General features: G+C 44.5%; 2 protein-coding genes across 2 annotated transcripts; one reads left to right on the top strand and one right to left on the bottom strand.

The window, feature by feature from the left end:
* Nucleotides 1-11,474: 11,474 nt before the first annotated feature.
* Nucleotides 11,475-16,563, bottom strand: LOC148148637 (putative G protein-coupled receptor 139). Its single transcript, XM_087992356.1, has 2 exons — nt 16,380-16,563; nt 11,475-12,373 (listed from the first exon to the last, which is right to left on the bottom strand). The coding sequence occupies exons 1-2, from the start codon at nt 16,561-16,563 to the stop codon at nt 11,475-11,477; spliced, it is 1,083 nt and encodes a 360-aa protein (XP_087848482.1).
* A 1,680-nt stretch (nt 16,564-18,243) lies between these two features.
* Nucleotides 18,244-67,275, top strand: LOC148148636 (uncharacterized). Its single transcript, XM_087992355.1, has 6 exons — nt 18,244-18,304; nt 18,814-18,993; nt 60,084-60,459; nt 60,826-60,929; nt 61,826-62,137; nt 66,374-67,275. Exons 1-6 carry the CDS (start codon nt 18,244-18,246, stop codon nt 67,273-67,275), a joined length of 1,935 nt encoding a protein of 644 aa, XP_087848481.1.
* The last annotated feature ends 4,814 nt before the right edge of the window (nt 67,276-72,089 follow it).

Below are 72,089 nucleotides of genomic sequence, written 5' to 3'. Positions count from 1 at the left end.
CCTCATTGTTGGGTAGATGCCTTTGTTGTAACTGTACTGGAACAGCTTGGCTAGAGGAGTGACACGTTCTGTAGCACATGTCTTCAGTATTATTGCTGGAATGTTTTCACAGCTGATAGCCTTTGCAGTGTCCAGTGTCTCCCAACATTTCGTGAAATCACGAGAAGTGAATCAATTTGGCTGAAGACTGGCATCTGTAAGGCTGGGGTCCATTGGAGGGGGGTGAGATGGATCTTTTACACTGATATACTGCAATCTTCCATAATTGAGGATGGGAATATAAGTGAAGCTTCCTTCTCCAGTGAGTTGTGGAATTGTCCACCATCATTCAACACTGGATGTGGCAGGACTGCAGATCTTAGATCTGATCCTATGGTACACGTACCATACCAGTACGTACCAGACCATACTGCTTGTAGAGGTCCAGAGTCAATGTTGAGGACTCACACGGCAACTCCCTCTTGACCGTATAGCCACTGTGCTGCCTCCTCTGCTGGGTCTGTCAGGCAATATCCAGGGATGGTGATGGTGGTGACTGGGACATAGAATGTGAGGAAGGATTCTGTGAGTATGACTATGACAGGTTGTTGCTTGACTAGCCCATGGGACAGCTCTCCCAGTTTTGGCAGTATCCCCCAGATGTTAGTAAGGAGGACGTTGCAGGATCGACAGGGCTGTTCCTGCATTTTCCGGTGCCTAGGGCGGTGTCAGGTGATCCGTCCAGTTTCATTTCTCTGAGACTTTGTAATGACTGGTACAACTAAATGGCTTGCCCGGCCTGTTCAGGGGGCAACTGAGAATCAATCACACTGCTGGGGATCTGGAGTCACATGTAGGCCAGACCAGGTGAGGACAGTGGATTTCCTTCACTGTTGGGTATTTGTGAATCAGATGGGTTTTGCAATGGTCATCAGTATCGTCTTATTTACAGATTTTTTTTAATAGAGTACAAATTCCACCTTCTGGTGAGCCAGGTTTCAAACCTGAGTCCCCAGGGCATTAGCTGAGTTTCTGGATTGATAGTCTTTTAGTCACACCAGGTGGCCATCCCCTCCCTGCATCCACTGCATGGAGGGGTAAGAGAGACTGCATGAAGGAGTCTTGAGCACTGTGTGGAGGTTTACAGCCACACCAGTCTGTGGGTCACAACAAGAAACTGCATTAGAAACACTCACATTATGCTGGGATTGACGAAGAAATAAAGCACATGAGGTGTTTTGTCTCAAGGAAGGAAGTGATTTTGTATCCAGGAGTTAGGTTTCAGACCCAGTTTGATGCCTGTCTTGTATTTATAACAAGGATAACTGCGCAAACGAATGGCAGCGAGGGGATCATGATTAGGAGCTGAATATTCAAGGTTTGCATCCTATCGAAAAGAGAGGCAGGTGTGCAGAGGGGACGGGGCTGCGTATTAGTAAGAAATGAAATTAAATCAGTTGTAAGAAACAACTGAGGGTCAGACGGTGTAGAGACTGTGTGGGTAGAATTGAGGAAATACAAAAGTTAAAAAATCAGATTGGAGGACTGTACAGGCCTCCACACATTATTCAGGAGCTGGGACACAACTTACACCAGGAGATAGCAAAGATGTATCGGAAAGGCAAAGTCACAGTGATCATGGGGCATTTTCATATGAAGGTTGACTAGGAAAATCATGTTGGCAGTGGAATGTAAGAAAAGGAGTTTATAGAATGATTGCGAGATGGCTTTTTGGAGCAACTTGTGGTGGAGCCCACGAGGGAACATGCAAGTGTCGGTCCTTGGAATGCTGCCCCCTGCTGTCAGACTGGAGTCTCCTGCGGGCTCTGCTGGCCACAAAAATGTACCTCCCAGTGAGAGCATTGAGCAGCAGAACCAGAACAAATGGGAGTGCTGGGGTCAGAATGTAGTGGATCAGCTCAATCGATCCCCAGATTGGAGATAAAATAACATACTTTTTAGCCCAACAAAACCAGCCCTTTTTCCTTACACCAACCAAGGATGTTATGTAAAATACCAGGAAATGTTCTTTAAACAGCTGAGCACAGTTATTGTTCCCAGAACCACGGCTGCTGTTTTCTCAGTGCAATAGTTGCCTTTCATCTTTTTACAACAAATGGCCACAAATCGATCGAAGGTGAAAGCGACAGTGAACCAGACAGAACTGTCTATAGCTGCAAAAACCAGGACCGCGTGGATGTTCCACACAGGGATGGTCTTCAGAAATGTAAATTCAGTTTTATAAATAATTGGAATGTGTCTCAATATCAGATCAATGATCATGAGCATTCAGTCCTCTGCTGCCATGGCCACTAGTTAGTGAGTGATTCATTGAGAAAGATCACACTTTGCAACATAGTCACTATCATCACTTTGTTAACTATGAGAATGGAAGGTAAGCAAAATCATGTAATGTTTGGCTGAAAGTAAAGTTATACATTATTACAATCGATAAGTTACAGTACATATTGAAATATTCAAATGTGTTATTATATCAAATAATGATATATAAATGGAGAATAATCAAACAATGGATTTATTGAACAGATATTTTGTGTCTGTCTCCAGAATACAAGTAATATGCCTGAAATAAGTATGAATAAAAATATGGAAGGAAGGGATGAATTAAACACAATTACAATCATGCTGAAATTTTGCTCAGAAGATTATTAGAACAAAAGACTGATATCTCCCGGGTGGTGGCAAAATGCCTCCAATGATTTTCAAAAGAATGCTGGATGCGATAGCTGGTTCGCTGTTTTTAAATTTCCAAAAGTCCTGAGAAGCTGGTGAGAATGGAGAGCAACGTCTCCTCCAATCACAGCCTGGTTCTGTGCACCCTTGCTGCTGATAGGTTTACTGATGAGCCTATCAGTGACAAATGCAAGAGAGAAACAACTTGAGATTGGTGATTGTGTGTTGGGGGCAGGAGCAGCATGCAGCTCTGCAATTGTTGCCTGTGAGGGTCTCTGTGGGGGATGGTGGGCTGAGGGCTAGGAGCAGGTGGATGGAGGCCAGGTCTGGGAGAGAGAGCGAGAGCAAAGAGCCAGACTGGTCCAGGAGTGTTGAAGAGACAGGAGGGAACCTGCAAGGAGACTGGGAGGAGACATGGAGGCCATAAGGATGTGATGGGGAGACCATAAGAAAACTGCCAGTATCAATCACATAAAGAGTTATGAGGATAGTCTGGGTAAAAGGCATTGAAGTGACCAATCAGCCACTATCAAATTAAATGGCAGAGCAGGCTCGATGGGCTGAATGGTCTCCTCCATTGCCTACACTCCTAAAGACCTATAAAGTCAATAATCAGGGCACACAGATTTAATATGATTGGCAAAAGAAGCAGAGGGTGACATGAACATATTTGTTCCACACAATGAGTGCTTCGGATTTGGAATACACAGTCTAATAGAGTGACATATGTAGATTCAATAGCAGATTATAAATATGTAACTGGAGAAATATGTGAGGGAGAAAAGGTTAAAGGATACTGGACACATAGAGTGTGAGGGACAGATGAGGGTGTCCAAGACCAGTGTTTAAATGTAAGTAAGGGCAGATGTGAGAGCATGAAAGTAACACAACCAAAAGAGATCAGGGAAATGAGATGAAGGGGTAAGTCAATGGTGGCAGGAATTCAAGGACAGAATTCAGAATACACAGATGAAAGACACGCAAACCAAGAAAGGCAAAGTTTCAAATGGAGCACACACCATAGGTGTTAAAACTGGCATCAAACTTCAATAAAAAGCAGATAATGGTGAAAACGTTGGCTGGTGGGTCAGTAGTGTGAACAGAAAAGAAATCTGCACAGATTGACTGAAAGATTAACAAGGAGTGAACAATTAAAGTACAGGAGAAACCTCGTGAGCAATACAGGGGCAAGAACACGGTGGGCTACAGTGAGAGGCCTTTATCGACATCGCTTGTTTTCTCCCTCATTAACACCAAATCTCACCTCATTAATATGCAGATTCCCATTCTACCATCCACTGGATAGGAATCAGACACTGAGAATTCCCAATGTGGAAGTCTGACTGGGAACCTGGTTACTCCAGCTCACTGCTTGTTCCTCCAGCCCTCCAGCTTGGAACCCCAGCACCAACAGCTCAAGGTACGGTTTCTGGGTGGTGACCACACACAGCCCACGGTCACAGACATTGGAATCTGACATGTGCCAGTCTCACCACACACCATCCTGGCACATCTCCGAGCCACTCGTAGGGCACTGCCAAGGAGGCCACTCCTGTGGAATGACGGCTGGGAAACATAATAGTGGGAATCGGAGTTGGGAAGCTGGGGAATGATGATACTGAAGGGAGACAACTCACTATGTAAGGGGGAGGGGTTCAGTGAGAGTCACCAACACCCTGGATACAAGGAGGGACCAGTTCATTCCCAACCCTGGCATATCGACTGTCTGGATTGGAGTCCGTCAGAGAGATGTGAATTCTGAGAGGTTAACAGGGTGAGGGTGTGTGCTAGCAAGAAGGGCCATTTATCCTTTAGGGTTCCCCTGTGTGCAGAGGAGGAGGCTGGAACTCAGTGTCTGAGGGAAGCCTGCTCTTGCCTTCCATCCTGCTGTGACTCAGAAATGAAGATGGCTGCACCTGGACATGAGGCCAGCAGGGTAAGTGTTTGGATGTGCAGCCTCGGGTGGGGTATCTGCAAGTCCGTGCAATGGGAGGCCCCTTGAAAAGGCAAGGTGACTCGGCTGGAGTCTCTGGGCTGAGAGGTGGCAAATGGAGTTCAATGTGGAAAAGTGTGAGGTGATTCACTTTGGAAGGAGTTACAGGAGTGCAGAGTACTGGGCTAATATTAAGATGCTTGGTAGTGTAGACAACAGGGAGATCTCTTTGTCCATGTATGTAGATTCCTGAAAGTTATCTCCCATGTTGATAATGTTGTTAAGAAGACATACGGTCTGTTAGCCTTTATTAGCAGAGGGATTGAGATTTATAGCCATGAGGTCATGCTGCAACTGTACAAAACTCTGGTGTGGCCGAACTTGGAGTATTGCATGCACCTCTGTTCACCGCATAGTAGGAAGGATGTGGAAGCTTTGGAAAGTTCTCAGAGGAGATTTACTAGCTTGTTGCCTGGTAGGGAGGGAAGGTCTTATAAGGAAAGGCTGATGGATTTGAGGCTGTTTTCGTTAGAGAGAAGAAGGTAGAGAGGTGACTTAATTGAGGCATATAAGGTAGTCAGAGGGTTAGATAGGGTGGACAGTGAAAACAGTTTTCCTTGGATGGTGTTTGCTAGCACGAGGGGAAATAGCTTCAAATTGAGGGATGATAGGACAGATGTCAGAGGTAGTTTCCTTACTCAGAGAGTAGTAGGAATATGGAACGGCCTCCCTGCAACAGTAGTAGGCTCTCCAAATTTAAGGGCATTTAATTGGTAATTGCATAGACATATGGATGAAAATGGAATAGGGTAGGTCAGATGGACTTCAGATTGGTTTCACACAATTTTGAGGGTCAAAAGGCCTGTATTGTGATGAAATGTTTGATGTTCTATGGTCTAAGGTCACCCCTCTCCAGAGTAAAAAGTCCCAGCCTCTCCAGCCTCTCGTCAAAACTCAAACCCTCCAGTCCTGGTAGCATCCCAGTATATCTTATCTGGATTATTTTCAGATTAATCTTATCCCTTTGATAGGAGGGTGACCAGAACTGCACATAGTAACTTCAACTGTGCAGCTGCAACAAGACATCCCAACTCTGATACTCAATGCTCTCCCCAATGAAAGCAAGCATTCTGAAAGACTTCATGAACCCGCCCACCCCCCCACCCCGCCGAGCTGTGACTCCAGTTTCAAGGAGCAATGAACATGTACCCCTAGATCTCCTTATTATGTCACTCCCTATGATCTGACCAATGATTGGGTAAGTCCTGCCCTGGTTTGACCCAGCAAACTCCAACACCTCGCATTTATCTAAACTAAACTCCATGTGCCATCAGTCAGCCCACAGACCCAATTGATTGAGATCTCACTGTATTGCCAGATAACCTTCTTCACTGTCCACTATATCACCAATCTTATGGAATCCATAAACCTATAATCACATCTCATAAATTCTTATCCAGCTTATATCAAGAAATGCTGAATAACAGCGTACCCAGCACCACTCCATGTGGCACACCGCTGTTCACAGGTCCCCAGTTTGAAGAACAACCCTCTAACACCACCCATTGTGTTCTACCTTCAAGTATCCACTTGGCTAGCTCTCTCTGGATTCTGTGAGATTTAACCTTACTCACCAAATTACCATGCAGTACCTTATCAAAGGCGTTTCTAAAATCCATGCACATAAAGTCTATCACTGTGCCCTGATCTACTTTCCGAGTCACCCCTTCAAAAAGCTTAATCAATTTTGTGAGACATGATTTCCCACACACAAAGCCATGCTGACTATCCCAAATGAATCTTTGCCTCTCCAAATGCCTCTCGATCCTATCTCTCAGAATTCCACGTTAGATGTTATGCTCACTGGTCTGTATTTCTCAGGCATTTCTCTTCAGTTTTTCTTAAATACTGGCACAATATTAGCCACTATTCAATCCTTGGTCCATTCACCTGTGGCTGTCGATGATACAGGAATCTCCTCCATGACTCCCCCAAAATCCTGGGATACACTTCAATGGGTCCCCTGGATTCATCTACCTTAATGTATCTTTTGATTTCCAGCATCTCCTCTTCTGGAATGTGGATTCTGTTCAAGGCATCGCTATTTATTTCCCCAAGTTCCCTAACATCTCTGCATTCTCAATGGAGAATACTGACAAGACATATTCATTTAAGTATCTCACCCATCTCTTGTAGCTCATCACATCGATGAACTTGTTCACCTTTAAGCGATCCTATTCTGTCTCTCGTTACTCTTTTGTCCATCATGTATTTTTGAATCTCTTTGGCTTCTCCTTTACCTTCTCTGCCAAAGCCATCTTGTGTCCCGTTTGAGCCCTCCTGATTTATTTCTTAAGTGCATTCCAATTCCCCCTATACTCCTCAAGAAATTCACTACATCCCAGCTGCCTGGGCATATCAGTCTTCTCCTTATTTTTCTTGATCAAGGCCTCAATAGCTCGAGTCATTCAGGCCCCTCTACTCTTGCCAACCTTCCTCGTCACTCTTCTATACTGGCCATGAACTCTTTATTATCTCAGTTCGGAAACTCTCCCAATTTTCCAAACTTCATTTGACCTGTAAACAGCCTTCCCCAAACTCTTTTGAAAGCTCTGATCAAATACTATCAAAACTGGCCTTGCCCCAATTTAGAAGTTAACTCATGGACCAGACCTACACTTTCCTTAGTTATTCTAAAACTTATGGAATTGTGGTCATTGGTTTCAAAGTGCTTCCCTATGAACACTTCCGTCACTCGCCCTGCCTTATTTCCAAAGAGGAGGTCATGTTTTGCCCCTTCTCTGGTCAGGCCACCTAATACTGCATGGGAAATTCTTCCTGAACACTCCTGACAAATTTCTCTCCATCCAAGCCCTTAAAGCTGTGGCAGTCCCAGTCGATGGTAGGAAACTTAATATCCTCTGCTGTTCCAACCCAGTTGTTGCTTCAGCTCCTCTATCTCCCGCTGACTACTGGGGGGCCGAGAGTACGATGCTACCAAAGTGAACTCCCCCTTTTTACTTCTCAGTTCTCCCCATATAGACTCAGTGGCAAACCCTGAAGAGTGTCCTCTCTCTGAGTCCTGCCACGATGTTCTCCCTCATCAAAAACACAACACCCCATCCTCTCTTGCCTTCCCTTTTATCCTTCCTCATGCATTTACACACTGGAACATTGAGCTGCCAGTCCTGCACAAGAAAGAAAAACATAACCCCACATTGATGGAGTGTGATTGAGTTTGTCGTCTTATTAATGACATAAATGTTGCCTTCTTAGGGAAAAGAGTTAGAGTTGAAATATTTAGAGTAGGGTCAGTAACTTCCTTCCCAGATGACAGGATGTGACTAGAATGAGCTCTAGTGCCACCGTAAGAGAGAGGGGCCATGTTTATCGGACCATCCAAGATCAAGTGGGTCAGAAACTGCTCGCAACTCAATGGCGAAAGAATTCCAGCACTACGTCTAACCAAATAACTTTATTGGAAATGATAGTACAACTTTTAGAACAATTAATAAGAAATAATATCCTTTTGTTTGTCAAGTAATCAGGTTAGTAAACTGTATAACAGAATTTAAAAGGTGCTTAAGTGATAGGCAGTTATAACATGGAGAGAGAGAAACTGCTCAACACGTATTAGCGAAGGAATTCTAGCAACAGATGAGAACATACAACTTCACATCTAACTGAATGTATACTAGAACTAATATTATGAATCTTACAACAATTAGTAGGAACTAACATTTCTTTGTATCTCCGATGATGAAGCCAAGGGAAATACAAGATGAGGAACAGAACTTAATAAGGATGTCAATGACTACAATGAATAACAGAACTCGAGGCGCCCTTTGAGATATGCAAGTCTGGGACATGTCTGAGAAAGACTAGAACCGTTAACTTTGGAATGTAGATCAATGGGGTATGTTGTGAGAACCCAAAGCCCGATGAAAACGATGTCCGGTAAATATCTTGAGATCTTGTGAACCTAAGGCTGTCCATTGAGATGTCCATCATTGATCAGGTGTTTCACAGGATTGGAAGTATAGATTAAGGGAGAAGGAACACTGACATCAACGTTGCTTGTAATTATTGCAACATGAAAAGTATGAAAATGTTGTATCACACTGGGGAAGCCGGAGTATCATTGACATTGCCTCCAAACTGAGCTGGGCAAATGGGTGACTGGCCCACACGAAAGCAAGGTTTGGAACAGTCTTTGGCTGATCCTCTTTGGCATCGCTTCCCAACAGGATACGACCACATGCAACCCATTGTCAGCCTGTCATGATCCCCATTAGCAGCTATCCACTCTCCCAGACTGACTTTTACACAGATCTTTGATTGCTTTTTCTCTCTCTGTCTCTCTCTCTCTCTTTCTCTCTCTCTCCCTCCATGGGCCCTATCACAGCTCCCTACCCAGCCCACCTTCAGCATAAATATTAACCTTTTGTCATCAGCAATCAGTTTTTAAGAATGGTCATTCACCCAAAACGATGATTCTGTTTTCACCCCACAGATGCAGCCAGACCTGCTGAGTTTTTTCCAGCCATTTCTGCTTTTGTTTCTGATTTCCAGCATCTGCAGTGCTTATCTTTTTTTTAATTGAACACCATCCCATAAAACAGATACATTGATGTTAAGTTAGAAGTTTGGTGGGACATTAGTGGGACTTAACATTGCACATACGCACACAGATAGACTTGAGGAGCCAAATAGTCTATATTTGCTCCAATTTCATATGTTTATATGTAAGTTAGGATTGTCAGTTGGGCTCACAGTGTAGGATACTTGTGCATACTGGAAGATACAAAGTTGAATACACAGAAACCTGTTCTTTGCAGATGAAAAGAGTAGAAACATTCATTAACTCTGTTCGAATTCAGCAAAAAGCACACAGCCATTCCCAGTCTCTTTATTTATAGAGCAATGCTGTAATTAATCAGAGTCAAATTACTTGGTTTAAAATTTAAACAAACCCCGGGGGTCAACGATCAATCATCAGTGATTGGTGCATTTTGACAGCAATGTCTCCATTAGAGTCTACTTGCCAAGCAATCAGCACTCTTCCCTTGTAGAGTATCAATGTTCCTGTTCAACTGTATTCTTGCAAATTATCCTAATGTGTGTAAAACATAAGCTCTGACAAAATGTCTTTTCCAGCAATGCTCAAGTTCTGTAATATCAAATGACAATCAAATAATATTTCACCAACTACTTGCTCTTATTTTATCAGGTATTATTTGTGGTACACGAAGTTTAAAACATGGAGCTGAATATCACTATGATGCCTTATATCAGTTTTTATCTGTGTCAATTCTTCAAGAATGTTTACACAGACATTCATTCACACAATGTGGGTATCATCGGGAAAGTCAGCATTTGCTGCTGATGCTGAATTGCCTCTGAGAAGGAAGGAGCAAGTTCAGATGGGGTCACATCAGTGACTGTCATCCCTGTCTTTTAAATGTTACACAGAGTGAGCAGTTTAAATGTTCTTTGTTGTGAGCACGCTAAACAATATTTGCTGCAATGATTTCAGTAACATTTGCTGTCGCCATTTTATATCATAATTTTGCTTTTTGTTATGCACTGTAATCACGTAAAGTTTCATCTGTGTTGACAATTATAGAGATATTTGCTGGATTATTTTAAGTGCAGTTTAGGATCTTTGCACAGGGATATCTGCTGCTGAGTGTGGGACGTTATATTGATTGTGTACAGGATGTTGGTGAGGTCCCTTCTGGAGGACTGTGTGCAGTTCCTGTTGCCTTGTTGCAGGAAGGATATTGTTAAACTGGAGAGGGTTCAGTAATGATTTACCAGGGTGTTGCCGGGAATGGAGTGTTTGAGATATCAAAGTAGACTGGAGAGATGGAGACCTTTCTTCACTGGAGCACAGGAGGTTGATGCGTGACGTTATTGAGGTTTATAAAATCATGAGGGACATAGACAAGGTGAATGACAATGGACTTTTCTTGGGGGGAGATCAAAATTAGGGGGCATACTTTTAAGGTGTGAGGAGAAAGATTTCAAAAGGACATGAGGGGTAACTTTTTTACACAGAGCGTGGTTCATGTGTGGAATGAACTGCCAGAGACAGCAGTGGGTGGAGGTACAGTTACAAGGTTTAAAAGACATTCCGATATGTACATGAATATGAAAGGTTTAGAGGGATATGAGCCAAGTGCGGGCAGGTGGGAATAGTTTAGCTTGGGAAGATGGTTGGCGTGGATGAGTTAGACTGAAGGGTCTGTTTCCATTTTATCTGACTCTTATTCAACATAAGGAGTGATGCACAGTGTCTATAGGGGCCAACGTTTGTCATTTACCCAGGGAAAGCATTGTGTTTGTCTTACTGATCCAGGAAGGTCTGATCGAATGTACTGTGTCTGTTTCAGGGATCATGGGGAGTGTTGACTGAACCTACTCTGTGTGTCTCACAGACGTCAGGGAGAGCAGACTGACCTCACTGTGTCTTTATCACTGACCCAAGGGGCCTGGAGTGATTAGATTAGATTAGATTAGATTACTTACAGTGTGGAAACAGGCCCTTCGGCCTAACAAGTCCACACCGACCCGCCGAAGCGCAACCCACCCATACCCCTACATTTACCCCTTTAACCTAACACTACGGGCAATTTAGCGTGGCCAATTCACCTAACCCGCACATTTTTGGATTGTGGGAGGAAATCGGAGCACCCGGAGGAAACCCACGCAGACACGGGGAGAACGTGCAAACTCCACACAGTCAGTCGCCTGAGTCGGGAATTGAACCCGGGTCTCTGGTGCTGTGAGGCAGCAGTGCTAACCACTGTGCCACCGTGCCGCCAAATTGTTCAATTGTGATCCCAGAATGCATCAATCCATCTCATCATTTTATAAATATTACTACTCGAGCAAAAGGCTGTTTTACCATGTTCTTCAGCTGTTCTCTGAACTTAGTCTGGGTCACGGCATATATACACGTGTTTGTGCAGCAAGTCAGGAGCTGGAGAATGAATCCTATATCTCGTAAAAAGTAATGTAAAAATACAGCCTTATACCCCAAACGATACAATCGTCTCCATGAAGAATACACCAGAAACATTGACCATAACAGGATGAAATTTCCTGAGATAACAAACATTAAAATGATGGATTTCCTTCGGCTCTCCAAGTGTCGGTCCTTGGAATGCTGCCCCCTGCTGTCAGACTGGAGTCTCCTGCGGGCTCTGCTGGCCACTAAAATGTACCTCCCAGTGAAAGCATTGAGCAGCAGAACCAGAACAAATGGGAGTGCTGGGGTCAGAACGTAGTGAATAAGCTCAATTGATCCCCAGATCAGAGATAACGTAACATATTTTTTTGCCAAACAAAACCAAGGCTGATTCATCAGACTATACCAAGGTGTTAGCATAAAATACCAGGAAATGTTCTTTAAACAGCTGAGCACAGTTATTGTTCCCAGAACCATGGATGCTGTTTTCTCAGTGCAATAGTTGCCTTTCATCTTTTGACAACAAATGGCCACAAATCGATCAAAGGTGAAAGCGACCGTAAACCAGACAGAGCAGTCCATAGCTGCAAAAACCAGGATGGCGTGGATGTTACACACGGGGACGGTCTTCAGAAATTTAAAATCATTTCTATAAATAATTGGAACGTGTCTCAAAATCAGATCTATGATTATGAGCAGTAAGTCCACTGCTGCCATGGCCACCAGGTAGCGAGTGATACATTTAGAAAGATCACACTTTCTCTGAGACAGAATCACAATTGTCACTATGTTAACTATGAGAAAGGAAAATAAACAAGAACACGTTATGTTCAGCCAAGCGTAAAGTTCCACCTTATTATAGACACAGTTAATACATTATTGTACGTATTGAGATTTTCAACTGTGTTATTGTATTCAGTAAAGATATAATAATGGGACATAAAGAAAGAGTGGATTCATTGAACACATATTTTGTGCCAGTCTTTTGAATAACATTCGAGAAATGAGCATGAAAAACAAGTTGAAAGAAAGGGACGAATTAGACACAATTACAATCATAATGAAATGTTGCTCAGGAAATTCTTAAAATCAATAGTTGACATGTCCCAGGTTCAGATGAAATACATCCAACACTTGTCAAAAGAATGCTGGATGAGATAGCAGTTGTGCTGCTTATCATGTTCCGAGAGTAACCAGAAGTGGGTGAGAATGGAGAGCAGCTGCTCCTCCAGTGACAAGCTACGCATAACCATGATTGCTGCTGATAGGTTTACTGATGTGCCTATCAATGATGAACGCAAGAGTGAAACAACTTATGATTGGGGAGTGGAGGCGGGGGAAGCATGCAGCAAGGTAAGTGTGAGCAGGGAGGTTCTCTGTGAGGGAAAGTGGCCTGAGGGCTAGGAGCATGTGGATGGAGGAAAGGTCTGGCAGGGAGACCCAGAGGGAGGAGCCAAGCCAGTCATTGCAGACAGGTCAAGGGGTGGTGTAGAGGCAAGAGGGAAACTGCAAGGAACCTGGGAGGAGACAATGAGGCCTTGAGGGGATTGGGACGTTATGGGGAGGCCACAACGCGGCTGACGGGACACTGGGAAACCAGTGGGATTGGGAACATGGAGAGGTCACAAGAGAAGAGGTTAGACAGGAAGGAGGGGGGTGGAAGGAAGAGATAGACACTGCAAGACAGTGGGAGGGAGAGAGAGAGAGAGAGAGCAAGATTGGAACGAGAGAGAGGGGAAGAAATTAAAAACTACGAGAGGGTGGTCGAGAGAGAACGGTTGCAAGTGAAGTGGGAGACGGGGGACTTTGCAAACAACAGAGATTGGATTCAGATCTGTTAACAAAAGAAACTTCTGCGAACTAGAAATGAGGGAAAGATGAAATCATTGAGCTGATGAATTACTTGCAAATAGACTTTGTATTTCTAGTTTTAGTCCCTGAGCGTATGTGGCCTTCTCTTTGGGAGAATTTCAGTAGATGCTATAGTCATGTACATGGAGCCTATTGTTATATTTAAATCAGAATTTGACATCTGATATTTTTATTTGATTGAATAATAAATAAACAATTAAATATTTATTTTCTCACATCTCAGTAAAAGTCGGTAGCAACAAATTGGTTTAAAACCTATTCCAACTTTGTGACTATGTGTGGAAACACATGAACGGTCACTCCTTCAGTCTGCAGGAAGCATGTTTATTGTTGTAGCTTTTTGTGTCCCGTGAATTATGTGTCACTTATTTTGGGGAAAAACATTTTGCAAACTTATGGCTTTTGTTTAGTGTCAATTTGACTACAGCATCCATCCAGGAAATGAATGTTTTCCCGAAATATTGTGGCTTTATTGTGGGTTAACACTGTGGTTATTGATAATATTAATAAGTTTCCTGAGTTCTGTTTATGAATGAAAATATCCATGAAGACAAACACAGAAGGTAATGCCACACGGTGACTGCATCAATTAATAAAGGAGTTAGCGAGGATGGAAGGGCAGCCCTGAAAACCAAAAGGTAACACTCAGGAGGAGCTGAAAAACAGAAATATTTTGTGCTTTGAGACGCACATCTCTCTGATATGGATCAAATTAACTATGCAGCTCTTGAAGGTCTTTTTCGTTCAAAGCAGAAAATCTGCCCTCATGTTAACATCAGACACACTACTTTCTCAATTTAAAAGCAGCTTTTCCACAACTTGACTAAAAGGCACTTTGCAGCATTCCCACTCAGAGAGCAGAAGTGAAATGGCACATTCTGTGAGACACCATCATCTATAATACCACACCCTGAACAGACAAGAAGCAACAGTAAAACATCACAGACAGGTTTGAGGCTACACATACTGTGATCGAGCCTGTCATTGAAGCCAAGATCTCCACTCTCATCGATTACAAGAGAGATCTGAGTGAGAAAGCTCTGAATGCAGAAAGAGCCATTTGAAGTCAAGTCCAAGAGAATGCTGAGCAACGATCCAATAATAACATTTCTAACTCTGCAGGAATATCCACAGCTACTCCATCACAGGGAAATGTATGGATGAAGGGATGGGAAAGGTGAAAGATGCATGAGGAAAAGAAACAGCTCGACTGAAACAAAGACAGGAGAGATCATCACCCTCTGTAACAAATAGTTGGAGCGATGGGGAGATCCTCGCCTTGAGCTATAACACAGGGAGAACATTGTCACTCAGGAGGCTCTAGACACCATTAAAAAGCCTCCCTGTTACGGCAGAGCTGGGAATCAAACCCTCAGTGGAGAGCTTTAACAAAGCTATTGACACACACTCATGGACAAAGCTCCAGTCACTTTTCCCAGTCCTCATCAAGCACAGAAACCCCCACTCCTGCAGCTTCTGCACTAATCTCTCTGTTTCTTCTGGAGGAGGGGACATTTCCACAGGGAGTGTGTGATGCAAGGATTGTGACCCTGTACATGAACAAGAGCAACTGCAGAGATTGCCATAACTGTCGAGGTGTCTCCCTGCTAAGCCTCCCTGCATTGGAAAAGGATTTCCCCATGTGGCCTTGTCAGGCTGCAGACACTGGCTTAAGGCATCTGCCCCCAATTCCCAACGTGGTTTCAGAACAGCAAGCTCGACAATCTCGGTTCCCTTTCAGTCTCACAGCTGCAAGAGAAATACACCAACAAAGGGGACCAAAAGGACAGTGCAGGGAGACTATATCTGCACCTGAAGAGAGAATAATTACTCAGATACAGGGTTTGTTACAGGAAGTTTGTGTTTGATAACCTTTTGAGGTGGTAACCTGGTGTGTTGATGAGGGCAGTACATTTGATGTGGTCTACATGGACTTCAGCAAGGCTTTTGGTAAAGTCCCTCATGCAGATTGGTCAAGACAGTAAGAGCCAATGGGATCCCAGGTAAAGAGACATGCTGGATGTAAAACTGGCTGAGAGGCAGGAAGGAGAGGGGAATGGTTAAGGAATGTTTCTGTGACACAAAGTCTGATATCAATGGGGTTTCACAGAGCACGGTGCTGGGAGCTTGCTGCCTGTTTTGTAGATGAATGATTTAGACTTAAATTCAGGGGAATATGATAAAGAAGTTCACAGGTGGCATGAAACTCGGAAGGCTGGTAAAAAGTGAGGAGGGTATCTGCAACCTGCAGGAGGATATCAATGGACTGGGCAGTTGGGAAGAGCAGGGACAAGAGGAATTCAACCTGGAAATGTTTCCAAAGTTAAAAATCACACAACACCAGGTTATAATCCAACAGGTTTCCTTGGACGTACTAGCTTTCGAAGCGCTGCTCCTTCATCAGGTGGTTCTGGAGCAGGACTATAAGATGCAGAAATTTTCACAAAAGATTTCAGTGTCATGCGGCTTGAATATATTAATCAAACTCAGATTAAGTCTTTCATTTTTTTAGAATGGGTTTCCTAACTTCACTTCATTATTAGGTAAATCCCAGAACTCCTTTTAAGTCACATTCTCAAGATAAATTCAGATTCTCCAACAAAAGGTGTCATCTCAGCTCAGACAATGCATTAAAGGTGTGAGGTTACAGTCTGTCTGACTGGTTGTAATTCTAAAGTGAGATTTACAGCATCTTACATGGGTTGACTGTAGTTTATGCATTTTTAGAGCAAAATAAAATATAATTCTGCAATACAGATTCTCTCCATAAACTGAAAGGTGTGCTTGCAGGAAAGGCAGAGTGAGTGTGTGCATGTCAGTGTAGGAAACCCATTCTAAAAGATGAAAGTTGGGGAATAGGAAATGAGAAGAATAGTCATAAAGTTACATCATGATTCACAGAATTACCAGCCAGACAGAGATACTTACTAGGAATACCAACAGCAGCGAGAGTCGGATAGTAAATGTGTTGAATAATCCAAAGTATGTACCGGATCCGACGTTCCAAATACATTCGGTGATAATTTGCAGAAAAATAGTCAATTGTCCCAGAGAGACTCCGGCCCATTGTGGTAACATTGTAGTCTGCTCTCCTCAGATTCTGATCTGTCATTGCTCCCTGTTTCGAGGAATGTTGCAGCTGACACTCATTTATTAATAGAAGGAGGAATCCATCCAGAGACTCAATTAGGGCCCACAGAGATTGACATTAATTACAGTCCCTGAACAAACAGGGTCATTGAACTCCTTTCAATCCAGTGCCTTTGTCCCAGACTTTGTTAAAGTAAAACTTTTCGCTGGTCTGGATAGAATGTGTGAGGGTTGCTGAGTAAAGGAACAATGATAAAATGGGAGTGGGCCAAGAGGCACAGAAGTTTGCAAATAGTGCAGCCTGATGATCCAAGATAAATTGTGGCTTTGTTCTTTAGAGACACAGAGTCATAGAGATGTACAGCATGGAAACAGACCCTTCAGTCCAACCCGTCCATGCTGACCAGATATCCCAACCCACTCTAGTTCCACCTGCCAGCACCCTGCCCATATCCCTCCAAACCCTTCCTATTCATATACCCATCCAGATGCCTCTAAAATGTTGCAATTGTACCAGCCACCACCACATCCTCTGCCAGCTCATTCCATATACATATCACCCTCTGCGTGAAAAAGTTGCCCCTTAGGTCTCTTTTATACCGTTCCCCTCTCACCCTAAACCGATGGCCTCTAGTTCTGGACTCCCCGACTCCAGGGAAATGACTTTGTCTATTTATCCTATCCATGCCCCTCATAATTTTGTAAACCTCTATAAGTTCACCCCTCAGCCTCTGGCGCTCCAGGGAAAACAGCCCCAGCCTGTTCAGCCTCTCCCTGTAGCTCAGATCCTCCAACCCTGGCAACATCCTTGAAAATCTTTTCTGAACCCTTTCAAGTTTCATAACATCTTTCCGATAGGAAGGAGACCAGAATTGCACGCAATATTCCAACAGTGGCCTAACCAATGTCCTGTACAGCCGCAACAATGTGTGAGGGTTGCTGAGTAAAGGAGCAATGAAAAAATGGGAGTGGGCCAAGAGGCATGGAAGTTTGGAAATAGTGCAGCCTGATGATCCAAGATAAATTGTGGCTTTGTTCTTTGAAGAAGAGATGAACAAATGACAGGTATTAAAGACTTGATGGAGTTCTTCGATAAAGTAACTGGAATTAGCTGATTTTCACATATTTCATGTTATATATGTAGACTTTCAAAAGGAGAGATGCTATTTAATTGACTTATTAGGAAAATGTAAACATGCGATTGAAGGAGGATTGCCATTGGCTGAGGGACATACCTCAGAGAGAAATGCTGTGCGTGTAATGATTAGCTGCAGGGAGAGGGCTCTTCTGGTGCAGTGATCTTATCCCAGGCAAGAGATCCTGGGTTCAAATCCCGACTGTTCCAGAGATGAGTAATAACATCCCTGAGACAGGCTGATGAGAAGGTAGACAGACTGCAGGAAGATACATTATTCTTCTTCCCTCATGGCGAGTGTTAGGAACACTGATCTTTGTAATACATGCATAAATGACATAGACAAATATGTTACACAGGAAGGAGAAGATTTCAAGGTTAGACAGAAAGACAGTGAACGGTGAGGAGGATAGGATCAGACATCAGAAGTTCAGTTAAAACAAAATATTGCTGATGCTGCAAAACTGAAACAAACACAGAATGCTGCAGAGACTCAGCAGATCAAGCAGCATCCTTGTCGAGGGAAACAGAGAGAATGCTTCAACTCAGAGCTGAAAGGGCGTGAAAATGGGTTATTTTACTGTTTTGACAGAGAGAGAAGATGGGGGAGATATTGCTGAGACCCCATGTAAAAGACAAGACTATTATTAATGGTGTTGAATGAGGAAAAGAAAAGGTGTAAAATGCATCGAAATTAAGGTGTGAAAATAAGTGGGTGGTTCCACTCTACTCAGAGCAACACAAATAAGACACAAACAACAAAGCCGTGTGCCTAATGCAGCTGAGAATGTAAGAAAATGTAAGAGATTGCAGGAATTAAAGAAAAATGCAGAAGAGATATGATTAGACAGATTAGATTCCCTACAGTGTGGAAACAGGCCCATCGGCCCAACAAGTCCACACCGACCCTCCGAAGAGTAACCTACCCAGACCCATCATAAAGTCAAGGTCTGAGTTGTGGAAATCAGTATTGAGTCCTTAGGCCGGAAAGAGAATAGTGAGGGTTTGTTCCTCAAGCTTGTGCTGTGCTTTTCTCCCACTCTCCCGTGAACTGCATTGTTGGTTTCATTCAGAGCACACCATTTCCAACCAGTGGCCATGACACTGTCACTCTCTCTCTCTCTCTATGTCTTGCAGGTAAAGCCAGCCTCAGTGTGGGGCCTGCAGAGACAGGCCCAGCTCCTGTAGAAGCCACCACCTCGCCCCCTGAGGGCTCAGAGGAATGGTCACCAAGGCTGCCTTTTGTAAACCCCACAGGCTCAGACCCTGAGACCTCGGTGGGAAGATTAGCCTTAGAGAGTGTGGGAGCACAAGCTGGTGAGCACCTCACTGCCACAGCTCCGCAGCTGGCTGAGGAAGAAATGCCCCAGGCCGCTGGCACTTGGAGGGACCGGCAGAGACTAGGCAACTACTCAGGCAGGAGAGGAGCCCGTGGTGTCAGCAATCAGGACCCACATCTGAATGTACAGGGAGGAGCGGCAGACGGGGAAATGGGACACAAAGGCTGCAGAAGGGCAGTGAATCCTGAGGGTATTTGATAAGGTGCCACATCAAATGTTATTGCAGAAAAGAAAAGCCCATGGTGTTGGGGGTAACATAGTGACCTGGATAGAAGATTGGCTGGTGAACATGAGCAGACAGTAGTTTTAAGTGGGTCTTTTTCAGCCTGACAGGATGTGACAGCGGTATGTCACAGGGGTCAGTGCTGGGCTCTCAACTCTTTCCAGTTTACAGAAATGATTTGGATGGAGGGATCACAGGTATGGATGTAAATTTACTGATGACACAAAGATAGACAGGAAAGTGAGTTGTGAAGAGGACATAAGGAGCCTACAAAATGATATCAGAGGTTAAGTGACAAAGATCTGGCAAATGGATACAATGTGGGACATTGGGAAATTGTCCATTTTGGAAGAAAGAATAAAAAACAACCTCATGATCTAAATGGGGAGTGGGTGAACAGCTCTGAGATCCACAGGGATCTGTGTGGTTCTCAGTGAATCTCTGGATCCCATTATTGTCCATGTAAGAGGAGACTGGGAATGAGTTGTGTAAAAGGACTCAATGCCTGTTCAGAAAAAAATGAGTGAATGGGTCAGGAGAGCAGCACAATATAACTCTCTTGCACAGTTGCACTTCCCCAGCTGAGCAGTTCCCCTCCTCTCCATTAAACGCGAACACATTTTCCTCAAATGGGGAGAGGACCCCCATCCCCACCACCCAGCACTGGCCACCTGGCCATGAGAGATCTCATTCCTGCCAATGGGGCAAAGGGAGGATTGGGTCTGATGGAAGTGAAGGTACGAGCAGCTCATGGTGATGCATGAGCAGAAGAGATGGTGAGGTGTCCCCAGTGAGTGAGTAGGAAGCACAGAGGGTGGGAATAATGTATAGTCTGGGAGGATGCGGTGGGTAAGAGTCGATGAGTGGCCATGATACATACAACAGTGAGAGTTGTCGTCCATGAGTCTTGGTGAGAGGCATGTTCAATGGTACAGTTAGAGGGAGGGCTGACCCTGACCTGTGAGGGTGAGGTAGCAGAGAGAAGATAGTGGTACTTAAACTTGCAGAGCACAGTCTGTCACTGACCTTCTCCATGCACTGTTAGACATTTCCTTCAGCTCAGGTGTTATGGCCCAGGTCAGACCTGCTCAAAACAGTTCATGTAAGTAATCCAGACCCTGTCTTTTACCAGTTGCTTTAAGCAAGTGTAACGTGGATATTCCAGGAGGGATGCAGCTGACCCAACCACTTAGTTTTAAAGAAAACAGAATTTATTTACAAGATTGCCAAATAAAACACAAACAAAAATAGAATACTGACTAATAACCTAACCAAAAAGCCAATTATCATCCCAACATAATGATGCTGTTGCAAATACTTATAAAAAATCTTCTAAACACCCCTGGGCACAAAAGATAAAATCCAACAGGGTCTTCCAGGAGAGAAATCAGAGAGAGAAGGTCAGCATGGAGCTGCTTCTCTTGGGTCCAGCAGCTTCACAACGTTACTGCTTACTGACCCAACCAAACCAGGGGTCTGCTGAGCTGGGAGAACCTGCCACATCCCTTTCACTCGACAAGTGTTTTTTTTAAACCTGAAAGCCTTTTGCCTGAGACAGTATCTGTTAGGTATCATCAAACTGGCCCTAAAACCCAACTGAGCTGAGACTTTTGGAAACCTGTGCTTTTCCAACCTTCTCAAAAAGAAACTAAGAACAACATAGTCTTGTTAAAGGAGCAGCCTCATTACAGCATCCCCCCCCCCCGCCCCTTAAAGAAAAATGAACCATCCATATCCAAAGGTGGCTTTACTTTAAAGCATCCTTAATGCTAAACGGTTTATACTCGTATACATTACACAGACAGTAACCACACAAACTGCATGACTACAGTCTGTTTGAGTCTGTTTTACTCCTGCCACCGAACCCCTCCATTTCTCATTCACCTCTCAGCAATGCGGCGGTAATCATGTTTGCTAGTCCTGACACCTGCACCATTTTGAAATTGAATGGCTGTGCCAACAATCTCCATCTAAACAGTCTCACATCTTTGTCCATATATTTCTCCACAAAGTTCAGTGGGTTATGATCAGAGTATATGATTATATCAGACACGTTATTGTAACACAAACATTGAAATGTTGTAACTCCAACACCAAGCTCAGTCTCCTTCGCAAATGTCGAATATTTCTTCTGAGGAATGTTCAATTGCCTGAACAAAGTTAATTATCACAGAAAACCAGATTATAGTCCAACAGATTTACTTGTAAGTACTAGCTTTCAGAACACTGCTCCTTCATCAGGAAGCTGTGGAGCTGCGAGAGCAAGGCCCGATATGTTTTTCGATCGACTTGTCGTCTTGTTGCAAGAGCACAGCACTGATCACTGCACCACTTTCACTGATAGCCATCTTGAGTGACTTTGCATGATTAGCTGTGAAAAATACCAGGACAGTCGTTCACTCGGCTTTCAAAGCTGTCAAATACCTCTGACAGTCCACTGTTCACTGAAACGTCTTGCTTTTCTTTAGCAATTCAGTGAGTGGAGCTGCCACACTGCTAAAATTTGGTATGAAATTTCAATAAAAAACACTCAATCCGAGGAACCGGAATACTGCTCTATTTGTTCAGGTGTGGGAAACTCCCTAATTAACTTTGTTTTTGTATTCCATGGGGCCATGTGTCACTGTCCAATAAAATGGTATTGGAAGGTTACTTGGGCTTTGGCAAATTCACTTTTCACCAAATCTATCACCAGGTCTGCCTTCCGCAGTCAATTGAACAAGTCTGATAAATGTTGGAAATGTTCCTTCTATCTACGACTAAAAATCACCAAATAATCCAGCAATGACCTTATCAGTTAGAATCTGAAATGTGGCTGGTGCATTATTCACACCAAATGGTGTGACTGTAAACTGATACAGTCCAAAAGCGTTATGAAAGCTAAAATTGCCTTCGCTCTTTCTGATAAAGTTAACTGCCAGTATCCTCTGAGTAAGTCCAAATTAGTAAGTTGCACCATCTTTTCAACAGAGTCTTCCAAACATGGAATCAGAAATTCTTCAGTCTTTGTAACTACATTGAATTGGCAATAGTCCACTCCTGACCATTGGGTACCATCGGCTTTGGCACCATTAACCTGGGTGAGTTCCAGTCATAGAGTCATAGAGATGTGCAGCATGGAAACAGACCCTTCGGTCCAATCTGTCCAATACAATATCCGAATATCCCAAACCAATCTAGTCCCACCTGCCAGCACCCAGCCCATATCTCTCCAAACCTTTCCTATTCATATACCCATCCAAATGCCTCTTAAATGTTGCAATTGCACCAGCGTCCTCCACATCCTCTCGCAGCTCATTACATACACGTACCACCCTCTGCGTGAAAAAGTTGCCCCTTAGGTCTCTTTCATATCTTTCCCCTCTCATCCTAAACCTATGCCCTCTACTTCTGGACTCCCTGACCCCAAGGGAAAAGACTTTGTCTATTTATCTTATCCATTCCACTCATAATTTTATAAACCTCTATAAGGTCATCCCGCAGCCTCCGACGCTCCAGGGAAAACAGCCCCAGCCTGTTCAGCCTCTCCCTATAGCTCAAATCCTCCAACCCTGGCAACATCCTTGTAAATCTTTTCTGAACCCTTTCAAGTTTCACAACATCTTTCCAATTGGAAGGAGATCAGAATTGCATGTAATATTCCAACAGTGGCCTAACCAATGTGCTGTACAGCTGCAACGTGACCTCCCAACTCCTGGACTCAATAGTCTGACCAATAAAGGAAAGCATACCAAACGCCTTCTTCACTATTCTATCTATCTGCGACTCCACTTTCAGGAGTTATGAACCTGCACTCCAAGGTGTCTTTGTTCAGCAACACTCCTTAGGACCTTATCATTAAGTGTATAAGTCCTGCTAAGATTTCCCAAAATGCAGCACCTCACATTTATCTGAATTAAACTCCATCTGCCACTTCTCAGCCCATTGGCCCATCTGGTCCAGATCCTGTTGTAATCTGAGGTAACCCCCTTCGCTGTCCACTACACCTTCAATTTTGGTGTCGTCTGCAAACTTACTAACTGTACCTCTTATACTCACATCCAAATCATTTATGTTAATGACAAAAAATAGAGGACCTAGCACCGATCCTTGTGGCACTCCACTGGTCACAGGACTCCAGTCTGAAAAACAACCCTCCACCACCACCCTCTGTCTACGAACTTAACTCACTTTGATGATGTCATTTTGCAGCAAATGTTCAACCTCTTTTTGAACCTGTGCCAACTTTAGAGGGTTATGTTCATAAGGATGTTGCTTAATCAGAGCAGCATTTTCTATATCTACCTCATTCTTAATTTGGTTTGTATTTCCCAGCTTATGTCCACATATCTCCCCATGCGGTGGTAATAACTCTTTGAGATCATTTTAATTTTCCTCTGGAAGGTAACTCGGCTCCTTTGGCTTTCCTTCCCCCTGTCAAAATGCCGTTTGGGAATATTCACAGGACACACTCTGTCAGATTTCTGTCTGGAGTCATTATCAAATAGTTCATCTCACTCAATTTACATTCAACTTGATAAAGTCCATTAAAACTTGCTTTGAACGTTTCACCTTTCACTTGAAGTAACATGAACAATGTATATTCCTGACAATAAAATTGTGAGGATTTGATTTCTTATCTGCCTTCTGTTTCAGTGTATGCTGCGATACTTTTAAATGCTGTCTAACCAACTCCCCAGTGCTATTTCATCAATTCTGAAAATTTGACGCATGGTCCTAATATGAATTCTGATTTACGAATTTCTCCTTGATCAATTTTAGTGGTCCTCTCACTTCATACTCAAAAACAAATCCAAATGGACTGAATTTGGTCAATTCATTTGGTGCATCTCTGATCACAAAAAGCACAAATGTAATTCCCTGATCCCAATCATCTGGATAGTCTTGACGATAAGCCCTCAACATGGTCTTTACTGTCTGATGGCACCTTTATTTGAATTGCTTTATTTCTCAGCTGTCCATAATTTCCTTGAAACATTTTGATGTAAAAATTAACCCTTGATCTGATTGTATCTCTTCGGATCGTCCGAGAGAGTAACTCCTCTCCAATTCTTTTATCTGTGATATTGCATAATGGAATGGTCTCTGGAAATCTAGTGGATACATCTGTTATTGTTAACAAATACCGATTCCCTCTTTTTGTTTTAGATAGTAGTCCTACGAAATCAATTAAGACTCTTGTAAAAGTTTCCCCAAACTTTTACAGGTATTAAAGGTCCAGGATTTATTACTGACTGTAGTTTTCCAATTACGTAACATGTATGTTATTTCTGGCAAAATTCAACAACATCCTTGTGCAGTCCAGGCCAGTAGAAATGATTTTGTATTTTAGCCTGAGATTTTCTCACTCCTAAATGCCCCCTCCTGCCGCCCGCCACCTGCCAGAGGGAGTCATGCACCACTCGCAGCACCTCTTTCTCTTCACCCACTGGCAATACAACTCAATGAACTTCTGCCCATTTCTCATCTGCCTGAATAACAGAATGCGAAAATGACATGATGCAAGATTGCAACGCAATCATGCAGCAAGGATAGAATGCAAGAATGTTGGAATGGCAGAGTGCAAGGATGACAATTAATAATGCAAGCATGCACGGACATCCAAAGGAGAGAATGGAAGAACAACAGAATGCAAGATCCAAATGAGAGAATAGAAGAACAGAATGCAAGAACGCAAGAATGATAGAATGCGAGAATGCAAATTTGCAAAGATGCAAGAGTGACAGAATGAAAGAAAATGCAATAACACAAAAATGACACAATGGAAGATTACAAGAATGCAACAATGCATTCCATTTCCTCATTAAGACAGCATTTTTATGATAGTGACACTCAGGGATGAATTTGGATTCTTTATCGGTGAATGCCTTTTGATACAATTGCTTTAATTTTCATCTTTCGGCTGTAACTCCATTAATTTATCTGAGCAAAAGATATTTACATTGTGATCAAACTGTTCCTTGTTTGTGTCAACCATCTGATCCAGAATCATAGAATCCCTCCAGTGTGGAAACAGGCCCTCCGGCCCAGCAAGTCCACACTGACCCTCCGAAGGATAATCCACCCAGACCCAGTCCTCAATATTTACCCCTGACTGATGCACATAACCTGCACATCCCTGAACACTGTGGGGCAACTTGGCATGGCCAATGCACCTAGCCTGGATTGAGGGAGGAAACCAGAACCCACGCAAACACAGGGGGAACATGCAAACTCCATATATACAGCCACACGAGGGTAGAATTGAACCCAGGTCCCTGGTGCTGTGAGGCAGCAGTGTTAACCACTGAGCCACCGTGCCACCCCAACCAGGGTCTCTGCTAATTCCACTTCAACTTTCTTATCTGAACTCTTTGATCTCTCCTGTTTCAACTGGTGACTCTGTGACCTTGTTACCACATTGTCAGGTAAAATCCCAGGATACGTGTCCTGCAATAGCTCAGTTGCCTGAGATTCCACTGGCTTTTCAACCACTGTAGGCAGCACTCCTACCTGTGACACAGCTATATCATTAGGAAGGACAAATTATATTCCTGGAGCTGAGAGTTTGTTCAGTACTCCGACCACAACATTTCCACTCTTCACTGGACACACTAACCTCACTTTACATAACTAAGTGCTTCTTGTCTCACTGTGAATTCCTGTAACTCGTACCTTTCCTGGTAATATTCCTTCAGTGGTACATATCTCCTCATCTTTCATCATCACAGACTGAGAGGATCCTGTATCTCTTAACATTGTAACCTCTTTACCTGCTGCTCCTGCCCTATGTGAGTAACCTTTACCTTCACGGCTATATGGTAGAAGAAGATCTGGCACTTCCTCCTTTACCAACCTCTGAGCAGCTTGTAAGTTCCTGGTGCAGCTTTCTATCCTCCTCTGTGCTTTTCATTATCACTCCAACAAAACTCACTGGCTTATCCTGTTTTCCAACATCAGGCGTCCCAGTGCTTTTCCTAACCCACCAACACTGTGGTATCATGTGGCCTGCTTTATTGCAGTGAAAATACTGAAGTTTTTTAAATTTCTCCCTCCTCTTCAAGGGTTCCCTTTTTACCCTGTGGGTAAATTATCCTTCTGAGATCGATCTGTACTGAGGTCTACCTTTCCCTTTCCACGTGTGGATTTCTCTTTTCCCCAATTTCTATCCCTCATGGATTGAAATTGATTTTGGAATCCAAACTTTGATTTATGGACCAACTCATAACCATCAGCCATTTCAGCTGAAAATCTTGCCATTTTAGCTCTCCGCTCTTCCACATGAGTGTGCACTGCTTCAGAAAGGGAAGTTTTGAACTCCTGCCTCAGTGCCAATTTCTGAAGTTCAAACTCCCTCTCTTTCTCTCTTTCCTCTCTCTCTCTTTCTTTTTGTTCTGTAAAAGCAATTTGTTCTTTTTCTCTTTCCTCTACTTTCGATCCTAATTTAAACTGTTTCATTTCTGTTGCCCTTTCCTTGTGTTTTGCCTCTAACCCAAGCTGTTTCATTTTCAAAAGAATTTTAGCCATCTCTAAAGATTGTGACAGTGTTTCCAGCAAATTGAAATGCTGAGGTATTGCTGTAACGATCTGTCCTTTCCGCACGGAAGGGGCAGCTCCAACCCCAGCTTGTCTGCTAATTCCAGCAGCTTGGCCTTAATCAGCTTTTGTAAAACCCCAAAGGTCACTTCTTCCATCCCCAGAAAACTCTCGGTGACTGGAAGGGCCATTGCTATCCCAAGTCCTGTTTAACCCAACCAAATTCAACACCCGAAACAAAAGACACAAACACCTACCAGTCACTGCCTTCGAGTCCAACAACCTCAATCCCAATTTGGAACGATAGAACAAATCCCACAAAGAGACCCATTCTGTTCTGGACCAGGCCAGACCCCCTCAAAACATTTCAAGAAAGTAGCCCAGACCCTAACTTTGCCCGTTGTTTAAAGGAGGTGTAACGTGGATATTCCAGAAGGGATGCAGCTGGTCAAACCACATCGCTTTAAACAGTACTTTTTTTTTACATGATTACCAAATGAATCACAAATAAAAGGGAACAAAATACCGCAAAACAACTTATCGAAAAACCCAAAAGATCATCCCAATGTAATGATGCTATTCCAAATATTTGCAACAAATCCCCTAAGCAGCTGTGGGCACAAAAGGTAAAATCCAACACAGTGTCTTACAGGAGAGAAGTTAGAGAGAGAGAGACAGAGAGAGAGGGTCAGCATGGAGCTGCTTCTCTTGGGTCCAGCAGCTTCCCAACATTACTGCTTACTGACCCAACCAAACCAGGGATCAGCTGAGCTGAGAGAACTCACCTCTCCTCTGTTATTGTATTATTTTCTTTTAATCTTAAAAGCCTTTTGCCTGAGGCAGTGTCTGTCAGCTACAATCAAACTGGCCCAAAAACCCATTCAAACCCAGACTTTTGGAACTTATGTTTTTATGACCTCCTGAAAATAAAGCCAATGACAACATCGCCTTGTTAAAAGAGCAACAACGTCACACAGGAACCACACTGACACAGGCCTCGGCCTCTGTCTCTGTCCAGGATGGTCGCTTCTACATTTCTAGTCAAATACCCTGTCCATCAGCTCCTCCAGGACTTGGTCAGCACAGTGATGAGTTACTGTGCTTTCTGGGCCTTGCTCTATGGGATAAGGGCAGTTCCTGGCCTGTAACATGTGACGATTTGTAGAGATGAGATTTAACTGTGGGATCAGCTGCACAAACGGAATAACGTCCTGGCAACGACAAGCACAGCACCCTCTCGTGCTGCACAATTCCATAAAGACCGGTTCCAATATTAACATGATAGCATGGTGGCTCAGCAGTTAGCACTGCTGTCTCACAGTGCCAGGGAACTGGGTATAATTCCAGCCTTGGGTGATTGTGTTATTGTGGAGTATACACAGCCTGCCAGTGTCTGCGTGAGTTTCTCTCAGGTACTCCAGTTTCCTGCCACAGTCCAAAATGTTCCGGTTAGGTGGATTGGCTGTGCCACATTGTGCTGTAGTGTCCAGGGATGTGCCGGCTGGGTGGGTTAGCTGTAGGAAATACAGGGCTATGGTTTAGGGTGGGGGGTGACTAGTGGGTAGGTGAGCAAGGTCTGGGTGGGATGTTCTTTCAAGGGTTATTGCAGATTTAATGGGCCAAATGGCCTCTTTCTGCATGAAAGGCATTCTGTTCTATTCGTGTACAGATGGCAGTGCAGAAAAACACTGGGCCGTGGTGGACGAAGTACCAAAAATATCACTGAAACAAAAATACACTTTGTCAACAACTTGGAAATTCAGTCCATAGTCAGCATTCGAAGCACTGTTCTCTTGGTATATGCCGATACAAAGCAAAAATGTTAAAATCTATCTCAAGGAGATAATTTGAGCATTACAGGGAGCATGAAATTCAGTGAGGAGGATCTGATTAGACTTCAGGGGGACATTGTCAAAGAGTGTGGTGCTGCAAAAGCACAGCGGTCAGGCAGCATCTGAGGAGCAGGAGAATCAACGTTTTGAGCATAAGCTCTTCATCAGGAATGAGGGGGAGGCCCAAGGGGGCTGAGAGATAAATGGGATGGGGTGGTGAGAACTGGGGGGAAGATAGCTGGGAATGTGGTAGCTATATGAAGGTTGGGGTGAAGGTGATTGGATGGAGAAAGGGTACCGGATGGGTGGGAAGGAAGATAGTTGGGTATGACAGTTCAACAGGGCGGTGCTGAGTTGGAGAGTTGGATCTGGGTAAGGTGGGGGAAGGGAGATGAGGAAACTGGTGAAATCCACATTGATGCCGTGTGGTTGGATGGTCCCAAGAATGATGTGGCGTACTTCCTCCAGGCGTCCGGTGGCTAGAGTTTGGTGGTGGAGGAGGCCCAGGATTTGCATGTCCTTGGCAGAGTGGGAGGAAGAGGTAAAGCTTTCGGCCACAGGGCGGTGGGCTTGTTTAGAGCGTGTCCCAGAGATGTTCTCTGAAATGTTCTGCAAGGAGGTGTCCTGTCTCCCCAGTGTAGAGGAGACACAAACAAACTTTGGTGAAATAACAAATAACATGTAAAAAAGAGAAGCAGGGAAGTGATCCAGAGTTTTGGTCAGGATAATGAAGGGATTGAATATAGAATGAGCTGCACCATTTAGAAGGTTACACAGGACCAAAGAGATTCCATACAGAAACATTGTTAAAAACGGCAATATGTTGTCAAAGCTTTTGGTCTTGCAATAATCGGGAGAAATGCAAGAAAACCAATTTTCTAACCATCAGAACAATGTAACCCAGTGGTGAGAAAGACTGCTGATTGGTTGATAAGTCTGTGCTAATTGATTTGAGGTGTTAGATGTGGAACACAATGCAGAACATTTGGTTTTCAAAATTCGAAGGTAATTTGTTTAAAAAAGATGCAAGGTTTGAACCCAGATCTTATGTTTGCAGAGATCAATTCCCTATATGCCAGATACAGAGCTGGAGAATGCGCTCGGTGTATTATCTTAAATCGGTTGTTGGTGTAGATACTAGCACACTTTGGATTGTTCAGCAAGTCATGTCCAAACACAATCACATCTGCTGAAAGTGACTTGCACATCAGCTAGTGCTGGTACAGGTGGGGAAAAGAGGGTGAGGTGTCCTGAGTAAGAGATAAGCAGTTCAGAGTGCTGTTGAGCTAGTAGTCTGGGTGGCATAGGGTCTGGGATGCAGTTTAGTTAGATTTGGGTGAAACTATTTGAGGGAAGATTCTGCATGCACCAGTAAGAGCTGATGATCATTAGTCTTGGTGGGATGCATTAGCAGAGTTCGAATGAGTGTGAGGTAGCAGAGAGAGCATAGTGACACTTACCCTTGCTGAGTCCAGAAGCTCCTGAAACATCTACCCTCGCCACTAGGTGTTCCTCAGGACCATGGATATTGCACTGACCCAACTGGCAACTTAAAGCAAAGTTGGCAGATCCTGGTCCCACGGTCTCCACTGTTATCCCTGAAGAAAAAGAACAGTCCATCTCTCCCACGCCCTGGCAATCAGGACATCCAGGTCCACAAGAAGTCAGGTCGCATCTGCCTCTGTTGGCCAATGGTCGGCCAAACCTTCTGACACTACAACTCTGAAGGGCAGTCCCTGGCTTATAGAAATCCTCCTGGTGTCCAGCTGGCAATTCAATGTGATGCTCCGGGTCGCGGGTATCAGAGAGTGTCTCAATAATAGTACCTACTATTATGGCTGGTGAATGTGGCAAACATGTTTCTTTCTGTTTTCTGTATTTTTCATTGTGGACTGGAGTTAAAAACAAAGAACAGTTGATAAACCAAAGGATTTCAGGAGGATTGACGCATGTTTTGAAAGCCAGTTATCTGACATTCTTTGTGAGCAATGTTTACACTGCTGCTTGATTGAGCAGTGGTTAATGTGTCATTGCAGATGAACTGGAGTTAAGGGGTTACATACGGATGGAACTTTAGACTGTACATGTAGCTGACTAGTCAGTGCCCTAGCAATTAGGTATGTACAGTACAGACCTTCTGCCTCACAACCAGCATGTGTCTGTTTCTCAGTTATCCAAACAGCCTGAGGTTGTGAAGGATTCGGGAGAAGCTTTTCAGATGCTGTAGAGCTCAGGAGCTCTCTCTATTCTCTGCCATGAAAAACACTTTAAGCCTGAACAAAACCGATTCATTTGCTCTCCAACAGTTGCTATAAGTTGTGACTTTCAATAACTAAGTCTGAGATCTTCTCGACGTGAACCAGCCACACTGTGCTCTTTGCAAACCAGTGGAAGCATCTGGAGAAAGAAGACTGAGAAGCAGCGTTCTGACCAGCACAAGAACCATTTCAGCACATCCCATGAACAGAAAACACTCAACTACTTTACCAGTTTTCCCTCCATCCTTAACACCCATGTTATTTCCTGTCCGTCTGTCTATGTATATGGGACCATTTTTAAGAGATTAGAATTAGAACATTGTCTATTGTCACATGTAATCAACTTCACAAGTACAAGAGCACAGTTAAAAGTTTGCAATGTCACCACCTTCGGGACAAACTACCTCGGGACAGTTTTTAGATACAAAATAGAGAAATAAAGGGGAATAAAAGGAAAAATGTTACATTACTTACACTTATTCACAGTATCAGTTGGAAAAAAATGAAATAAAGTTAACAAGATAATCATGACAGCCTTTCTACAAAGGGCTACAGTAGATCAATGCAGGGACTTCCACACATGGTCTGACCGGACTCACAAACTACTGATCACCCGCACCATTCCCCAGTATAACATCCATCCTACTTCCCTCTGGCATCTCACCCCCTGGCCGTCCCCACTCCCCTTGGGCATCTCATCCAGGCTGTCCCCACTGCCAACTCACCGGGTGTCCCAGCTCCCCTCGTGCCTACAGCCTGCTCTACATCAGGCAAAAACACCGAAATGGGGAAAATGGGAAAAGAAAAAGGACCAGAAAAAGTGAAATAAATTGATGGATTGGAGCAGCTCTTGTTGGAGCGTCCCACTCCACCTCCATCTTGTTGTCTTACTGGAGTGTGAGCTACACTGTAGTAGAGTTATATGCTGACTGTTCCTCTTTGTTTACCTGAGACTCCAGTATTACCTGAAACAAGCTGTAATTCATGTTCAGTGCAGAAACCAAGTTTCTAACAATCAGGGTCTGAAAGGAATGTGATTTTGGGAATTTTGGATATCTTTTAAAATGCATAATTTGGATAATAAGTACAGAAATAGTGGGGCTTGATTAACAGTGTATTATCTTCGTGAGCTATAACAATGTTTGGGCACTCGTGTGAGATCGATTTGATAAAGAATCAATAAGGGTTTGGGAATGGTTTACGTGTCGGTGATGGAAAGCATCAGGTTCTGTATTACCTGACAGCGATGGCACTTGTTAAAACAAAGAATTTCCTGCAGGTGGCAGAGTTGTCCCTCACAGTTTTCAGGGAAATTACAAAGACCATGTTGCTTGACTTGGTGGGTGACCTCGAGGTGGCATTGCCTGGCAGAGTGAGGGATGCAGCGATAATTGAAATACTGGCACAGCACTTGGGTTGAGAGGAAATACAAGAAAGGCTGGGTCCTCCGGGGAGTGAAATATCAAATCAGGTGATGCTCAGTAACAGTCAGAGCAGCTTCAGTGAGAGGAGACAATGGGATAACTAGCGAAGGCAGAACATGGAAAGGACAGAGCAGAAAAATACAGAGATGAGCAACAGAAAAGAATAAAGGAAAGAGCAGGGAAAGATAAGGAAAGGGAAACGGTGTTGGAAAGAGTGGAATGAGTAAAGGTGAATTAGACCTGCAGAGAGAGGCAATGTGAGAGAATATGTTTATCAGGTTAAAATGATACCATCAAACGAGAGACTTCAGGCAGAGAATCTGAATAATTTGAACAATTTGAGGCGAGCGCAGAAATGTTTATCCTTGTTGAAGCCCTACCAAGACTGTCCTCCTCCTGAGTACAGCCGTGATATTCTCCCCAGTCAAATACACAACTCCCACTCCACTCTTGCCTCCCCTTCCCTCCTTCTGGTAACATCTGTACCCCAGAATATTGAGCTGCCAGTCCTACTTTAACAGGAGATCTATCAGCACAGGGTCAGGATTTAAGGACACAGCCTGGACAAACCCGTATTGAATGCAAAAGTGTTCAGCAAAGCAATTGTGACAGGTGCATCTGAGCATTAGGAGAATTTAAATATTCACCAACATCCCACGGTGAGGACCAAAGGCTAGTAACTGATCGCCAGGCAGCAGTAAGGGCCAATGATACAGAGCTAATCCATAAAATTAAACCTTTCTTCAGTCACGCTCACAACTTCAAAACAGCTAAAAATTGGCACAGGAAAATGAAGGCAATGGCCAAGGTAAGGAACAGAGAGCTGGAAATGCCCCAAGATCCCCTCCACAGATCAGAAGCCAAATTATTGAGGGTGAAGGTGAAAATTGGGAGCCAAGGTGTACCCGTTGTTCCAAACGAGGCACTATTGCTCAGAATGTAGGAAACTGAGAAGGAAACCCATGGGGGACATTGGAATTCATAAGAATGAGTCTGAAAAGGAATTGAATAAAATAAATACCACGGATCAGATTGTAACATTAATGACAAAGGACAATCTGGTGGACACACTCCTGTGAATGCAGAAGGATTGCACACAGTAGACGAGAGAAATGAATGCCTTTTTTTCTCTAAGAAAATAACTCCAATTTCTTCAAAGGCAGCATAACTATACGAAACCATGCAGGAGTGACACAAACTCTCCTGATGGAGATGCATTTACTTTTCACCACAGAGAGGTTACTGAAGCCAGTCTGTTAGTAAGTAGGATGGATGGAGAGTCTCCCCCACTTTCTCTGTTTAAAGTCCAGTTGGAGTGTGACTTATTGACTGGACTAGTTGTAAAGCAGTTGGCTAAGAAATATCCTATAGATGGATGTCGTTTATTCCTAGGGAATGATTCAGTTGGAATAAAAGTTGTAACTTTCCTGAGAGTCCAGATGAGCCAAAGGAGGCAAAACAGTTGCAGAAATGGCTTCCGGTATTTTCTATGAGGTATAATGGCCAGAGAAATGGCTGAACGATGTCCACGCCAGTCCAAACCCGGCTCCTCCACATGATCAACAAAGGACATCACCAGAGAATCACAGGGTCACTGCAAGCAGATGTGAGGGAAGCTGAAACTCTGTTTAAAAATTAAAATGGCTCCAAAGAGGTATTTGGGATGTCCTCATAAATTGAAGCTCAGGAATTAGAACCAGGGTTAAGTAAGTTAGCACAGGCAGCTCATACTGAAGCTGAGGCTGAAGGAGTTCCAGAGAGTTATGATGTTCGAAACAGAACATAGATTTATTTCAAGTTCTGTGGAGAAACCTAGATTGGACTGTTTTAAAGATAAAAGAAAGGACACAGTGGGTTATTTTTATAAAAATGTTTTTTTTTGAAAGTGCATACTTTCAATGAAATGCTCGAGTTATTTGATGCAGGTCACCTACCTGAGCTTTATGACTACGAAAGAGCTAATATCGAGATTTGCTTTCAGGTGAGGAAAGGCATGCTGGGAAAACATTGCTCAGGTCAGCTCCCTCTCTGTCATTTCTGTTCCAATGATGCCAACAGCGACAAGGAATCCTCGGAAAAGTCCACCTTTTCCCTAAACAGAGGATTCCCCGCACAGTGGTCGACAGGGATCTGAGCTGTGTATTTAACCTATCTCCCTCACTTCGGCCCTCACCTCCTCTCTTCCCTCCCACAACACTGATAGGGACCCACTTGTCCTCACCTACCACCCGTCCAGCATCCACATCCAGACGATCATGAGCTGCTATTTCCATCTCGTCTAGCTGCATGTCATCACAGCCACTTATTCCCTTCCCCTCTCTTCTCAGCCTTCCACAGGTACAATTCACTCTGTGACAAACTGGGTACAACCCTCCTCCATTCACAAAATGTCCGCACATCCACATGGCACCTTCCCCTGCAACACCAGCCCCTTTACTCCCTCAGTCCTCGCTCTCCAAGGCCCCAAACCTACCTTCCAGGTGGAGCAGCACTTCACTCAATCTAGTCTATTGAATTCACTGCTCACAATGTGGTCTCCTCTCCACGGGGAAGACGAAGCATAGACTGGGTGATCACTTCACAGAACACCTGCATGCTGTCCACAGAAATGGCCCTGCACTTTCTGCCACTTGTACACACCACCACATTCCCCTGGCCAACATGTCTATCTTGGGCTTGCTGCAGTGTTCCAGTGAAGCTCAGTGCAAGCTGGGAGAACACGTTTCTGCTTGGGGAGCCTGCAGCTTCCTGGACTCAGTACTGAGGTCAACAATTTTAGGGCTGACCACATTCTCAAATGTCCTTATCCCACCCCCTACACATCGGGCATTGCCATCACATGGGCTGTGTTGTTTTTGCAGCATCCCATGGTCAGAGGTGGCACAATATGGCCACCCGTTGGGATAAATATTAGCTTGCCTGGTCCAGCATTAAAGTGAGGTCATAGGGTAGCACAAAGGTGGTTTTGAGAAGGTACATATCATGAGATTATGGGTATCGACACCTGTCCTCAGAGGGGTCCATCACTGATCAGGTATTTCACAAGTTTGGATGTAAAGAATAACAGGGAAGGAACAATGACAATGTTGCATGTAATTATTTTAACGCAAAATATAAACAAAAAACACATGTCCCACTGGGGAAATCAGAGTATCATTGACATATCCTCCAATCTGAGCTGGGAATAAGTGACTGACTGGGCCCCATGTGAAAGCCATACCTGGAGTGGTCTCTGGCCTCTCCCGCACATGTTGTGGAACAGCTCAAATAAAGATTGATTGTACCACTGAATACCAAACTCAAGACTCCTCTTCAACATCTCTCCCCAACAGGCTGCTACTACACCCAACCCATCGTCAGCCTGTAATGGTCACCATGAGCAGCTATTCATTCTCCCAGGCTGACCTTTACCCTGCCCTTTGTTGCTCTATTGATTTTTTCTCTCTCTCTCTGTGCTGTACCTCTGACTATAGTTTAATCCTCCTCCCTTCTCCACCCCATTTTCAGCATAAATATCAACTCTTGCCCATCTAAAGGCAGATCTGAAGAAGGGTCACTCGACCCAAAACATTAACTCTGTTTTGTCTCCACAGATGTAACCAGACCTAATGAGCTTTTCCAAGAAATTTCAGATATTGATCCTGATTTCCAGCATTGACAGTTCTTTGGTTTCTTTGAACACCATCCCTCAAAGCTGCATAACTTCGATGTTAATGTTAGAGATTTGGTAGAATGTCCAAGATTGTCTGTACCTTCAGTTCTCATAAGAAACACACAGATACTTGTGTATTTTGCAGATAAGAATAAACGCGTGCACACGCGCGCACACACACACACACACACGCACACACACACACAGAGACACACATACACAATCACACACACACAGTTACACTTGGTCTAAATTTCACCAAAGCCTGAGGATTAGCATCCAATCATCGGTGATTGGTCCATTCCCAATGGCAATGTCTGTACCAATTACAGTTTACTTACCAACCACTCTTCCCTTATCCAGTATAAATGTTGCTGTTGAACTGTATTCTTGAAAAATTATCCAAATGCATGTAAGACAAAAATCTAAAATAAGGCATCTTTTTTCCAGCACTGCTCAAGTTCTTTGAAGCCAAATCTGACTGTCAAATCTGACTTTTCCCAAGTCCTGTCTCTTATTTGTATCCATGATGTCGAGGTGCCAGTGTCGGACTGTGGTGTTTGTGTTTGCTTCAGAGAGAGTATGTGTGAGTGTGGGAGAGTGTGAGTGAGAGAGTGCATGTGGGAAAGAGTTTGTGTGATGCACAGATTGTGTCTGTGAGAGAGGATCTGTGTGAGTCTATGGGTGAGTGTGAATGTTTTTGTGTGCATGTGAGAGAAGGAGTGTGTAATAAGTAATTCAAAAAAGTAATTCTAACTCAGGTAGAATGAACAAAAGTACTTCTCAATGTAATGCTGTTAAAACAGGAGAGTAAGGACGATGTTATAGGTGTACAACCATGTGCTGGGATCACCTGTGGTGTGACACGAACACAAGATCACAGCTGAGGCCAGCTTCATGGGTACAGAACTTGTCTATCAGTCTCTGCTTGGTAAATCTGCATCGTTATGTATCTCCAACTCCATCCTGGAGTAAGCTTACCCGAAGATTGGAGACTACATGCCCTTGACCATTGAAGTGTTCCTCGACTGGGAGGGAGTCATGGTGAGGAATCACTAAAACAACTGTTGAGTGATATCAACAAGTTTCATCCCACTCTCAGACTTACCATGGACTACTCTTCCAAACCAGTCTCATTCTTGGAGACACATATCTCAGTACCTCACTCTACTGCAACCCCACGGAAATCCTCACAATGCTGCACCTCTCTAGTTTCCACCCTAAACATGCGATAGAAGCCGTCCCCAACATGCAGTCCCTGTGCATACACAGGATTGGTTCAGATGAGGAGAAATGTGATGGACCTCTGAAGGTTTGGAGGGATGCTCTCATAAGACCAGGATATGATGCTCAACTTATCGTTTTGCAGTTCCGACATGACACAGTGAGAAACCACAGTGACCTCCTCAGAAGACAGACACAGGGTAAGACCAATAGAGTACACTTCATTGTCCAGTACGTCCATGGTGCGGAGAAACTACACCATGTTCTTCACTGCCCTCAACATGTCATCAATGATGATCAGCATCTCGGCAAGATCACCCCTATGCCTCTACCTTTCATCTTTAAACAACCGCCAAACCTTAAACAGACCATTGTTTGCAGCAAACTACTCAGCCTTCAGGACACCTTTGACCAACACCATGGCAACCTCCGCAGGACATGTCAGATCATCGACATGGACACTACCATCACACGTGGGAACACCACCCGCCATGTACACGGCAGATACCCATGTGACCCAGTCAATGCTGTCTCCCTCATACACAGCAGGCAAGGATGCCCCAAGGCATGGTATATCGGTGAGACCACCCAGACACTACAGCAATGGATGAATAGACACCACACAACAATTGCCAGACAGGAATGTTCCCTCCCAGTCAGGGAACACTTCAGCGCTCAGGGATATTCAGCCTCTGATCTTCAAGGCAGATTTCGAGATACACAACAATGCAAAATCACCGAGCAGAGACTGATAACCAAGTTCCGGACCCATGAAGCCGGCCTCAACCGTATGTCCTGCTACAGGTGACCCCCACCACACAGTCCTGTATCTATAAAACCTTCCTCACTGTCCTGTTGTGACAGTATTACCTTGATCCGTTGCTCTGATCTCTTTACCTTATTATGTTTTGAATTGATAATTACTCTCTCTCTCTCACACACAGAATCACACAGACCCTTGCTCACATGCCCACACTATCTTGCACAAACACACACACAGACACTCTCTCACAGACACAGTCTCTCTCACACACAGTCTCACACAAACACACAGAGACAATCTCTCACACACACACTCACACTGTCTCACACAAACACACATGCAGACCCTGTCTCTCTCTCTCACACACACTCTCTCACACACACTGTCTCATGCAAACACACACAGACCCTCTCTCACACAAATACACACATTCTCTCTCCCTCACACACACACACACACAATCACACAGACCCTCTCTCACATACACTCTCTTGCATGAACACACACGCACAGAGTTACGCAGAACATTTCTCTCACACACTCACAAATCTATTGGGTGAATCATTTCATTCAAGACATTTGTGTATTTGCAGATATATTTTTTTTCAAAAAGCACACAATTTGTAGGAACAGTCAGCCATTGCAATCCTGTAAATTCCAACTTTTGGAATTAAATCAGCTGGATTCCAAGTTAAAACTCTGGACAGATTCTGGATGGACCCTCTCACCTACAATGCAGTGTCTAACCTGAGGTATCACCTTTTTTATAATCCTATCACTCTGCCTGATTGCCATGACAGCACAGCACTGACATTGACTTTATAAACACTTTACACACTGTCCCACACCTTTGGTCACCTGCAGAGACATATTTCCTGATACTCCACTGACACCAGTGGTATGATCTTTTAATCTCTCTGCCCTTGATCTCTCGGCCGATACCCTCTGTGTCTTTGCCCTGCTCACTCCCTGCACCTAATGAAGGAGCAACACTCCGAAAGCTTGTGTGATTTCAAATAAACCTGTTCGACTGTGTCTGTGTGTCATGTGACTTCTGACTTTATTTATATCAAGTATTATTTGTGCTACATGAAGTTTAAAACATGTAAACTGAATACCATGAAGATGTTTTACATCAGTATTTTTATTTTTGTGAATATTTCAAGGATTTTTACACAGACATTCATTCACACGACGTGGGCATCATCGGTAAAGACGGTATTTGCTGCTGATGCCGAATTGCCTCTGAGAAGGAAGGAGCGAGTTCAAATGGGGTCACATCAGTGACTGCTGAAACTTTATTGCTGGAACAGCACAGCAGGTCAGGCAGCATCTAGGGAACAGAAGATTCGACGTTTCGGGCACATGCCCTTCCTCACATCAGTGACTGTCATCCCTGTCTTTTAAATATTACACAGAGTGAGCAGTTTAATTGTTCCTTGTCGTAAGCATGTTAAACAATATTTGCTGCAATGATTTAAGCGACATTTGCTGTAACCATTTTATGTAATAGTTTTGCTTTGTTTATGCACTGCAACCAGCGAAAGTTACATCTGTGGTGACTATTTATAAATATCTGATGGAAGCCTTTTTTAAAGTGCTCTTCAGAAAATTTCCACAACATGAGGAGTGATGGACAGTGTCGATAAGGGCTAATTTGTGCACCTTAACAAAGTGAAACTTTGTGTTTGTCTCACTGATCCAGGAAGGACTGATCGAGTGCACTGTGTCTGTTTAAAGGATCATGGGGAGTGTTGAATGAACCTACTGTGTGTCTCTCACAGACGTCAGGGAGAGCAGACTGACCTCACTGTGTCTTTATCACTGACCCAAGGAACCTGGATTGTCCAATTGTGATCCCAGAATGACTCAATTCACCTCATCATTTCATAAGTTTCACTAATTGAGCAAAAGGGTATGTTATCATGTTCTTCAGCTGTTCTCTGAACTTAGTCTGGGTCACGGCATATTTACATGTGCTTGTGCAGCAACTCAGGAGCTGAAGAATGAATCCTATATCTCGTGAAAAGTAATGTAAATATACAACCTTATACCCTAAACGATACATGCGTCTCCACATAGAATACACCAGAAACATTGACCATAACAGGATGAAATTCCCTGAGATAACAAACATTAAAATGATGGATTTCCTTCGGCTCTCCAAGTGTCGGTCCTTGGAATGCTGCCCCCTGCTGTCAGACTGGAGTCTCCTGCGGGCTCTGCTGGCCACTAAAATGTACCTCCCAGTGAAAGCATTGAGCAGCAGAATCAGAACAAATGGGAGTGCTGGGGTCAGAATGTAGTGAATCAGCTCAACTGATCCCCAATCAGAGATAATATAACATTTTTTAGCCACACGAAACCAAGGCTGATTCCTCAGACTATACCAAGGTGTTAACATAAAATACCAGGAAATGTTCTTTAAACAGCTGAGCACAGTTATTGTTCCCAGAACCACGGCTGCTGTTTTCTCAGTGCAATAGTTGCCTTTCATCTTTTGACAACAAATGGCCACAAATCGATCAAAGGTGAAAGCGACAGTGAACCAGACAGAGCAGTCCGTAGCTGTAAAAGCCAGGATGGCATGGAGGTTACACACGGGGACGGTCTTCAGAAATGCAAATTAACTTCTATAAATAATTCGATGTGTCTCAATATCAGATTAATGACGTTGAGCAGTAAGTCCACTGCTGCCATGGCCACCAGATAGCGAATGATACATTTTGAAAGATCACACTTTCTCTGCGACAGAATCACTATTGTGACTATATTAACTATGAGAAAGGGAGATAAACAAGATCATGTTTTGTTAGGCTGAGAACAAACCTTATTACAGTTACAGTCAGTAAGTTACAGTACTTGTTGAAATATTCAAAACTGTTATTACATCCAGTAACGATATAATAATGGAACATTAACTGGAATTATTGAGTGGATATTTCGTGTCTGTCTCCTGAATGCAAACAACATGCCAGAAATAAGTATGAATAATAAATTGAAAGGAAGGGATAAATTAGACACAATTAAAATCATTGCGAAATGTTGCTCAGAAAAAATTTCAAACCAAAGACTGATGTATCCCGAGTTCTGAGAAATTGCATCTAATGGTTTTCAAAGGAATGCTGGATGCGTTAGCAGATGCGCTGGTTTTAATTTTGCAATAGTGCCCAGAAGCTGATGAGAATGGAGAGCAACTGCTTCTCCAATCACAGGCTGGTTCTCTCCATGCTTTCTGTTGGTAGGTTAATGATGAGGATGTCAGTGACCAATAAGCCACAACTAAATTAAATGGCAGGGTAGGCTCGATGGGCTGAATGGTCTCCTCCATTGCCTACACTCCTAAAGGCTTGTAAAGTCAGTAATCAGAGCACACAGATTTAATATGATTGGCACAAGGAGTAGAGGATGACATGAATATAATTGCTAAACACAATAAATGATTTGGATTTGGAATTCACAGTCTAATAGAGTGACACAGATAGATTCAATCGTAGCTTATAAATATGGAACTGGAGAAATATGTGAGGGAGGAAAAGTTAAAGAACATGGGGAAACAGAGTGTGAGGGAGAGAAGAGTGAGTCCAAGATCAGTGTTGTGAATTTAAGGAAGGGTATGAAATTAGATCAAACTAAACAGAACAGGGAAATGAGGTTCAGGGAGAACACAGTAGTGGCAGAATTTTTTTTTATAAGATTAGATTACTTACAGTGTGGAAACAAGCCCTTCTGCCCAACAAGTCCACACTGGTCCTCTGAAGAGCAACTCACCCAGACCCATTCCCCTACATTAACCCCTTCACCTGACACTACGGGCAATTTAGCATGGCCAATTCACCTAACCTGCACATTTTTGGACTGTGGGAGGATACTGGAACACCTGGAGGAAACTCACTGAGACACAGGGAGAATGTGCAAACTCCACATGGACAGTTGCCTGAGGCGGGAATTGAAACTGGGTCTCTGGCACTGTGAGGCAGCAGTGCTCACCACTGAGCCACTGATTATACATAATAATTACATTCAAAATGAGAAAGGAAAATTTCCAAATGGAGCACCCCACCATCTGTGTTAAAAATGGCATCAAACTTCAATAAAAAGCAAATAATTGTGAAAATTTGGCTGGCCGTCAGCAGTTTGAACAAAAAAATAATAGTCTGCACAGAATGGGTAAAATTTTAACAGGAGTGAACAATTAGAGTACAAGAGAAACCTAGCGAGCAATACAGGGGCAAGAACAAGGTGGGCCACAGTGAGAGGCCTTCATTGACATTGCTCGCTATTACCCTCATTAACACCAAATCTCACCTCATTAATATGCGGATTCCCATTCTACCATCCACTGGATAGAAACTAGTCACAGAGAATTCCCAACATGGAAGTCAGACTGGGAACCTGGTGACTCCAGCTCACTGCTTGTTCCTCCAGCCCTCCAGCTTGGAACCCCAGCACCAACAGCTCAAGGTACGGTTTCTGGGTGGTGACCGCACACAGCCCACGGTCACAGACAGTGGAATCTGACATGTGCCAGTCTCACCACACACCATCCTGGCACATCTCTGAGCCACTCGTAGGGCACTGCCAAGGAGGCCACTCCTGTGGAATGACGGCTGGGGAACATAATAGTGGGAATCGGAGTTGGGAAGCTGGGGAATGATGATACTGAAGGGAGACAACTTACTATGTAAGGGGGAGGGGTTCAGTGAGAGTCAGCAACAGCCTGGATACAAGGAGGGGGCCAGTGCATTCCCAGCCCTGGCACATTGACCCGACCGGACTGGGGTTACAGCTGGAGGGTACGTAGATGCAGATGAGTTGGGCAGGGACTCGGGGAGGTCTGAGGTCTGAGAGGTTCCCAGGGCAGGGGGTGCTTGCAGGAACGGTCCTTGAGAGTTTTATCCTTGAGAGTTCCCCTGTGTGCAGAGGAGGAGCCTGGAACTCAGTGTCTGAGGGAAGCCTGCTCTTGCCTTCCATCCTGCTGTGACTCAGAAATGAAGATGGCTGCACCTGAACATGAGGCCAGCAGGGTAAGTGTTTAGATGTGCAGCCTCGGGTGGGGGTGGGGTATCTGCAAGTCCATGCAATGGGAGGCCCCTTCAAAGGGCAAGGTCACTCAGCACACACCCAGACACTGAAGGGCAGACCCTTTAATATTGTACATTGCAGCTCCTTCCCCAAACAGCTCAGAGCATTTAGTGTCATACAGGTTTACAGCATGGAAACAGGCCCTTCAGCCCATCTTGTTCATGCTTCCCAGTTGGTACAGTTAAACGTACCCAGTTTGGATACATTTAGTCAATATCCCCCATAACTGTCCCAACAACGTGCCTGTCTAAATATTTCTAAAATGACAAAATTGTACTCACTTCCACCACCACCTCTGGGAGCCCATTCCAGACACTCACCACTTTCTGAGTGAAAAATTGCCTGATGCACATTTCTGTACCTCTCCCCTCTGAACTTAAGCTTTTGGCCTCTAGTTGTAGACTCCCCTACCGTGGGGAGAAGCTGTTGGCTATCTACCTGAGCTATGCCTCTCATGGGTTTACAGACCTCTATAAGGACTGTGACAGAAAGGACATTTGATGACTCATTTACTGAGGTAGTATGGGCTGAGGTTCCATACAGGAAAGAAGAGGTCACCCTGTTGGGAGATTTCTATAGGACTCTGAATAGTTCCAGAGATGTAGTGGAAAGGATAGCAAAGATGTTTTTCGATAGTAGTGAGAGTGACAGGGTAGTTGTTATGGGGGCTTTAACTTTCTAAATTAAGACAGGGCATAATGTAGTTCAAGCACTTCAGATGGGTCTCTTTTTGCCCAATGTGTGCAGGAGAGTATCCTGACACAATATGTAGGGAGGCCAACATGGGGCAAGGCCACATTGGATTTGATATGGGGAAATGAACCTGGCTAAGTATTAGATTTGGAAGTAGGTGAGCACTTTGGTGATAGTGACTACTGTTCAGTTATGTTTACTTTAGCGATGGAAAGGGACAGGTATATAACGCAGAGCAAGAGTTATAGCTGGGGGAAAGGCAATTACGATGCGATTAGGCAATAGTGAGGATGCATAGGATGGGGAGGGAAACTGCAGGGGATGGGCACAATTGAAATAGGGAGCTTATTCAAGGTACAGTTACTGCGTGTCCTTGATAAGTATGTACCTGTCAGGCAGGGAGGAAGTTGTAGAATGAGGGAACAGTGTTTTACTATAGAAGATGAAGCTCTTGTCAAGAGAAAGAAGAAGGCACATGTTTGGATGAGACGTGACAGCTCAGTTAGGGCACTTGAGAGTTAGCCAGGAAAGACCTAAAGAGAGAGCTAAGAAGAGCTGGGGAGGACATGAGAAGTCATTGCTGGATAGGATCAAGGAAGGCTAAGGCCATCTATAGAAATATCAGGAACAATAGGATGACCAGGGTAAGATTAGGGCCAATCAAGGATAGTCATGGAAAGTTGTGTGTGGAGTCAGAGGAGATAAGGGAATAGCTAAATGAATATATTTTGTCAGTATTCACACTGGGAAAAGACAATGTAGCTGAGGAGAATACTGAGCCAAAGGTTACTAGCCTTGAGGAGTTGTTAGCAATTCTGGCAAGTGTGAAAATATATAAGTCCCCTGGACTGGATGGAATTTATCCTAGGATTCTCTGGGAGGCCAGGGTTGAGATTGCTGAGCCTCTGGCTTTGATCCTTGTGTCCACATTGTCTGCAGGAGTTGTGCCAGAACATTTGAGGCTAGCAGATGTTGTTCCCTTGTTCAAGAAGGGGAGTAGAGATAACCCTGGTAATTATAGACCAGTGAGCATTACTTCCGGTGTGGGTTTGGTTCAGTTAGTAAAGGTTATAGGAGATAGGATTTATAACCATCTAGAAAGGACTAATTTGATTAGGGATAGCCAACACGGTTTTGTAAAGGATAGATTGTGCCTCACAAACCTGATTCAGTTCTTTGAGAAGGTAACCAAACAGGTGAATGAGGGTATAGTGGTTGCTGTGGTGTATAGGGATTTCAGTGAGACGTTTGATAAGGTTCCCCATGGTAGGCTATTGCACAAAATATAGAGGCACGGGATTGAGGGTGATTTAGTGGTTTAGATCAGAAATTGGCTAGCTGAAAGTAGACAGAGAGTGATGGCTGACGTGAAATGTTCACCCTGGTGTTCTGTTGCTAGTAGTGTACCAGAAGGATTTGTTTAGGGACTACTGAAAAAAATATTTTTTATAAATGGCCTGGATGAGGGGATAGGATGGGGAAGTAAATTTTTAGGTGATAGTAAGGTCAGTGGAGATATGGAGAGTGCCAAAGGATGTTCTCGGATCCAGAGGAACATAGATATGATGCAGAGCTGGGCTGAGAGGTAGCAAATGGAGTTCATGTGGAAAAGTGTGAAGCAATACACTTTGGAAGAAGTGACAGGAGTGCAGAGTACTGGGCTGATGGTAAGATTCTTGGTAGTGTAAATGAACAGAGAGATCAAGGTATACATGTATGTAGATCCTAGAAAGTTGTCACCCAGGTTGATAGCGTTGTTAAGAAGGCATATGGTGTGTTAGCTTTTGTTAGTGGAGGGATTGCGTTTCAGAGCCATGAGGTCACGCTGTAACTGTACAAAACTCTGGTGCAGCCGCACTTGGAATATTGCTTACAGTTCTGGTCACCGCATTGTAGGAAGGATGTGGAAGCTTTGGAAAAGGTTCAGAGGAGATTTATTGGGATGTTGCCTGGTATGGAGGAAATTTCTTACAAGGAAATGCTCTTGGACTTGAGGCTGTTTTCATGAGAGAGAAGAAGGTTGAGACGTGACTTAATTGAGACATATCAGAGAATCAGAGGGTTAGATAGGGTGGACAGGGAGAGCCTTTTTCCGAGGATGGTGTTTGCTCGCACGAGCGGACATAACTTTAACTTGAGAAGTGATAGATATAGCACAGATTTCAGAGGCAGTTTCTTTACTCAAAGAGTATTAGGAACATGGAACGGTCTCCCTGCAACAGTAGTAGACTCTCCAAATCTAAGAGCATTTAAGTGGTCATTGCATAGACATATGGATGAAAATGGAATAGGGTAGGTTTGGTGGCCTTCAGATTGGTTTCACACATTGATGCTACATTGACGGCCAAAAGGTCTGTATTACGTTGAAATGTTCGATGTTTTATGTTTTAAGGTCGTCCCTCAGTCTTCGACTTGCTGGAGTACAAAGTCCCAGTCTCTCCAGCCTCTCCCCAAAACGTAAATCTTCCAGGCTTGGAAGCATCCTAGTAAACCTTCTCTGGACTATTTCCAGTTTAATCTTAACCCTTTGATAGGAGGGTGACCAGAACTGCACACAGTACGCCAAATGTGGCCTTTCCAACATCTTGTACAGCTGCAACAAGACATCCCAACTTGTATACTCACTGCTCTCCCCAGTGAAAGCAAGCATGCTGAAAGCCTTCTTGACCATTCTGCCTACCTGTGTCTCCAGTTTCAAGGAGCAATGAACCTGTACCCCTAGATCTCCTTGTTCTATAACGCTCCCCGTGGCCTGACCAATGACTGAGTAAGTCCTGCCCTGGTGTGACCCAGCAAAATGCAACACCTCGCGTTTATCTAAATTAAACTCAATCTGCCATTCAGGTCAGCTCTAGGCCCAGGGAAGAAGAGTTTATAATCGGGACAGTTTCCTTTTCTTTTGGTTCTTTGTTTGATTTTTTTCTCTTTTGTTTATATCTGGCTTTGGATTCTTTATTTTAAGATGGCGCCTGAGAGTGGAGACTTGGTAAACCTTTCTCTGTACTTCTGTACTTGAGTACACGTGACAATAAAATCGAATTCTGTCACAGATTTACATCATTGATAAAGAAACTTCAGGCAAAATAAGGATATCTTTCATTATAAAATGAGTTAGGATGATTTGGAATGTACTTCCCTGAAAACATTTTAGAAACAGATCCAAAAGGAGTTTACAAGGGAATTGCCAAGTACTTGAACAGCAAACATGTGTCCAGCTGTGGGGAAGGAGAGGGACAGAGCAACTCATTCTATTAATCAGTGAGCTGTGTACAATGAGCCTGTAATGTTTCTATCATCCAAGGTTCTGTGAATAAGGGAGAGATCAAAGAGGAAAAAGACTTAGCTAAAGGAAAAGAGACCGGAAAAGCAAGACGTGGAAGAGGGAGAGACACAAAGTGAAACAAATGAACTTTTAGAACGGAATTAAATTAAAGAAAACGAGAAGGAGATACAAAGGCTGCTCAGGCTGGTACTTTTTCACTGAAGCACAGGAGGTTAAGGGGTGACATTATCGAGGTTTAGAAAACCATGAGGGGCAGAGGTAAGGTGAAAGGCAGGTGTCCTTGGCCTCAGGGGGGGGCGTTTCTTTTAAAAGGGGAAATATTTTAAAGGTGAGGAGAGAAAAATTTAAAAATGACATCTGTGACTTTTTTTTTAAGCAAAGAGTGTGGTTCATGTGGGAGATGACCTTCCAGAGGAAGTGGCGGATGTGGGTACAGTCACAATGTTTAAAAAGACAGTTGGAGAAGTAAATGAATAGGAAAGGGTTGGAAGGATACGGTCCAAGCACAAAGCAGTGGGACTAGTTCAGTTTGGGATTATGGTCAGCATGGACTGGTTGGAGCTAAAGGATTCTTTCTCCAGCGTAACATTGTTTAGTGGATAGTGATGAGAGCACTGAGGGTGGGAATAATTAGACAGGACAGACCTGAAAGGGTTTGAACACAAAAATGAGAATATTAAAGTGAGAAGTTGTTGGATTAAGAACATTTTTAGTCAAATAACACAAATGTAAATGATAAACCAAAGTTTACCATTCAGTTCCGAGTTCAGAACAGGCAGCAGAGCTTTGGGTGAGTTCGGGTGTATTGAGGTTTGACACTGTGAGGTTAAAGATGATATCAGTAGAATCCTCGAGTCTGGATGAATCAAACCCAGAGACGGTGTAGTGTGCAGCATCCCGGATGAAGCAGACAGGAGACGGAGATATTACAGAGGGGATGGTAAACAAGCTTTGCAATGGAGAGGATGTGGGGTCAAACCTCAGGTTAGGGTTAAAGGGCGCCCTGAGGCTACAAACATTTTGGTTCAGCCTGAAGCCAGGGGGGATGGATGAAGTAGAATGATAGAAAACTGAATTTGTGATGGGAACCAAAGACAATGGCGTTGGTCTTCTCAAGATTAAAGTGAGAATATCAGAAATCAACTTAATTATAATTTGACTGGCGGGAGACAGAGACTTAGTTACAGCAGGAGCAGCAAGCAGCAGAATGGGAAATGACAAGAACGATAATAAAGTTAAACCATGATTCACAGAATTACTAACCAGACAGAGACACTTACCTGGAATACCAACAGCAGCGAGATAGTAAATTTGCCGCATAATCCAAAGTATACATCGGATCCGAGGTTCCAAATACATCTGTTGATAATTTATAGAAAAATACTCGATTATCCCGGAGAGACTCCGGCCCGTTGTGGGAACATTGCAGTCTGCTCTCCTCAGATTCTGCTCTGTCATCTCTCCCTGTTTCGAGGAACGTTGCAGCTGAGACTCATTTATTAATAGAAGGAGGAATCCACCCAGAGACTCAGTTAGCGCCCACAGAGATTGACATTAATTACAGTCACTGAACAAACAGGTTCATTGAACTCCTTTCAATCCAGTGCCTTTGTCCCAGAGTAAAGTAAAACTTATACCTGGTCTGGGTAGAATGTGTGAGGGTTGCTGAGTAAAGGAACAATGAAAATACGAGAAGGCCCACAGCACCAGTGTTTACGAGAAGTGCCCCCTGCTGATCCATGAAAACATTGAGCTTGGTGCCTTTGAAGAAGAGTTTGGCAAATGACAGCTATTATGCACTTGATAGAGTTCTTTAATAAAGTAATCGGAACTTGCCGAGTGCAGCATGTTTTGTGTTATAATCGCAGATGTTCAAAGGATGAGGTGCCAGTTTGTTGACTTATTCGGAAAGGGTAAACATCTGGATTGAAGGATCAATAGCTTTTTGAGTATCATATTGACTGAGGGACATAACTCAGAGAGAAATGTGAATAGGTGAAGTTTGGTTACAGGGAGAGGGTTCTTGTGGTGCAGTGATAGTGTCCCTACCTCGCGGCCAAGAAATCTTAGGTTCAATTCCCACCTGCTCCAAAGATATATAACTTCAAAGCAAGTTAGATAGATTAAAGTAAAATATACAGTTCTTCCCTCATGGCTCGTATTAGGGAAACTGATCTTTGTAATACATATGTTAATGACATTGTCAAATATGTTATATATAAAGGGCATGGTTTCAATTTTGGTAGTAAATAAGAGATACAGAAAGATAGTGATTAGTGAGGAGGATAGTATCAGACATCAGACGATCATTCAAGCAAAATGTTGCACAACTGATAGAAAAAGGAATGCTGCAGAATCTCAGGAATCAGGCAGCATTCATGGGGAGAGAAAAACAGAGTAAACGCTCTGGAGTCGTCATAGAATAGGAAGCAAGCCATTCGGCCCATAGAGGCCACACTAACCCTCTGATGCAGGCTATCACATCACGGCACATTGCTGTCCTCTATCCCCGGAACCCTTCATTATCCCAGGGCTAATCCACCTCATTTACACATCCCTGGACACTATGGGCAATTTGGCATCACCAGCCCATCTAAACTGCACATCCTTGGACCGTGCAAGGAAACTGGAGCACCTGGTGGAAGCCCACCAAGGACCTTGGCATGGTCAGGCAGCAGTGATTGAGCCACCGTGCAATCCTGTATGACTCAGAACCGAATGGGGTGGGTGGGGGTGGATTATTTTATACTTTAGACAGAGCCAGAAGAAAAGTGAAATAGTATCGAGGCCCAGTGTAAAAGACAATTGAGTGGTTAATGGGGTTGGAAGAGGAAAGAAAAGATGTAAAATGGGGATAAATGAAAGTGTGAAACGGAGTGCACGGGTCCTCTCTACTAGGAGCAATGTAAATAAGACAGAAACAAGAAAGCTGTGTGTGTAAAATATAATAAAATGTCAGAGATTGCAGGACTTAAAGAAAAGTGAAGAAGAGACATCATACAGTCAAGATCTGAAGCTGGGAAGATCGATATTGGGTCCACGAGGCTGGAAGGTTTCTCTGTGGAAAATGAGATGTTGTTCCTCAAGCTTGTGCTGTGCTTTGTTCCCACTCTCCCATTAACTGCTCTGTCAGTCTCATTCATCGCACACCACTGCCAACCAGTGGCCATGACACTGTCTCTCTCTCTCTCTCTCTCTGTGCCTTGTGGGTACTACCAGCATCTCCACCATCCCCAAGAGTGACGTGGCTGTTCCCCACAGAAGCCACCTCCTCCCCCTGTGAGGATGAGAGTACTGAAAGGCAGCCCACCAGTTCAGACCCTGAGACCTCGGTGGGAAGGTTAGCCTTAGAGTGTGTGGCAGCCACAAGCTGGTGAGCACCTCACTGCCACAGCTCCGCAGCTGGCTGAGGAAGAAATACCCCAGGCCGCTGGCACTCGAAGGGACCGGCAGAGACCAGGCAGCTGCTCAGGATAAGGAGAGGAGCCCGTGGTGTCACCAATCAGGATCCACATCTGAATGTACAGGGAGGAGCGGCAGACGGGGAAATGGGACACAATGGGCCCCATTACCCAAAGACTGCAGCAGGGCAGTGAATCCTGAGGCAATTTGATAAGGTGCCACATCAAAGTTCATGCAGAAAATAAAAGCTCATGGTATTGGGGGAAACATAATGACCTGGATAGAAGATTGGCTGGTGAACATAAAGCAGTGAGTAGGAATAAGTGTGTCTTTTTCAGCCTGACAGGATGTGGTAATGGTATGTCCCAGGGGTCAGTGCTGGGCTCTCAACTCTTTCCAATTTACAGAAATTATTTGGATGGAGGTATCGAAGGTATGGAGCTAAATTTACTGATGGCACAAAGATTGCTGTGAAGATGAGTTGTGAATAGTACATAAGGAGACTACAAAGGATATGGATTGATTCACCGAGTGGGCAAAGATCTGATAAATGGAGGAAGATGTGGGAAAGTGGGAAACTGTACATTTTGGAAGAAAGAATGAAAAACAAACACCTTATCTGAATGGTCAGAGGTTGCACATCTCTGAGATGCAGAGGGATCTGGGTGTCCTGGTACATGAATCACTGAAGGTTAGTATGCAGGTGCAGCAAGCATTCAGGAAAAAATGAATAGAATGTTATGGTTTATCATGAGGGGAATTGAATGCTGCAGTATGGAGGCTATGCCTCAGTTATACAGCACATTGATGAGACCACATCTGGAGGACAGTGTACAGTACTGGTCACCCTACATACAGGATGTTAACATGGTGGAAGCTGTTCAGAGAAGGTTTATTGGACTGATCCCTGGAATGTGCTGATTACCAGATGAGACTATGCCTGTATACTGTAGTGTGTAGAAGAGTCAAAGTTGACTTAATTGAAACATATAAGATCCTGAGGGGACTTGGCCAATTGAATGTGAAAAGGTTGTTTCCTCTTCCGGGAGAATCTAAAACTGAGAGGTCACAGTTTAAAAATAAGGTTGCCCCTTTCCGAGAATCATACACTGGAACCCTAGCTCCCTCTGCTCCTGTATTCCCCTCACAGTCATCAAATTGAGCCTGGATTGTCTCTCCATGTTGCTTCTACTCAAATGCATTCGCTCTCATTTCTCTGCATTGCAATTAGTCTGCCAGGTGTCTGCCCACTTGGGCAATTTGTTAATGCCTCTCTGAAGTCACTCAGCATCATCAGCACGTTACGCCATTCTCTCTCACTTAGTATAATCTGCAAATTGAGAAAATTTGCCCTCAACACCCATGTCCAAATTGTTTATATAAATTGGCAAAAGCAAGGAACTCACCCGAGGGAGTGTCATTGTCACCCCATCAAGGAACACTGTTCAATTTGTTTCATATGACCTATCCTTGACAAAGCCGGGTTAACTGTCTCCAATTAAGTTAGTTTTTGCTGTTCTTATTCAGTATATCCTGCATTATGGTCTCCACCAGATGATGTCAAGGTACTTGGTCTGTTGGTTCCTGGATTATACTTTGCTCCTTTCTGAAAGAACGCTGCCACATTTTGCAACCCTCCAGAACTATTCCTGTGAATAGAGAGGTCTGGAAAGTTCCTGTCAATGGCTTTGCAATTTTCTCCCTCAAATCTGTCAGCAAACTAGATGCATCCTGCCTGTGTGTCATGACTTCTCTCCCTGAAGTGCCAGATCTTTTAGCACCTCTTCTTCATCTATCACTATCATGTTCAGTTGCTCAACATCCAGATTTTTAACTTGGCCATTCTCACTATTTTTTTAATTTGGTAAAGACAGAACCAAAGTACTTATTTAGTACCTCTATCACATCATTTCCTTCAGTGAGCAGATTATTCTGCCTGTTCGTCTATGGGCCCCACTCTATCCTTAACTAATCTTTCACTATTAATATGTTTTAAGAACATTTTCCTGTTTGAGCACAGCCTGCCATCCTTTCCTCTCGTTTCCTCTTAGCCTTCCTTACTCGAGCCTGAGCCTCTCTCCTGCCTTTGTGGTGATCTTCCTGATTTCCCTTGCTGTTATTATTCTTGTCGGTATCATGGGCTTCCTTTCCTTCCTCAGTTATCCCACGTACACTCGCTTTGGATAAAGTCCTTCACCTGGATCGTGCGTTTCGTCAACGTGATTTGGCTGCAACGTGATTGGTGAATTGGGGAATAATTGTTTAAAATAGGTGAACACCTATTGGCTATCAGGCGATTCCATCCCCGGTTCCCTTAAATCCACTCTCGGTGTTTACTTCAGGTCAAGCAAAAGAATTTCAATGACAGGGCACATTTTTTCTGTCCTTTTTGTTGATGCTTTTGAGCATGTAGTTTAGAAATGATTCCGGGGAAGTGATTTGGATTTCAAGATTTTCCTCATTCTGGACAATGCACCAAGCCATCCTCCCACCACTGGTGAGCTTTCTGAAAACATCAACGTTTTATTCCTACCTCCGAACACAACCGCTCTTATTCAACACATGGACCTGGGTGCAATAACAGATTCTAAAGCTTAATATTTAATGTATACATTCAGGAAGCTGACTGCAGTAACTGAGGGGGATCATGAGGATAGTGTTCTTCAATTTTGGAAGAGCTTTAACATCCATAATGCTATTGACATCATTGTATGTGTTTTGAGTGCAGTTGCTTTTTTGCGACCCATAGACTGTTGTGGTACTGTCCTGGTGATAAGTACGGCTGTGTGACTGTACAAGATGGCTTAGTTTATGTAGATTGTTTTGGAAAGGAAATATTTTTCCCTTGTGTAAGATTAACAAAATGTGTAGACTTGTAATGCTTCCCTAAAAACACCAGATTAAATACATTTCGGTACTAAATTCTATAACTTCAATTATGTAAAATCTTATTGATACACGAGGGCCCTGAGAACTGTGACCTAACTGGAGCCAGAATCTCTTCTAATAAACAGGGGGGAGCTCATTGCCTCTCATGATTATTTGCACACATTAGAAGGATTTATTGTCCGTTGTAACAGAGACTGTTCGAAGAATCTAATCATTTGTTCGACTCCTCCCAGATCATCCCACCATGTCATGGACACTGTGAGTTGTCCTTATAATACTCAGTCTATATTAACCCTTTCAGACCCATGTACGACATGTGATTTGATTTATTATTGTCAAATGTACCTACATTCAGTGAAATGTTTTGGTTCGCGGGCGGTAGCGGTGCATCATAACACACAGACAGATCATTGGGTATTTAGACAGAGCAAGGCATACTGGGTTACAGCTACACAGGAGATACACAAACACAGCATCAGCATTAGGTTTGAAATTAGAGAGGTCCATTCAGCAGTCTAAGAACAGCAGGGAAGAAGCTGTGGCATCTCCTGCCTGATGGAAGAGGTTGGAAGAGAATCTGACCGGGTGGGAGGGGTCTTTGATGGTATTTGCTGTCTTTACACCTCATCGAGAACTATAGATGAAGTAGCTAGATGGAAGGTTGGCTTGTGTCATGATCTGGGCTGTGTTCATAGCTTTCTTCTGGACCTGGACCAAGCTGTTACCATACCAAGCCGTGATGCACACAGATAGAATGCTTTTCATGGTGCAGTTATTAAGGTCGGTGAGAGTCCTTACGAATGTGCTGAATATCCTTAGCCTCATGAGGAAGAAGACTCATTGTGGTGACCTCCATGATGTCCTCTCTATATCTCTATTCACTTCTCTACACTGCTCCATGCTTTCTTCCATACACCTCCATTCGGTCCACCATATACCTCATTCAGTCCTCTACACACCTCTATTCAGTCCCCAAGACTCCTTCATGCAACCTCCCATGATTTGGAGACGCCGGTCTTTGACTGCAGCGTACAAAGTTAAAAATCAGACAAAACCAGTATATAGTCCAACAAGGTTATTTGGAAGCACTAACTTTTGGTGCACTGCTCCTTCATCAGGTGGTTGTGGAGAATAAGATTGTAACACATAGAATTTATAGCAAATGTTTACAGTGTTATGTAACTGAAATTATAATTGGAAAAGACCTGGATTGATTAAGTCTCTCATCTTTTACAATTACTATGTTGGTTTCAGTTCTTTCATATGTAAATCGCAAAACTCCTGGTATTATTACGAGACAATCGATCCAGAAACTCAGTTAATGCTCTGGGGACCAAGGTTAGATTCCTGCCATGACAAATTAAACTCTATTAAAGAAAACATCTGCAAATAAGAATATACTGATGGCCATGGGAAAGCCCATCTGGTTCACTAATGTCTGACAGGGAAGGAAATCTAATGGCCTCACCTGGATTGGCCGACATGTGACTCCAGACTCACAGCAGTGTGAGTGATTCTCAACTGCCCCCTGGTCTGGCCTGGCAAGCCATTCAGTTGTACCAGTCATTACAAAGTCTCAGAGAAATGAAACTGGACGGATCACCTGGCACCGCCCTAGGCAACGGAAAATGCAGGAACAGCCCTGTTGATCCTGCAAAGTCCTCCTTACTAACATCTGGGGGCTACTGCCAAAACTAGGAGAGCTGTCTAACAAACTAGTCAAGCAACAACCTGACATAGACATACTCACAGAATCTTACCTGACATTCTATGTCCCAGTCAGCACCATCACCATCCCTGGATATGTCCTGACAGACCCAGCAGAGGAGGCAGCACAGTGGGGATACAGTCAGGAGGGAGTTACTCTGTGAGTCCTCAACATTGACTCTGGACCCCATGGAGTCTCACGGCTTCAGGTTAAGCATAAATAAGGAAAGCTCCTGCTGATTACCATGTACTGTCCTCCCTCAGCTGATGAATCAGTTCTCCTCCATGTTGAACAACACTTGGAGGAACCACTGAAGGTGACAAGGGCACAACATGTACCCTGGGGGGGGGGGGGGGGGGGGGGGGGGGATTTCAATGTCCACCATCAAGAGTGTCTCGGCAGCAGTACGACTGATTGAGCTGGTTGGGTCCTAAAGGACAGAGCTGTTAGTCTGGGTCTGCGGCAGGTGGTGAGGGAACCAACAAAAGGGAAAAACATACTCGACCTCATTCTTACCAATCTGCCAGCTGCAGATACATCTGTCCATGACAATACCAGGAAGAGTGATAACCACACATTCCTTCAGGAGACAAAGTCCTGTCTTCAGGTTGAGACTAAACTCCCACATGTTGTGTGGAACTAAATGTTTGTGATAAATGAGACAGACTTCAAACAGTTCGAGCAACTAAAACATTGGCGTCCACAATGTGATGTGGGCCATCAACAGCAGCACAGTCTGTGACCTCATGGCCCAGCACATCCCCCACTCAGCCATGACCCCATCAAGAGAGAAGATCAACCCTGGTTCAATGGAGAGTGCAGGGGAACATGCCAGGAACAACACCAGGCACAGCTGAATATGAGGTTTCAACCTGGTGAAGCCACCAAACTGGACTACTTCCATGCCAATCAGCATAAACAGCAAGTGATAGACAGAGATGTGTGTTCCCACAATCAACAGGTCAGATCTAAGGTCTGCAGTCCTGCCACATCCAATCATGAATGGTGGCGAACAATTAAACAACTCAGGGGAGAAGGAGTCTCCATAAATATTCCCATCCTCAATGAGGGAAGAGCTCAGCACATCAGTACAAAAGGTAAGGATGAAGTCTTTGCAGAAATCATCAGTGAATGATCCATCTCACGCCCCTCCAATGGGCCCCAGCTTTACAGATACCAGGCTTCAGTCAATTCGATTCACTCCACATGATATCATGAAATGGTGGGAGACACTGGACACTGCAAAGGCTATAGGCCCTGACAACATTCCAGCAATAATACCTGAAGACATGTGCTCAAGAGCTTGTCGCTTCCCTGACCAAGCTGCTCCAGTACACTTACAACACTAGCATCTATCCGACAATGTGGAAAATTGCCCAGGTATGTCCTGTACAGAAAAAGCAGGTCAAATCCAACCCAGCCAATTCCCGACCCATCAGTCTATTCTCGATCTCCAGTAAAGTGATGGAAGGTGACATCAGCCGTGCTATTGAGCAGCTTCTGCTCAGCTATAACCTGGTCAGTGACGCCCAGTTTGGGTTCCACCAGGAGCACTCAGCTCCTGACCTCATTACAGCCTTGGTTCAAATATGAACAATTCCAGACGGGAGGTGAGAGTGACAGCCTATGACATGAAGGCCATTTGGATCGAGTATGGCATCGAGGAGTCTGAGCAAAACTGGAATCAATGGGGGACAAGCTCTCCCATGATTGGAGTCAGACCAGGCACAGAGGGAGAATGCTGTGGTTGTTGGAGGTCAGTCATCTCAGCTTCAGGACATCTCTGCAGGAGTTACTCTGGGTCAAGCCCTTGGCCCAAACATCTCCACCTGCTCCATCTTAATGTACACATAAGCACCTTCCCTTCCTCATAAAATCAGAAGTGGGGATGTACACCGATGATTTGACAATGTTCAGCATCATTAATGACTCTTGAGATATTGAAGCAGTCCGTGTTCAAATGCAACAAGATCTGAACAATGTCCAGGCTTGGGGTCACAAGTGACAAGTAATATTCATGGCACAGAAATGCCAGGTGATGACCATTACCAATATGAGACAGTCTATCAACTAACCCTTGAATTTCAATGGTGTTACTATCACTGAATTCCCCCAGTGTCAACATCCTGGAGGTTATCATTGACCAGTAACTCCACTGAACTCACCACATAAACACAATAATTGCAAGTATCGGTCAGGAACTCAGTATATCTCTGTGAGTAAATCACCTCTTTACTTCCCAAAGCCTATCTACCATCTACAAGGTACAAGTCGGAGTGTGATAGAATACTCCCCACTTGCCTGAATAAGTGAAGCTCCAACAGCACACAAGAAGCTGACACCATCCTGGATAAAGCAGCACACTTGATTAGCACTACATCTGCGAGCATCCATTCCCTCCATCTCTGATGCTCAGTAGTAGTAGTGTGTAGTATGTGCTGTAGAAAATCACCAGAGATCATCAGACAGCACCTTCCAAATTCACATACACTTCCACCTGGAAGGACAAGAGCAGCAGTTATACAGGAATGCCACCACCATTAAGTTCCCCACCAAGCCCCTCACCATCCTGACTTGAAACTACATCATCGTTTCTTCACCATCACTGGGTCAAAATCCTGGAATTCCCACCCTAATGGCATTGCTGTTCAAGAAGGTAACTCACCAACATCTTCTCAAGGGGCAGCTGGGGTCAGGCAATAAATACTGGCCCAGTCAGCGACACCCAGATCCCACCAAGAACAAATAATTTCCTCCATGCTGTCCTCTACACAGATTCATCCTCTGCACCGTGTGATAAACTGACTAGTGACATGGTGAATGTCTGTCACTCTGCACTAAACACTGAGATAAACTGGACAGCCACAAGTAAACACAAAGTGAATGAGCCTTTAGAAAGTTAGCTCAGAGCCAGATGGTGCATCTGATGTCGCTGCATGAAATGTGCGCATGCTCCTGACTGTGAACCAGGAGAAAGTGAGGTCTGCAGATGCTGGAGATCAGAGCTGGAAATGTGTTGCTGGAAAAGCGCAGCAAGTCAAACAGCATCCAGGGAACAGGAGAATCGACGTTTCGGGCATTAGCCTTCCTGAAGAAGGGCTTACGCCCGAAACGTCGATTCTTCTGTTCCCTGGATGCTGCCTGACCTGCTGCGCTTTTCCAGCAACACATTTCCAGCCCTGACTGTGAACCAACCTGGCAGAAGCAAGTACAACATCATTGCCTCTGAGCTCCACAGTGAAGGGTGAGTTAATCTGAAAGCAGCCAGAATGATGTGGTGAGGCTGGGGTTTGGTGATGCCCACACACACCGACAAAGTGTGGGAGAGGACAGTGTTGATGGAGCTTGCAGTGAAATGGTGCTGATGGTGGAGATGGATGAAGACCTGGAGAAGCAAACAGTGAGCTCCTGCCTCCAGGTAACTGCCCAGGCTTTCCTGTTGGGAACTGGCACCATCTGGTTTCCACAGGAACTGAAGGGAGGATTAGAATCTCCATCGAAATGAGGCAAGACCAGCTCCTAATGAGATAGAACAGCATGAAAATGAAGTGGTCACCCCTCACTAGTGAGAAACAGAATTCGCTGTTTAAATGATAAAGGGGGAAATTGGAAATACTTTTCACAACAAAATCTAATGCTTTCATTCTTGCCATATTTCCCTAACTTTCTTGTCTTTGCTCATGTCACTCAAGGCAGCAGAAAATTCAACTCAAAAAAAATTATGAACAATGTTCTCTTTAATCTACTTACAGGATTGATGATTCCAATGGTTGTCCAGGCCTGAGGACTTTCGATGCTAGTCATCCAGTAGCATCCAGAGCAGATCTATGGACTTCCTGTAGGACTCACATGGACACCAGAACCATGATCTGACCCCTGACCCCGCAGCATCCTGACCTCAACACAGAATGAAATCGGCCCTGTCTGTGAATTAGAATCCCTACGGTGTGGAAGTAGGTCTATCGGCCCAACAGGTGCACACCGACCCGCCGAAGAATAATCCACCCAGACCAATTCTCCTATCCCTATTTACCCATGATGAATGTACCTGACCTGCATATCCCTGAACAATGGGATGGGCAAATTAGCATGGTCAATTCACCGAATTTGCATATCTTTAGATTGTGGGAGGAAACCTGAGCACCAGGAGGAAACCTGCACAGACACGGGAAGAATGTGCAAACTCCACACAGACATCACCCGTGGTGGGAACCGAACCCAAGTCCCTGGTGCTGTGAGGCAGCAGTGCTAACCACTGAGTTACCATGCCACCCAGAGTAGGTTTAACTAGCCTTTGTCCAGTCCCAGACCCTGTGACTACTCCAACCCGAGGAGGCCCTACCCGACCAGGCCCAACTCACTAACATACAGGAGAAGTAGACACGCTCAACCAACACCCAGAAACGTCCAGAAAGCTTCAAGGAAACAGGAAACACCTGCTGGCCTGAAGGTGATGCTGAAACAGCACAGTTACAAGACCACCACCCCCCTTTCCCAGCATACTTCTCACAAATGTCCAGGCTATCAAAAACAAAATGGATGAACTCAGATCCATACTTACCTACCAGAGGGAACTCAGAGGCTGTTGTATGCTGTGTTTCACAGAGACTTGGCTACACCTGCCATTCCTGACTGCTCCCTACAAGCTGAGGGGTTCTCCATACACCATATCGACCACACAGCATCCTGGGGGAAGGTGAAGGGCAGTGGGATATGTGCTCAGATGTAGCAACTCTGACAAGCCATTGCTCTGCTTGATCGAGAATACCTTACCGTAAACTGGCACCCTTGCTGCCTTCCGTGAGAATTCACCTCCACCATCTTGACAGCAGTCTGCATCCCACCCCATGAAGATGTGAAGAATGCCCTGGATGGATTTTCCACCGTCATAAACATGATGAGACAAAATTCCCCGAGTCCTTACTCATCGTGGCGGTGATCCCAACCGATCCAACCGCAAGAGGGCAATGCCAATGTCCCACCAACACATCTCCTGCCCCACTGGAGGACCCAACATCCTGGACCAGTGTTACACAACCATCAAACACACCGATAGTTCCATCCCCCGCAGCACACATCAGAAAATCAGATCACAACGCTGTGCCCCTCCTCCCAGCTTGCAAGCAGAAGCTAATATGGGAGGATCCTTCACAGAACGAAATACAATCTTGGTCTGAGGCAGTGGAAGAGCATCTCTGGGACTGGTTGGAATCAGTGAACTGGATACTATTCAAGGACTCAGCAGAAATCCGGGACGATTGCACCATCATCATCACGGACATCATGAGCAAATCCACAGAGAAGTGCGTGCCAAAGTCACTCCGGGTGTTTCCCAAAAGGGAATCTTGGATGAACTGTGAAATCCACTTCCTCCTGAAAACCAGACACTCAGCATTCAAGTTGGATTACCCAGACCAATACAGAAAACCCAGATATGACCTCCGCAAAACCATCAGAGATGCCAAGAGGCAGTATCAGGCCAAGAGTTGGAGGTACAAACCAACCATCCAGACACCCACTGTCTGTGGGAAGGCCGAAACAACATAACGGGATACAGAATGAGGCAGAGCAAGACAGCGGACAAAGATACATCCCTCCCTGACGCGCTCAACGCTTTCTATGCACTGTTCAAGCAGAAAGCCAGCAGTGCAGTGTTACATTCCCCGATAGCTCCAGGGACTGATCATTGACTTCAGAAAGACAGGAGGAGAACATGCCTCCTTCTACATCCATGGAGCTGAGGCTGAGAGGGTGGAGAGTGTCAAGTTCCGAGGAGTGAAAGTAACTGTCAAGCTGTCCTGGCCTTCCCACATTGCTGTGATAATCCACAAGGCATAACAACGCATCTTGTTCCTCAGGCAACTTCAGGAATTTGGCCTGTCCCTAAGGTCCCTCACCAAACTCTCCAGACGCAACACAGAGAGCATCCTGTCCCGGTGTAACAACCGCTCTGCCCAGCACGGTAAGGAACTACAGAGGGTTGTGTGCACAGCCCAGACCATCACGGAAGCCAACCTTCCATCCATGGACTCCACTTACACGGCTCGTTGCCGTGGAATGGCTGCCAACAACATCGAATACACCTCCCACCCCGGTAATGATCTTCTACAACCTCACCCATCAGGCAGAAGGTACAGAAGCTTGAACACACTCACCAGCAGCTTCAGGAACAGCTTCTTCCCAGCCGTTATTAGACTGATGGATGGAACCTTGAACTTCAAATAATGCTGACCTTGTAAATGTTGATCTTGCCCAGTGCACACGCTGTGGGGTGTAACCTGTACATCTCTGTCCACATTTCTGTTCACCCTGTGATCTGTATATCCCTGCTTACTGCGATCTATCTGTACTGCTCATAAATGAAGCTTTTCACTTCTTCTAATCAATCAATCAAACAATTAATGTGTCTCTTTTCAGCCTGAACCACAGCCTTTCAACATTTCTCTCTGCTGTCAGTGCCTCAGACAACATGTTACTGAAGCGGTCCTTACTTTAAACTAAGGGAGGCAGAGTACCCCAACTGACTGGCTGGAGGAACAGCAATTATCTCTCCAGCCTTTTTTGAACAGGAGTGTATTATTTATAACTATCCATTTCTTTCAAACCACTTCAATATCTCCAGATAATTGAAAGATTATGGTCAATGCCTGAATCTCTCCTTCTCTCAGTAACTCATGTCCATACAGTCCGCGTTTGCTCCAGGTCCTATTCCATTGTGGGAATAGTGTACTGGATTGAAAGGGTTAACTGAACATGTTTGTTCAGTGACTGTACTTGATGTCAAACTCCATGGAATTTAATAGTGTCCCAGGAGGGTTTCCCTTTTCTATTAATAACAAATTCCTTACAATGTACAAGGATATAGCATCAGTGACAGCATCACCTCCAGCATCACCCCCAGCACTAACAGGGACTGGCAGCTCCAGAGGCTGGGAGCTCGGGAGAAGCGAGATTCAAATCTGAGAACAATAGATTGGAATTTTACAACCATGGGTTGGAATCTGAACACAGAAGATCGGAATTTTACAACAATGGGCAGGAGTTTCTCAGCAACAATTGATTATATTTTTGCAAATTACCACTTGATGTCATTAACAAATCAGATCCATTATATACTCCGGGTTATTCAACAATTTTACTATCCCACCCTTGTTATTGTTGGTGGTCCTGGTAAGTCTCTAGCTCTTAATTAACTCTTAGAACTATCTTTAACTGCATCACTTTCCCTGCCAGTTCCTCTGTCCTCCTCGCTGCTTTTGCTGTTATTCCTGCTAAGTGTCAAAGTCTACCCATGAGATCTGTAAATCATATTTCACCGTAGTAATGCTCTTATCATTTCAATTTGGAAAGATCAAAGCCATTATCTTTCGTTCCTACTATAAGCTTTAACGCCTATCCACCGATTCCAATCCTTACCTGGGTCAAGTCATGAGGACCAGTGAGATTGTTCAGAATCTTACAAACCCATTTAAACCCGAGTTGGGTCACTCACGTGTTTGTTCCTGGCACTGACTCAGGTGGCCACTGTTCCAACATGTATCTCATTACAAGAAGCTTTTCAGTCAACTCACTTTCCCAGTTCCCCATCCTGACCAACATTTCCTGATCCCCATCCTCCTCCACCCCACGACATCAGGGTGAAACAAGTACACTCTCTCAGAACTGGCTGCCACGGGAATGGAGCTGTCTGAAAACCAGAGACTTTTAGAATGTGCCTTGCATTGTTTCTTCAAAGTTTCCCTCAATTGCAATGAACTTACTGGGACAATGAATGGTGCTGGATGTGATATTTATTCCATTGCCTGTGTGTCAATCTATTCCCGTGCTGCAAGTGACCCTTGACCACTCTTCTGTCCAAACTGCCAAAATGTGACCAAACCCCTGCCTTCCAAAATCTAAAACCAGTCAATGGTCTTGGTGCCTTGACTGCTGGCTATGAGAGAATGTTCCTATATTTGTACTGGAGAAGGTCTACTCCAACACAAGTTAATTCAATGACCTGCTTAACCCCACTGGCGATGCACTTTCATCCACACCACCCCCATGTAGTTAACTACACCAAGGAGTCAGCACAGCTAATGGGAGGGCACTCGGTAGAATTCTTGAAAAGAGACACCAGTGGGTGCAGATACATGGTACCGTGAGAGTGGCATCACAGGTAGATAGGATGGTAAAGAAGGCGTTTTTCACACTTATCCAAAGCTAGAGGGCATAGGTTTAAGGTGAGCGGGGAACGATGTAAATTGGACCTGAGGGGCAACTTTTCCACACAGAGGGTGGTGCGTGTATGAGACGAGCTGCCAGAAGATGTGGTAGAGGCGACTACAATGACAGCATTCAAAACAAACTTGGACAGATACGTGGATGGAGAAAGTGAGGTCTGCAGATGCTGGAGATCAAAGTTGAAACTTTATTGCTGGAACAGCACAGCAGGTCAGGCAGCATCCAGGGAACAGGAGATTCGACGTTTCGGGCACAGGCCCTTCTTCAGGAATGAGCAGAGAGTGTTCAGCAGGAGAAGATAAAAGGTAGGGAGGAGGGACTTGGAGGAGGGGCGTTGGAAATGCGATAGGTGGAAAGAGGTCAAGGTGAGGGTGATAGGTCGGAGTAGGATGGAGGCGGAGAGGTCAAGAAGAAGACTGCAGGTCAGGAAGGCGGTGCCGGGCTGGAGGGATTCGGCTGAGACAAGGTGGGGGGAGGGGGGATGAAGAAACTGGTGAAGTCCAAGTTCATCCCCTGTGGTTGGAGGGTTCCCATTCGGAAGATAAGACGCTCCTCCTCCGACCGTCGCGTTGTTGTGGTTTGGCGGTGGATGAGTCCAATGACCTGCATATCCTCGGTGGAGTGGGAGGGGGAGTTGAAATGCTGTGCTACAGGGTGGTTGGGTTGGTTCGTCCGGGTGGCCCAGAGGTGCTCTCTGAATCGCTCCGCAAGTAGGCGGCCTGTCTCCCCAATATAGAGGAGGCCACACCGGCTGCAGCGGATGCAGTAGATGATGTGGGTGGAGGTGCAGGTGAATCTGTGGCGGATATGGAAGTTTCCTTTGGGGCCTTGGAGAGAAGTGAGGGGGGAGGTGTGGGCGCAAGTGTTGCACCTCCTGCGGTTGCAAGGGAAGGTGCCGGGAGTGGAGGTTGGGTCGGTGGGGGATGTGGATCTGACAAGGGAGTCGCGGAGGGAGTGGTCTCTACGGAAAGCTGATAGGGGAGGGGAGGGAAATATATCCTTGGTGCTGGGGTCTGTTTGGAGGTGGCGGAAGTGACGGCGGATGATGCGCTGTACATGGAGATTGGTGGGGTGCTAGGTGAGGACCAGTGGGGTTCTGTCCTGGTGGCGGTTGGAGGGACGGGGTTCAAGGGCGGAGGAGCGGGAAGTGGAGGAGATGCGGTGGAGGGCACCGTCGACCACGTCGGGGGGGAAATTGCGGTCCTTGCAGGATGGGAGGAGGTGTAGTCCAGGTAGCTGTGGGAGTCGGTAGGTTTGTAGTAGATGTCCGTGTTGATTCGGTCGCCTGAGATAGAAACAGAAAGGTTTGGGAAGGGGAGGGAGGAGTCCACTAACTGTCCAGGTATGGGAAAGGTCAGAGGAATATGGGACAGATACATGAACAGAGGACTAGTTCAGAGGAGGAAACCTGGTTTGCATAGACAATTTGGATCAAAAGACCCTTTTCCGTGCTCTATAATTCTCCAATTCTATGGCCCAGAGCTGAGGATGCAGGGCAGGAGAACTAGCAGGAGAAAACATCGACCAGAGACCATCCCTCAGTGTAGACCCCACTGCAGGCCCAATCAGTTTCATCTCCAATGGCAACAGTGCGCTGGTTTAAACTGTTTCCCGCCTTACTAAGCCCTCTGTGCAGAAACTAACATCAGTGAGAATGCAGAGACCATCCAATGATGCAGCAATGATACAGTCCAAATCACCTTCAGCTGCTTCATCACTGACCATCCCTCCATCCTGGGGTTAGAATTCAGGATGTTTGGTGATTGTTGTACAACATTGTGTATCATTCCCCATTTGCTGGTCACAGGAAATCTCAACATCCACACGTAACACTGCCTGACCAATATTCAGTCCTGGGCTGACTAGTGCCACTTAACTCCAAAAAGAGTGAATATAACCATTTCACTTGTCATTAATTGCTTTACCATCACTGAATCTCCCACTCCCAATCTTCTGGGGGATTACAATTGACCACAGACTGAAGTGGACCAGCTCTGGAAATGACAGTGTTACAAGACCACATAAGAGGTTGTACATTTGTGGTACATACCTCATGTCTGTATGACCCAAAGCATGTCCACCATCTACAAAGGGCAAGGCGGGTATGTGATGCAATGCTCTGTACTTTCCGAAATGAGTTTAGCTCCAAAATACATCAGAAACTTGACATCATCCAGTGTATAGCAAGCCCTTTGACTGGCATCACATCCACAAACATTCTCTGCTTTAACATCAATGCACGGTGGCTGCAATCTGAGGCTTGTGGAAGATGCACTGCAGCAATGTTTTAAAGGCCCTTTCACAACATCTTCCAAAACTGTGACCTCCACCATCTCGAAGCCATCAGCCATCAGCTGCACAGCGAAATTATCTTGGGGCCATATTGCTGTTCCTTCACTATCACAGAGTCAATACAGTGGAACTCCCTCCCTAACATCTCTGTGGGTATACCTACATTACATGGACTTCGGTAGCTGAAGAAGGCAGCTTGGCAGCGTCTGAGCGGGGGCAATCAGAGATGGGCATGGAATGTTGACCTAACCGACATCGCCCATATTTTATGAATGATAAAAGATGGTAATCAAGGACTACTGTTCTTTCATTACACAAAATCCCTAAATAAATATGAGAGTGAACAATATACACAGATATATGATAACATAAATCCATCTGCATTGGATGAGGATCAGGAGCAGGATATGTGTGATGATATGCTCGATGGTCACTTGATATTAGTGAATGAGGTTCTTCCGCACTAAGTTTGAATGACTCTGTAAAGATGAAGAGCAGGAACCTGATCATTTCCTCCACTCTAATACAGGGTCACTGACCTCAGTTCTGCTTCAAAAACTGAAACATACATCTCATGGTCTTGGTGATTTCCCCTGCATTCCCTTGTTTTCAATATAAATAATTTGTCAACACAGTGCCAATCTTCACAGAATATCTTATAAACTGCTATTCCTCATTTTCTGTATCATATAACATATTATTTTTTACTTAGTGACTGATTTGGTAGGATGGTAATTTTTGGGTCCAGCAGATTACTCAAACATAGCTATGAATACTTCAATACATTTTCAGAAAGAAGGACACATTTGCAAATCTGACAAAGTACTCTGTGAAATTGTCAACTTTTCTACCAACTTGATTAACTTCCATATTTATTTTTCTTCCTCACAGTTAACATCATCACAATTATACTTTTGTTGCAAGGAAAGTGTGGTCTTTCAAAATGTATTACTCAATACCTGGTGGCGATGTCAACAGCAGACATACTGGTTATTATACTCGATCTGCTATTAAGGCACATTCCAATTGTTTATAAGAGAGAGTTTCGTTTCCTACGGTCCATCCCCATCTGTAATATCCACGCTGTCTTTCTTTATGCAGCCACTGACTGTTCTGTCTGGTTTACTGTCGCTTTTACCTTTGATCGATATGTGGCCATTTGCTGCCCAAATCTGCAAATTAAAGTTTGTACTGAGAAGTCAGCAGCTGTGGTTCTGGGAACAGTGACTGTGTTGAGTGGTTTGAAGAATATTTTCTGGTACTTTATGTTCACATCTCAGTATTTGCTCAGGAATCATCCCTGGTTTTGTTCAGTACCAACTGATATTCGGCACTCTCCAGTCTGGGGAACAATCGAGTGCCTTCATTACATCCTGACCCCAGCAGTGCCATTTGTTCTGATTCTGCTGCTCAATGCTTTAAATGTCAGGCACATTTTAGTGGCCAGCAGAGCCCGCAGGAGACTTCAGGCTCACAGCAGTGGGGAGAATCCCAGTGACCCAGAAATGGGGACTCGAAGGAAGTCCGTCATTTTATTGATTGTTATCTCAGGGAATTTCATCCTGTTATGGTCAGTGTTTGTGGTAAACTCTCTCTGGAGACGTATGTTTTCAATGGGGTATAAGGCAATATATCTACATTATTTTGTCCGAGATATCGGATACATTCTCCAGCTCCTAAGTTGCTGCACAAACACTTGTATATATGTCGTGCCCCAGACTAAGTTCAGGAAACAGCTGAAGAACATGGTAAAATACCCTTTTACCCAAATGGGGAAATTCATTAAATGGTGAGATGGATTGGAGAATTCAGGGATTAGGAATGTGTTCTGTCTCAAAATTCATCCAATCCACTTTCTATGGGGTCAGTGATACAGATACGGTGAAGGGAGTCTGCACTCTCCAATCTTTGTGAGACAGACTAAGTATGTACAGTTGGCAGCCCTGGTGCTCCACGACAGACACAGAGTAAATGGTCTGTTCTCCCACAGTCAATGATGTAGACAAAATGGGGTCAATCTGCTGTACCCAAGGTGTGTGATACAGATGCAGTAGGGACAATCTGCCCTCTCTAGGGTATGTGTCAAAGACACAGTGAGTTTGGTCTGCCCTCACTGGGATTCATGTGAACAAACCAATCTGAATGAGGAGTAGGAGAAAGTGAGGACCACAGATGTTGGAGAGTCAGAGTTGAAAAGGCAGTGCGGCTGCAGATCAAGTAGCGCCCGTGAAACAGGAGAGTCGGCATTATGGGCATAAGTACTTCATCATTCCTCATGAACTTCCTTGGAGTTTCTGATGGACCTGGGCAGAGCTGTTACCACAACAAACCGTGATGTACCCAGTTAGAGTGCTTTCTACGGTGCAACTTCAAACCTCGGTGAGTGTTGTTATGAATGGGCTGAATTTCCTCAGACTCCTGAGGAAGACGAGGCACTGTTGTGAATGGCATGAGTCCACTTGACACTTCCAAGCAGTGCTTTATAAACCTCCATGCAGTCCTCTGTACAGCACCATGCAGTCTGCTATACACCTCCATGCAGTCCTCTATACAGCACCATACAGTCTGGTATGCACCACCGTGCAGTCTGCTATACACCTCCATGCAGTCCTCTGAATATCTCCATGCAGTCTGCCATATACCTCCATGCAGTCCTGTACACACCTCCATGCAGTCCTGTATACAAGTCCATGTAGTTCTCTATACACTTATATACAGTCCTCTATACACCTCCTTACAGTTGTTTGTACCCCTCTATGCAGTCCTCTATATACCTATGTGCAGGTCTCCATATAACTCCATATGACTCCATTCTGCTATACATCTCCATAAAGTCCTCCGTACTGTCTCCTGTACCACTCCAATCGGTGCTCTGTACCCCTCCATACAGTCCTCTAAACACCGTCATGCAGTCCTCTGTACACCTCCAAGCTGTCCTCTCCACCCCTCCATGCAGTCCTTTCTACCCCTCTATGCAGTGGGGGGAAGGGAGGTGATGCTGGCTGTTATTATCATGAGACTAACAATCCAGAAACTGAGTCAATGCTCTGGGGACCCAGGAGTGAATCTGAAGAAGTGGTCCCCCGGGGAGAGGTCTCTCGGTTCCACTATCGGTCAATAAACACACCTGTCAACGAAACTTTGTCAATCGCACAAGCAATCACATATTGTCTGATACAGCACTGGGTTGGCAGACTCTGATTCACCCAGAAGTATGAACACTTCTTGGCAATCAAAAGTATCCAACAACTTAGAGAGTTTTCATTAGGTTTATACACACTGTTCATAGTCAGACACGGAGCATGATCGCATAGTAACAATCAATGAATGCATGATATCACTTCATTGATCGTTGCTTCAACCAATGATTTTGATTTATAAAGAAGTTAAATCATAAATCAGCTTGCAGGGTGCAGCGAGCCATTCCCATTCCAAAGGCTTGCAGTGTGTGGTTAATATTTCCTCATTTTATCTGTCTACTTCTCATTCTAATGGTTAATGATTATTGGTTTATATAGGTTAGCTGCAGTTGGTGATATAGACACAGTGAACCATTTTGTCTAATCTAATTTAGCAATGCAGAAGCCATTTTGTGCAGCTCCTTCAGCCATTTTGTCCTACCTCCCAGAGACCCATATCCTCAAATCCTGCCATGACAGATGGTGGAATTTGACTTCAATTAAAAAAAAAGAGTATCTGGAATTAAGATTCACTGATGAACATGGCAAAACACATCTGGCTCACTGATGCCTGACAGGGTAGGAAATCTGCTGTCCTCACCTGGTCTGGCCTACATGTGACTCCAGACCCACAGCAGTGTGATTGATTCTGAATTGCCCACTGTACTGACCTGGCCAGCCACTCAGTTGTACCAGACATTACAAAGTCTGAAAGAAATGAATTGAATTGATTTGAATTGAATTTATTATCATGTGTACTGAGGCACAGTGAAAAACTTTGACTTGTGAGCAATACAGGCAGATCACAGAGTGAAGTTGCATAGATAAGTAAATAATAGGTAAACATTGGCAAAAAAAAATACATATATAGAGGCAAATGTTAAGAGTTTGTGAGTCCTTTCAGTATTCTAATAACAGTAGAGTAGAAACTGTTGTGAAACCGGCTGGTGCGTGTGTTCAGGCTTCTGTACCTTCTCCCTGATGGTAGAGGTTGTCAGAAAACTTTGCCAGGGTGGGATGGATCTTTGAGAATGCTGGCGGCCTTTCCTTGACAGTGGGCCTGGTAGATGGATTCTATCGACAGGAGGTTGGCCTTTGTGATTGTCCGGGCCGAGTTCACCACTCTCTGTAACCGTCTCTGATCTTGAATGGTACAGTTGCCATACCAGGTCGTGATACATCCAGACAGAATGCTCTCGATGGTGCATCTGAAAAAGTTGGCAAGGGTATTCATCGTCATGCCAAATTTCCTCAGCTGCCTGAGGAAGAAGAGATATTGTTGGACCTTTGTAACCAGTGTGTCCACATGAAGAGTCCATGAAAGCTTGTTGTGGATGACCACTCCCAGGAGCTTGACACTCTCCACTCGTTCCCCTCTGTGATGTTAGTATGTAGAGGGGGGCATGAGTAGCACCCCACCGAAAGTCAATAATGCGTTCCTTGGTTTTGCCGGCATTGAGAGCTGGGTTGTTCTCAATGCACCATTTTCCAAATCTTCCACCTCCCATCTGTAGTCTGTTTCATTATCATCTGAGATTCGACCGACTATGGTGGTGTCATCAGTGAACTTGTAAAAGACATTAGTGTGGTATTTGGTGAGGCAGTCATGGGGATACAGTGAGTACAGTAGGGAACTGAGTACGCACCTCTGGGGGGCTCTAGTGTTGAGTGTTAGTGAGGATGAAATATTGACCACAATCTTCACTGATTGTGGCCTGTGGGTCAGGAAACTGAGGATCCAGTTGCGGAGAGTGGGGCTTAGTCTGAGATAACTATGTTTAGTAATCACAAGGGGATAATAGTGTTGAATGCTGAACTGTAGCCAATGAGTAGGATCCTTATGTAGCTGTTCTTGGTGTCAAGACATTTTGGGAGGAGTGAAGGGCAAGTGATATGATACCTGATGTGGAACTGTTGGTCCAATAGGCAAATTGGAGTGGGTGAAGAGCAGTGGGAAGGCTGGAGTTGGTTAATGCCATGACCAACCTTTCAAAGTACTTCATGACTACCGAAGTTAGGACCACTGGGTGGTAGTCATTGAGATATGCTGCATGAGCCTTCTTAGGCACAGGGATGATGTTGGTCTCTTGAAACAGGCAGGGCCAGAGGCCTGCTGCAGAGAGAGGTTGAAGATGTCCGAGAAGACCTCTGCCTGTTGTTCTGCACATGCTCTGAGTGCATGGCCTGGTACTCCGTCTTGTCCTGCCTTGGATTCAACCGACGGAAAACTGATCTGACCTCTGAAGCAGTGACTGTTGGGATAGCTTCGTCAGGACTTGTCGGAATCGGCGTTACCTCACAAAGTGAGCAGAGAAGGTGTCGAGACAATCTGGGAGGGATACGTCATCGCCTGCTATCTTGCACTGTCTCTTTTTAGAACCTGTGATGTCATTCAGTCCTTGCCATAGTCACTGGGTATCTGTCTGGGTTTCTAGTTTGGAGAGGCATTGGTCCTTGACTGTCTTAATGGCTCTGCGAAGGTCATACTTGGATTCCTTATATTTGAGTGTGTCTCCTGATCTGAAGGCCTCATGCCTGGTTTTTAGTAGGTTATATATATCCTGATTCATCCAGGGTTTCCTGTTGGGGAACACCCGGATTGACTTCCTCGGTTTGCAGTCCTCCCCACCCTTGCTGATAAAGTCTGTGACAGTGGTGGCGTACTCATCCAAGGTACCTGCAGACTGTTTGAACATGGCCCAATCAGCCTATTCTAGACAGCACTGGAGTTGATCCTCTGCCTCCTCCGACCAGCACTGGATTTGAATCCGCGAGGGGGTCTCCTGCTTGAGCTTTTGCCTGTAAACCAGGAGAAGAAACATGCATTGTGGTCGGAGTTCCTGGAAATGAGGGCGGGGGATGGAGCGGTAAGCATCCTTCACAGCGGTGTAGCCGTAGTCTAAAATATTCTGGCCCCTGGTGGGGCAGGTACTGTTCTGGTGGTACTTGGTCAATACCTTCCTTAGATTGGCTTGATTGAAGTGGCCAGTCACAATAAACAGGGCCTCGGAGTGTTCCGTCTCCAGGGTGTTAGTGGTGGAGTACAGCACATCCAGAGCTTCCTCAACCTTTACTTGTGGTGGTATGTACACAGCAGTTAGTATAACAGTGGTAAATTCCCGTGGGAGATAGAAGGGGTGGCATTTGACGGTGAGGAATTCAAGGTTTGGTGAACAATGGCTGCACAGGGTTGCAATGCCCATGTACCACAAGTTGTTGAATCCAAAGCAAACCCCTACAGAATTTCCTTACCTGAGGACAATGCACAGTCCATACGATGGATAGAAAAACCATCAGCCTGAAGTGCGCAGTCGGGAATGGATGGGATGAGCCTGATTTCTGTGAAGCAGAGGGTGCAGCTTCCTGCCGTTCACACTGGAAGCTGAGCCATGATCTGAAACTGGACGGATCACCTGGCACTGACCTAG

The sequence above is a fragment of the Chiloscyllium plagiosum genome, unplaced genomic scaffold (assembly GCF_037043375.1).
Source record: "Chiloscyllium plagiosum isolate Xiang-an unplaced genomic scaffold, Cpla_swu_hap1 HiC_scaffold_12, whole genome shotgun sequence".
In the NCBI taxonomy this organism is placed as follows: domain Eukaryota; kingdom Metazoa; phylum Chordata; class Chondrichthyes; order Orectolobiformes; family Hemiscylliidae; genus Chiloscyllium; species Chiloscyllium plagiosum.
Note: the sequence above shows the minus strand (reverse complement) of the source record. Positions and strands in the feature narration are given on the sequence as shown.

What these genes read in the sequence shown, in the direction of transcription:
- LOC148148637 (XM_087992356.1), bottom strand. Translation starts at nt 16,563, where the DNA reads ATGACAGATCAGAATCTGAGGAGAGCAGACTACAATGTTACCACAATG. An exon ending in CGCTGCTGTTGGTATTCCTA is followed by an intron (nt 12,374 to 16,379) that starts GTAAGTATCTCT and finishes CCTTTCTCATAG; the next exon opens with TTAACATAGTGACAATTGTG.
- LOC148148636 (XM_087992355.1), top strand. Translation starts at nt 18,244, where the DNA reads ATGGGTTATTTTACTGTTTTGACAGAGAGAGAAGATGGGGGAGATATT. An exon ending in TATCAGGCCAAGAGTTGGAG is followed by an intron (nt 60,460 to 60,825) that starts GTACAAACCAAC and finishes CTTGTTCCTCAG; the next exon opens with GCAACTTCAGGAATTTGGCC. An exon ending in TGTTATTGTTGGTGGTCCTG is followed by an intron (nt 62,138 to 66,373) that starts GTAAGTCTCTAG and finishes TCTTCCTCACAG; the next exon opens with TTAACATCATCACAATTATA.